Raw genomic sequence first — 56,430 nt, 5'->3', positions numbered from 1 at the left:
TTATAATGATTTTCTTTGTTGCACTCATTGTTCTTTAGAACCAGTGTTATATTACATGTATACTGACATCCAAAAATACAATAAAACTCAACTTTAGTAAAAAAAAAAAAAAGTTGACGTGTTATAGCTTGACGGTTCTTCTGATGGTATAATGTTGTCTTGTAAATGGTTTTCTAGGTGTTATGAAATGATGAATATTTTTAAAATAAGATTTAAAATAGGGGGTCCGTCTTCAACCTCAGGGTTAGAAAGTGACAACGGAAACCTCGGAAGAGTTGATATTCTAAATCAGAGGCACAAATTTATTAAAAAATAGAAAATAAGAGATGATCATTTATTTCTAGTTTAAACTATTTTTTCAGGCAAACATGGCAGGAATTCTCTGGTAGCAACCTCAAATATGAATATTTGAATATATATATATATATATATAAATGATTAATTTGATGAAAAAACGAAAAAGATAGAGGTCTTTACAAGATGGAGGATGGAGACCTGACAGAACTCCTTAAATGAACAACTGTGATTTATCAGAAGTAGGAGTGAACCAGGAGCTTTGATAACTGCGTGCAGCGTCATAGGTTCATTTCCAGGAAGTCTCCGGTCCACATCGGATGAAGCTGGAGTCGCTGTTCCACTTAAGATCAGCAGAGGGAAACGTCGCGCTCTTTTTTTCCTGCCCACCTCGCAGACAATAAAAACAAGGCGAAGCCCACACAGTCGGCAGCATCTCGGCTCCATTCAAAGCCCGACTACCGAGCGACGTCTGAAGGCGGCTGGAGAAGCGCTCACCGTCGGCGGGGAGGAACTCACGGACACCCGGCCGACGACCTGCGACTCAGAGATGTAGCTTTGCAAGGATGCGACCCAACTGCATCTCTCGTTTGCTCCTGCTCGTGTCGGTGTGCGCGCTCCGTGAGGCGCTGGCCAAATCTCTTCCAGATCAGGGAGCATTTGGTAAGCTCGCCATACGGGTGGTGGGGAGAGGGGGGGATGCAGCACAATGAGGAGATGGGAGTGGTTGCATTTTTATGGCTTTTGTCGACAAAACGCTCGATGGCTGTAGCGCTGCGCTCTCGTTTGAAGGGAGGTGGATTTCAGGGGAAGGCTTTTAGAGGCGTTTTCCGCCGATTGAGGTTGTTTTTGACGGTATAGATGGAGAGCTATCGATACCGAGGGAGACACGGTAGCGCTCGTGAGGTGATTGTGCTCCGGTGCTGTGCAGATGTGATTTGGAGAGCAGTGATGTGAGCGCAGGCCTTTTCTCGGGGCCTGACTTGCTGTGAAGCTGCAGGCCTTCATGTCATTGTTGCTGTGCACCATTAATGACTGTGTTGACCGGCGTTGGCCTGCAGGTCCTAAAAAAACAACGTGTCAGTCGGTCACCAGCACATTTCTGCATTTAATAATAAGACCCCGAAGGAAAAAAAAAAAAAAAAAAAATGCACCTGCCTGCAGAACAACGTGTCTCCTGAGGAATAAAGGATGCAGCAGCAGCCTTCACATCTTCCACTGTTTATATTGTGCTGTGTGTATTTTGAAGGACATTATATAATTATGTTGCATTATGCATGCCTGAGGGCTATTTTTGAGATGCATGGATGGTCACAGACAGAACTAAACACATTTACTCAAGTACTCGTACTTTGACTGCTTTCATTTTGTCACTTTATTTTTCTATTGGACTACTTTCAATAAGAAAATATTGAGATTTTTACTCTAATATTTTGATTTTAGAGCAATATTTAATCTGCAGGATCAGATTTTACAAACTAAACATGGAATCAGTTCATAAAATATAGAGTATTATTACAAAATACGCTGCAAACAGGGTTTAAAAGCACATTAATCGATCAGGTTTAGCTCCTGTATCTGACGTTTTATGTTTTATAAGTACAACTTGCTGACAAGACTTTTATTTTCAGTCATAATGGAATATTTCTGCAGCAGCATTGTTCATTTCCTCAAGTAAAACATCTGAATACGACTTCCACCACTTCTTTTAAAGGCAGTTTTGTCCGTTAAATGTTTATTGATTTTTGCTCCTCTGCTGCTTCTTTCCTGAGTAAATCGTCAATTAATTGACACCTCTGGTGTGTTTTCGCACATCTCAGCACTTCTCCTGACTACCATGTATTTACAAGCTGTTGCAAACCAATTCAAGAAAACAGCACATTTTGCACAGCAGCGATATGTAGAGTATAATATTTTAAATGATGTTTCTCGGGCCGGTAAAGTGGCCGCGCTGACTGTAGAGAGGTTTTATTCTCCAGTAAGTCTATGCTGAAGGACTTGGAGGGAGTGAAGCCTCCCAGGATCTGTGACTCTCAGTGTTTCTGTCAATGGAGCCGCTTCACAGTGTTTCAAGTGTGGAGCCCAGATTGAGGAAATCCTCTCCACACACAGACACAAGGGAGCCTTTTATTGAACCAATTATGGTAATGGGTGACCGCGTTTATCCATGAACGGTGGATATGAACACACAAACACCGCCCACACACACACACACACACACACACACACACACACACACACACACACACACATATGCTGCGTATTATCAGCCATTAGCTTTAGCTGCTGCCTCAGAAAGAAAGTTCTGCATGGAGGGTTTGTCGCCGCAGGCCTGCGAGGGGACCGGGCCAAGCGAGGAAGAAAAACAAGTCAGCTTTTTATGGAGTGTCAGCGTGTAACCATGGAAACATCCCCAGCGTGACCCACATCGACGCCGTCCTGAGAGGCGAGATGAGAGACAAAATGTCCCCGCACGAAAAAAAAAAAACACATGAGGATGAAGGGGCAGAAACAGCCCAGTGGATTTACAAGCCAGTGGATTTATTAAGGGTGTGTCAGCGATGACCACAAACATCATCATCATCACAACAATATGCCATCTTTGCAGGAAATGATTGGTCGGCACCAGCAGCAACACATTTTAAAACCCTCAGCATCGACTGCATTCAAATATCTTCTTCTTCAGTCAAATGTTTCATACGCACACTAATATATATGATTATAAAGTCAATGTGACACTTCCTGATGATGTCATTGTCTCATAAATGTTTGCACGCACTTAGAAATCATAGATAAAAGATCCGCCTTGTCACCTCAGAACCTGCTTGAGAATCTTTACGTTTTTATGTTTTCTTCAGTATACCAGAGATCCAGTGACGGTAATCTGTACGTCCATGTTTACATTACAAACAGGAGCTGCTAATAGATCATTCGGCCAATTTTAATGATGCGATTTGCTCAAATACGAAAAGATAAGCAAAACAAAACTTGGTGGCTAATTTACTGTACATCCTGTAATCCCTCCAGAATATGGGAACTGTAGTGACAAAATTTAAAGTATAAAATTCTTATTTTTTTAATATTTTTAAATATGTATGTTGTTTCAGTGTTGAGGGTCTACGCTGTATGTGAGGATGTTTCATGCTAACGCGGTGCCCTCACTTTGTGGGTCATTCTGGACGACATCATAATGATGTCTTCATTCTCAGACAGCCAAGCGGGACTTGATAAATCGAGCCGTACTTGAGTGTAATTACTGCTTCAAAACGAAGAGTTTAATCAGACGACACAAGACGAGTAAATACAGCTCAGCTTCTGACGTGATGGAACAAGAAATATCGCCCAAAAAAACTATTCGTTTTATAAGTTGATTATCCACCTTTTTTTTATTTTAAAGCTATAATGTGGGACTTTTCCATATAAATGAACGTTTGTTACATTCAATATAGAATACACTTCCTAACTGGCCCTCTCTTTCTCTGTTGGCTCTTTCAGAGGTGCAAATAAAAGTGCAGGTGTTCGACAACAGCGACCTGTCGGCGCTGGCGGACGCCCAGGTGGAGGTCCAGGGTAATCAGACCGTCTTGGCGTCCAGCCGCGCCGGCAGCGACGGCGTCGTGAGAGTCAGCTTCCTGTACCGCGCGGGGACATGGGTCATCATCACGGCCTCCAAACAAGACTACGTCACCAACTCGGTGCCGTGGCACTCCAGCCGCATCCCCCGTAAGTCCACAGCGCTTTCACTTCCTGTCGCTCTTGTAATATCTCTTTACGGAAAAGAGAATTTCGTAAAAGTCTTAAATATGCTTTCCTGCCTGCTGTAGGCGGGGATGTCAGTTCTGAATGTTTTTGTGTCTGGTGGAGGGCTGTCAGGACGCGTTACACTCCGATGATGCAGGAGGTTGTTCAAGCACTTTAGTGGCGTGTCAGTCAGCAGCAGCATCCGACCTGCAGCGAACTCGAGCTCATCGTCTCATAAAGGAAACGTGTCGATTTTAGCAAAAGAATTTCGATTTTCACTCGTTAATCTATAATTGTTCTTTCTTTAATTAACACTTTGATGTAGAGAACAAACAGGATTGTAAGTGGGTCATCAGAAGGTCGGCGGCTCTGCTGAATGCATTCTCATTGGGAAAAAAACATCCAGAAAACAAGACCACTAATGTCTGAGAGTGATTTCTATCAGTGATTTGAGTCTTTGCTGCGGTCAAAACTAGAGAAGGTCAATTTATCAAATTTCTGCCACTCATCACAGTCGAGGTTGCATTATTTTTTTTTTTTTTATTAAATTACTTAAAATTATTGTCACATGCCGCTTGGAGTTACAGAAAAATGAACTAGTTCTCAGCCTTGTTGCAGTCTCGGGGGGATTCCAGCATTATTTCATACTCTAGCCAGTATTTCTATTAAATTGCATCATTGTCATCAAAAGTCGTTTTCTAACTGAAGACCTGCTGCTGCCATTTTGAGAAAATTGCAAAGGGTCGTGCACTTCGGACAGCTGAACTCGAGACGCAGAGAAGTACTAATGACTAAAGAGTTTGTGCTGGAGTTTCTCAGGTCTATCTCAGGCCTAGTGATAAGAACAAGAAGACTTATTGTATTTAAAATCCTGCAAAGTGTCTGTGATTCATGCACCCCGGGGCTGTTCCCTTCGGCCTCACATGGTGAAGCTGTCACCGAGGCATGTTTTTTTTCAAGCAGAAAAAAATTTGATAAAATCTGCTGCTTTCTTTTGAACGTCTCTTTGTTTTTCAGTGTATGCTTCAGTCAGCCTGTACCTCCTCGTTCAGAGGCCGGGAACTCTGATTCTGTACGATGACGTCCTGCAGGTGCTGTCGGGGTCACCGGGTAAGAAACGGCGAAGAAGTCCGATTATTATCTATCATTATCATTTATACTCGGGTTTAGGATTATCAGCTATTTTCAAGGAACAGACTCAGAGTTTGTGATCGCTGTCCATAATGCAAAATTTAGATTCATTAACCTTTGAACTCCGGCAGGTTTGAAAGGAATGTTTTCTCTTTAAAAAATAATAAATCACCAAAATTCCTCCATTTATCAGCCAGAATTGTGAACTTTTGACCGGACTGCAGCTCAGAGGAAAAAACACAGAGAGTACAAAAAAGGTTTTCGAGGTTGTGTATAGCATGAAGAGCCCCCCGCGCCCCCCACACACACACCCCACCCGCCCGACAACACTTGTGGGAAAAATGTAGTTTAGTTCATTAAAGCTTTTTCTTCTTTAATGATTTATGACATTATAACTGTTACACTGCACAAAAAACATGTTGAAGTTCTCCCTCCTTCGAGCCATGACTGGGTTCTGTAATTAAAATGTGCAGGAGCTGCTGCTGCTGCAGTGAAAAATGAGTTCAGAGGGTTGAATGAAGTCGGGCCCGTTTTGGTTGTCTGGAGAGTTCAGCTTGACCCGTCAACAGTGATTCTCTTATCACGTCTTAAATTAGTCCATCTCTAGCAAAGAGCGATGACAGATTCACACCTCTCCTCCCCCTCCGTAGTCCCACGCAGATTTCACCGCCGGATGACCGTGTCATACTTCCTGCTGCTGACACTACTTTGTTACAGTTTCTACCAATACAACTTAATCCCAGCCACTAAAATCCACTCAAACAATAGTAATGTTTACACCTTTTTAAAAAACTGCATTCAGTGGTTGTTGGGTTGATAAACTGGAGGCGTGATTGTTTTTTTTTTTCAGGTGCGCGTAACCAGCCGCTGGTGCAGCTCCAGAGGAAGTCCATCCAGCTGCCGTCCAGCTCTAACTACACGTCGCTGTCCGCTGCGCTGACCACCGCCAGGAGTCAGTACGAGATTGGTGGTTTCCCCTTCCTGCTGGGCCAAGAGACCAACAGCTCAGGTCAGAGTCTGTCGCACGAATCAGTGTTCAGGGATCTACTGTTTGGTTGAAAGTTGGGTGACACACACGGAAATCAAATTATTCTGCCTACTGTACCAGAAAACACTGGTGCTGGTTTACTCCATAAAACTCTCAAGTTTAATCTAATTTCTATGATTTTGTTTTTTTTCCCGTTCAGGTGCAGAAACAGGTTGGACAGACTTGACAGCGCTGGCAGTGGTCAGCGTTCAGCTCCTCGATAGAGATGGCGGTGCGATCCAGGTCACGGATCCGATCCACATCTCTGTGCCGCTGCCGTCCGACACTCGAAACAGGATGGCCACCAGCGTGCCTGCTTGGCTGTATCAGCCAAAGACGGGTAAGTACAAACACATAAATCATAGATGCTGTGGAACAGCTGGACACTAAGAACCGACTACAGCTTATATAACGACTTTCCTTTCCTGAAATACAACATCTGTAGAAAACCACGGTTACTAAAACGTGCAGCATGTAGATGTAGGATTATATTTGGACTGTTTTCTGAGGCTGTACGTATGTGTTGATTGCTGTTTTTTTTTCATTCCTACAGGACTGTGGGTTCGAAACGGGACCGGCTACATCAAAAAGGAAGGCACACAGTTCGTGTGGAACGTGGTGGTCCCTCAGATGGGTTACTGGTTGGCTGCCTTTCCTTCATCTTCAGGTACTATAACTCATCTCGACCTCCGCTCTCTGCCGCTGGCTCTGTTGTTTCATTTTTAGTGTTGCTGCCGTGTCAGCAAACCTTCCTTCTCGTGCTCGGAGGGGAAAGAGAAACTGAACATAGTCGGGGTATTAAATGGAGGGCGAACGGTGCAGTGGGGATGTAAAGTGCAAAAGAATGAAGCTGAAATGGTTTTCTGGTCTTTCTGCAGGTTTGGGTCTGTCTCATCCAGGCTTGAGGGACATCACCACCTACCACACCCTCTTCCTGCTCTCCATCCTGGCCTCGCTGGCCCTGCTGGTGCTCATCCTGCTCTGTGTGCTGCTCTACTACTGCAGGTGTGGGGAGCGTAGGCGCAGGTCTCAGGTTTAGGTTTCTATTAGTAGCAACAATTACATATTTCAAACTGAATTTTTCTGGTGACAACTGCAACTAATTCAGCGTCAATGCGGATCTAAACAGCTGGTTCTCATTGGATTAGAGCAGATACCAGCTGTTTCTTGTGACCTCTGACTTTCTGTTTCTTCTTCACCTTTCCAGGCGTAAGTGTTTGAAACCTCGTCGACAGCAAGGCAAACCCCACACATCCAACATCAATGGTGCCAAGAGAGACCAGGGTACGTCCACGTCACGCCTGAATCTGATCTGTGGAGGACACGCTGAATCAGGCCCCTCCAATGACAAATCTGAAATGTCGCCATCTCGGGACTACCAGAGTCCAAGGGAGGACTTAACCAAGCACGTTCCAGCCCACATGCTGCGACATGCCAAGGGAAAAAACGCCTCAGGCTCCCAGCGGGGTGAAAGCTTCCCCATGAAGGTTACACGTGCCACGGAGACCAACAACTTGGACAACCCTTTGCTGCACGAAGACTACAACCGGAGCTACAGCCCCAAAGAGGGCAAAGAGTCGGAGTACCACAGACACCACAACGCCAACGACAATCGAGGATACTCCTCCGATCCTCCGTCCCCACCTCGCTTCCAAGGCTACGTGCCCAGCCAGTCCGACAAACCTCCAGAGTACTCGGCGGCGGCGGCGGACAGCCTCGCCAGACCCACCTCGCTCAACACCCAGCCGGGTCAGATCATCTTCTGCAGCTCCATCGACCAGATGAAGGAGAACATGTATCGGAGCATGGTGCCAACCCTGGTTATCCCGGCCCACTACATGCGCCTGCCGACTGAGTTTTCTAAAGACGGCAAGGACCCGAAAGACCAAGACAAAGATGGTGCGCAGATGGGAGGAGGCCAGCAGCACCATCACCACCACTCCCAGAAACAAGGCCAACAGCAAGGTGGATCCCAAGGGGACGACTCCGAGGAGCCCAGCTGGGCGTCGGACTCCTCCGGTGGACCCGTGACCATCCCCGTGCTCTTCAACGACTCCACCATGGCTCAGATGAACGGAGAGCTGCAGGCTCTGACGGAGAAGAAGCTGCTGGAGCTGGGCGTGAAACAGCACCCGCGGGCGTGGTTCATCTCGCTGGACGGACGTAACAACGCTCATGTGCGCCACTCCTACATAGATGCCGGGAACGACCTCAGCGGCGGCGGCGGCGGCGGAGGATTCGGAGGCGGTTCCAGCAGCATGCCGAGAGACGTCAATCTCGAACCGCCGCTGGAGTCGCAAGAGCGGAAATCGGGGGTCAACCGGAAGGGAAAAGACGAGCGCTGGGGGACGGGAGGACGGAAGGGCCACGGTGTCGGCGGCGGGAAGAGTTACTCCAAGCTGGCGTACCCCGACCACAGCGAGCCGAGCAGCAGCGAGGGACGCCCGGTCTCGCCCGAGGAGAATTCCCTCACCCCTCTCCTGGACGAAGGCCCGTCCTCCCGGGGGTCCACCATCCCGAGGAGAGGTCGCAGTCGCGTGAACAGCAGCCGCAGCAGCAACAGCGAGAACCACCGCGACTCCATGACCAGTCCCGAGGACGACCCCGACGACAAGGACGAGAACAAGAAGAGCCCCTGGCAAAAGATCGAAGACAGACCTCTCATGGTCTTCCACCCCAGGAAGTGATCTTTTTGAACTTGACGAAAACACTGGACCTTTAACGGTCTTCTCAGAGGTGAGTCTTTCCACGTCGATCACGGATGTTTTCACTGAGGAGCGAGATCACAATAAGCACAACCACTGCTTCACTGGTCCCTTTTTCAAGGTTGTCGTTTGACCTTTGTGTTTCTGGTGATTACTCCGGTGTTCTCACTGTCCGTTAATCCCGCCGGTTTTCCACCAAGTTGATCTATCGTAGACTGAAATCTGTCCAGTTTTGTTGTGAATCGCGTCATCTTATCACATCACCGAACCGTCGTCTGAGCCGTCGCATATACTGACTGTGGAAATAGCCATTTAATAGAGCAAAATATAAGAATAGAGCACTTACTAATGATTTGATAACTGATTGATTGATACTTACAAAGTATTTAGAGGTGGATGACATTTTTTTTATGGGATTGATGGGTGTTTAGGTGAGTCAGATTTCCTTCCCCGGACTAATTCTTCACAAATCCTCACATTGATGGTACATGTGAGCTTGTCTACTCCCTTGTTTCTAAACTGTAAGTAGGATAAATCTTCTTTAAAAAGGAAACCGAGTCCCAAAGCCAGAATATATAGGGAACGTATCAGTTGTACTGATTTCTTTTCTTGAACCGCTGTGAACGGATGAAGCAAACTCCTAAGAGTCCAACGTGCGACTTGCATTTTGCTCCTTCAGGGACGTACTTGCTTTCCTCTTCCTCCTGTACTGTGTTCATGTGTTGTATTAACTTATTCAGATAGTACTTATTTGAACCATCATCTTCCGAGTCATCCTCTCTCATCGTTGGTGATCTACTTGTGCGATTCTGCCAAAAGTTCGCATTTTTGCCTTTTTCTCCAGTTGTAGAGATTTTTTTGTTTTTGTTTTCGGCCCGGCGGAGACGTCTTAGCGGGTTTCCCCGTCGTGTAAATAGACGCCCAGACATTCGAAAGACCATTTGGTAATAGAAAGTTTGCATGCATATGAATGTATGAAATAAACAGAAGGCACCAAAAGACCTCCCCGACCTTCACAGTTCTTCGGGCTCCTGAGCAGACGACCCCTTACCGGCGGACCCGGCGTGCGGCTCAGCAAAAAACACCACTTTACTTGAAGACTTCCTCGCGTGATCTTCTCCGAGGTGGACGGGGGGGTTGTTTGTCCACAGGGCCTGTAGTACCACTTCTCTCCTGTAAGTGCCTTCTTTCACATAGGGTCGAGTGATAGGCATGCCGGTCCCTATTTGAAATGCAGTTAGTCGTCACCTAAACTACACTCTCGAGATCGGCAGGCACTAATAATAAGCACACTGCATTGTGGTGGTAACAACAACAACAACAACAACAACAATACTCTGGGGAGCATGCCTGCCAAAAACTGACAACTTTTCTCTTGCGGCTGTTACATCCTTGAATATCTTAATTTCTTATATCTATCCTCTTTTTCACCAAACTTGTAAATGCTATGACGAATTATATGAGATTTTAATGTGTATACGACGTGCATGTAACGTGTGTAGAATAGGGTGTTTTTAAACTAAACTTTTTTCTTTTTTTTTTTGGAAACGATAAACGAGGATGTTTTGGCACAAAACTTGTGACTCGCAGACGCATTGAATGGCGTTGCCAAATGAACTTGGTTATTACGAAGATGACACCGACTTTCTTTCTCCCCTTAATCCAGTAAATTCTAACAAAATTCACTTCCGGTCGTAAATGTTTACAGCGATAACATACTGACCAACACGCTCCGCCGTTACGAGCATCACCACTGCCTACCAAGCATCAACAACTGTGAACCTTTGTCATCTTGCAGATTTATAAAAAAAAGAAAGAAAAGAAGCTCAAACCAGTTTAGAAAAACTTGCAAGAAGCTGATGGAATTGTTTTTTGGGGGGGCGGGGTGTGTTTTTCTGCAAATGAAGTGAAAACAATTAAGGGGAAATGTTTTGAAGGCTGTAAAGAAGTCATGCTGACATGTCGGTCCTGTTCCACCATTCACTCGCTGTTCATAAAGCCTGCGTCATTAGCCTACAGTACAAACTGAGAAATGTGATGTAACACAAAAGTCTGAAGAATAACACCGACTATGAAACGATTCCTGCTGAACGGTCACGTCCACTGCTGTAAAATGTACATTTGTTTTTTTGAGATATGGACTTATTATGAGTTGTGCAATTGTGGCTTTCCTTGCTTGTTTCTGTTCTACACGAGCGATGTGTTGTTGTTTTTTTCTCAGTAGATTTTGTGAACTTGTGTTTCAGAGAATTATTTTCCGTCACACGTGATTTACATGAGAGCTGAATCCCTGAGAGGACACGTTTAAAACCTGGCAACCCGCTTTATTGGATTTTTGGATAGTGCGCGAGAGGGTCAGGAGCACTGAACTGTAGGCCTTCATCATGTGCAGTAGATCATTCGCGTCATAAACCTGGTCAGTTGTTTGTAAACTGTAAATTGATTCTTTCTGTACATGAGGGAAAAAAATTTAAATAAATTTGTTCCCACAGTCTGACTATGTTATTGTTTATTTTATTGTTGACTTATCAACATTTTAGGGGGTGTTTTTTAGTTTTTGGTGTGCGTTATTCTCGGTAAGCAATTTGAATTATAATTTATTTATTTAAAAAGTTGCTGCAATCTACATAAAGTTTGATTCAACCGAACTTTTGCTGTGCTGTGATAACAGATATTTAGAGAAATTTCATTTTCATAAAACATGAAACACTGACTTTGAATTATTTAACTCATTGCCGGTGGTGGAAATGAACTAAAAACGATGATCTGATGACAAACAAAGTTTCCCACAAACATAATACAGCATCAGCTACATATCTTTAGCACATTTTACCTTCTTATTTTTCTATTCTATTCATTTTCTTCGTTGTATTTTTATATCTTTGGTTGGAGATGCAGCTCAGCATTGTAGGTCAAATATAGCCCAAGGTCAAATATAGCCTAAGGTTAAATATAGCCTAAGGTCAAATATAGCCCAAGGTCAAATATAGCCCAAGGTCAAATATAGCCTAAGGTCAAATATAGTCTAAGGAAGCAGGACCTAAATGTTAAATGTCCTTTTATGTCTCATTTAAAGCACCGAAAATTGCAGTTGTGTCCTCAACGTGCAGTACAAATACACTTAAGACCTACCTTGTTAGCGCTGCCTTCATCCCCTGCTTGTCTTCGTAGTAGCTGTTAGCCGTTAGCTTCCTCCTCTCCTCCAGGTGGGTAAACCTTTTCTCCCGCGTTTCTTTTCATGGCTTCATAAAAAAAGTAGGAAGTTGGTTTTAATGTCGCCATTTTGTTGCTGAAAAAGTTTTGCGTGTTTGTAGTGGAAATATCCCGATGAAAGACTTGCCACCATAAAGGGGTGTAAACGGTCCAAACAGCTGTTCAGGTGACGTCATGGCTACCTTCACGGGTTTCTCTGTATTTTAAGGCCCGGTTTGTTGTTTCTGTCGGGGAAACTCCAATAATCAGCCCATCCCTCAAACTTTATCTGCACACACTAATCACACTCAGGTGCGTAATGTTTTAAATGTTTGTCTGAAGTTGCCAGGTCGTCTCTGAAACAACAATAACACACTAATAACCCACTAATAACCCAATAATAACCCAATAATAACCCACTAATAACCCACTAATAACCCACTAATAACCCAATAATAACCCAATAATAACCCAATAATAACACACTACCTGTAACTTCAACCTGAATGTCTTTTGAAACCCTCAACGCGGTTCGAACGGCGCGTGCGCAACAGGTTTGTGCGCAGGTGGACGGAGGCTGTTCAACGAGAGGAAGACCTGCTGCTGGCTGTCAAACTTTCTCTGAGCGATAGTTTGACATGTTCATGTGGCCGAAGTCACAAGCGCAGCCGTTGGCTTTAAACTACGTGGACAATTAATTTTGTCACACGACGTCGAGGTTATAAAATAAGACTTTTAGCAAGTGCAGAGCAACAGCTTGGAAATGGCTTGGAAATGGCGGCTCGTTAACGTGTGGTCGTAATGGGCCGCGGTTCAGTCCAGATCTCACACCCGTCCCGGAGTCCGACGACAGAACCAGAACCAGATATACTTGAGAACAGCTTTATTGTGAATTCGGCTGTGTTAAATGACAGTAGAGGTTGTTGTGACGGCCCTGGTCGGTGCAGTGTCATGCCCCTTTAACAGAAGAAGAAACGTGCCGACCTCCAGTCACGTGTGGGCGTGTCACGTGATTCATTAAGTGTAAGTCAAAAAAAAGAAAGACACTATTTGCTTTGTGCCCTGACTGCATTGAACACATCTATGTGATCACTTGGACGTGTCGCACCAAAACCTACAAGGTAAGAAAAATAGTCCCGTTTTCTCCACGCGGAATAAAAGGAAAATAAAACCGGCTCAGAAGTCATTCAAACCAGCTAGCTTTACTGTTAGCCACCTAGCACGCTAAGCTAACTTGTTTATTTGGTTCATTTACAGCTAACGTTAGCTAGCGCGCTCATTTCAATGTCAGTCTAGCTTCGCACTTTACGACATTTATATTGTTAATTATTAAGCCGCAGAATGACGTCGACTGATGGTGTTTGTTGTTGTTTTTCAGGCTGTTGGAGGAGTGTGCAGCAGGTTGGTCTCTGTTGCTAACAGCTGAACTCTGTCAAAAACCTATCTGCTAATTATGGTAAAGTAACTCGACAACTATCAGAATATTTTGTGTTTAGGTGGTTTGTGAGGGTTTAATTTTCACTTTAATACAGTCGTAAACCAAACAACACCTCTGGATCCTTTTTAAAAACCCTCTTGTCCTGCTTTAATGTCAAAACATCAGTTGTTTAAAAGGTCTGTGTCTTTAATTCAGGGGATGTGTTGATATTTTAGACTGATAAATCATTTTAAAGTTTCCTCTTGTGTGTTTAACTGATGCAAGTTGGTTTAATTCAAATTAAAAAATGACATTACAAGTCTAAAAAGTTAGTGCAAAAAAAAAAAAAAAAAAAAAAAGCGATGAACAAATTAATCCTCAAGTTGATTTCAAAGATCCAAATTTGCAGGCTGAAAAAAGTGAAGGAATATTAACATGTTTATGTTAATCAGATTAAATTAAGCCACATTTAAAGACCAGGCTTCAGCACACAGTCAGCAGTGTCAGAGAGGACGGCTGTAAACCAGCACAAGTAATTATTCTTCATGTATGTTTTATTTATTCATTTTACAATTAGATTTAGCATCATAATAAACTATTTTTGTATATCACCTTTCATACAAGAAATGCAGCTCAAAGTGCTTCACAGCAAGAGAATTACAGGCAGTGTTTCACATATAAAGGAACATAAAAATATAGAGAAATGAAATTAAACACGAATACATTTAAAATATAAAATAAAGCAAAATGCATTTTAAAGGATCAAGCGCCTTAAATTCGTTCTTTTAGAGATCTGTGATTGAGATATTTTCTGAACTGTACAACAAGCTCGTTCCAAATGATTGAAACCTTTTTCTTAAACACTGAAGCACTAAATGGACATTTTATTCGGATTTAACAAATCTGCTGCATCTGCATAAATTTATTTAAAGCTATTCAGGTAATTCAAACTCACTTTCAAGCAAAAGTGGCCAATTTTCTGTAATGTGCTGTTTTTCTTTGACATCTTCTGTCATCATTTATAACGGTTAATACGGTGGACTCGATGAATGCTGGAGGAACAAATTCAACGTTTAGCAACCAGTGTATTTATTACATCTTTAAACTCTGTGACTTTTAGCTGCTATTTAGGTCGTGAAGTGCTTTAGATAGCAGAACGGTACATGGACTTCACAGCTGGCCCGATCTGGGTTTGTTTAGTGTGGAAATCCAGTTTATCCGATGGAATGCTTGCAGAGCTGCTCCACATGCTTTTATTCTTCTCCTCTACAGCGACGTCGAGGTTTTTGTTTTTTCTTCTTTATCTTTCTTTGCGGCGAGAGCGAACGAAACTCAAGACGATAAGATTGTTTTTGCGGTTTGATATTTTTTTGCATACTTGCCTCGACCGCGTTGCATCACGTCTCTCCTCCGTGTGTGTGCAGACGCCTCCGATGGGGATCCTGTTCCTGGCTCTGCTGGGTCTGAGCTCGGCGCTGGTCTGCCCTGATGGAGGCATGTGCGAGGACAGAAACACCTGCTGCAAGAACACCGAGGGAGGATACGCATGCTGTCCACTTCCACGTGTGAGTTACTGACCTGGGAATCATTTGAAATCAGACTGCAAGTGGTGCTCATCACTTTGGTTTTTGCAGCTGCATGCGAGTTTAAGGGGCTCGTTTGCCATTTACAGTATGTGCAGGTACAGAAGACGAGCATAATGAAAAGGTCCTCGCAGTCAGTCGGTCTGCACGGCTCTCGTCCAAATGGTGAAACATCTACTCCCACAGATATTACATTTACGTGACGTGCGGGCGCTGAAACACGCTGCGCAGATTCCCTCGGCGCGTCGTGTCCCGTTGGTCCGCGGGTTCGTTCTCACGCCGTCTCTCGTTTGAAACCGCCTGCAGGCCGAGTGCTGCTCAGACCACCGCCACTGCTGCTACGAGGGGACGGCGTGCGATCTGGTCCACGAGAAGTGCGTCAATAAAACCGTCTCCCTGCCCTGGATGAGACGACTCCCGACCCAGCCGGCCCGGCTCCTCCCTCAGGTGACATAACCAACGTTGTTTTCTGTCTTATCGGCGTTTTGGGGTTGTTTGTCGACCTTTGACCTCTGAGCGGCGAGGCATAAAGATTTCGACCTTTTCAGACATGCAAATGTAATTGTTTGGAGAATGTGGGTCAAATAACATATTGGACTCATTGGCATCGTTAGATTTGTTGCATTGGCACTTTGTTCATCTTTATGTTTCTTCATTGTTTATCCAACGCAAAAAAGCAAACAGAATAAACTCTCTTTAATTTGGGGCAAACCAAACATAACTGACACTCGGACATGGCAGAGATTTGATGACTTAAAAAAAAAAAACATCGTAACCTCGACACTTCTACTCTCTTCATTTTTATCAGCTTTTTTTTTAGATGTACGTGTTTTTGCGAGACCGTAGCACCATTAAAACACCTGTAAGAAAGATCAACTCTGTTCGTGTGCTTCTTGTGTGCGTTAGTAATCCTTTTTCTGCTCCTCCCGTCATTGGTATGCGTCGGTCATGGTGTTCGGTGGCTGCAGCTCGGGAGCGCCGTGAAGGCCGTCGTTTGTCCGGACCAGGAGTCGGAGTGTCCGGATGAAACCACGTGCTGCGAGCTTCCTGACGGCTCGTGGGGCTGCTGTCCGTTTGCCAAGGTGACGCACACACACACACACACACACACACACACACACACACACACACACACACACACACACACACACACACACACACACACACTTACAGCGGTGTAGCACCACAAACCACCAGACACTTCACACCCAGAAACACATCACACAGTCGGGTGGTCGGCTTCTGATGCTGCCTGTCCGAAGCACGAAAGAAACTCTTAATACGCTAAAAAGTAAAACTCATACTGTGACGATGCTAAAATTTGACTTGTTGCCGTAATGACATCATACGTCTCTCGTGTCATGGCTGAAAGTGAGTCCAAAAAAAAAAGGAGCGACTTCGCTCATGTTTAAGTAGTTTGGTTACAAATGATCGGCCTTTAAAATGCATTTTGCTTTATTTTATATTTTAACTGTATTTGTGTTTTATTTTATTTCTCTTATTTTTAAATCTTCCTTTATATCTGAAATGCTGCATGTCATTTTCTTGCTGTGAAGCACTTTGAGCTGCTTTTCTTGTATGAAAGGTGTGATACAAATATAGTTTATTATTATCATAAAACATTTGTGTGTTCATGGGACAAAAACATAAAAATAAAAAACGGTGTAAGTCAGGCTTCAGTCTGAGTAAAATCACCCTCAAAGATCTTAGTTTCATAATAAATGTTGGTTTCGGTAGTTTTTGTTGTGTTTTATGAAATATGAAATATTTATTTTGTTTTCTTCACTATTTTGAGGCTCAGATTCGAGGCTGCAACCTTTTAGTTCCATCGCTCATGTTGAAGAATCTACATACTCTATTTAAAATGTTTAGCATCTTTTAATCTGATTTCGACATGAGAAAAGCATTTTCCCTCTGCTGGTTATATATTTATAATTCCTCTCCCGCCGCTGTAAGTCCGCGTGATGTTCGGTACGCGGTGTCCTCGACTCTTCGCTGTTCCTGACTGTCACAAATGATTTTCTTCTCCCGGCAGGCGGTGTGTTGTGAGGATAAGCGCCACTGCTGCCCCGAGGGGACGCATTGCGATCTCGTTCACTCCAAGTGTGTGTCGGCCTCGCTGGAGTCCCTCCCCACGACGGAAAAACGGCCCGCCCGAAGGAGGGAGGACGATCCAGGTGGGGAGTTCCTCATATGAATAAGCATCTTTACAGCGAGCTGTCGGAACAAGTCTTTGCAAAGACGGAAAAATCCACCAATTCGTGGCGAAATAGGCGCAAATTCACGTCAGCGCGAGTCTGAAGTTGAAACCCAGAATCTTCTACTTTCACTGTATTTATGTAGAAAGACTCATAAAGTCGCCGTAATCCATCTTCTTTCTACAGTTATATACAGATGATAACCGCTCCGATAACGACCGACCACCTTTTTATTTCTCAGGTCTCCGTGTTTCCACCGTCGGCTCGGTGATGTGTCCCGGCGGGAAAAGCAGCTGCCCGGACAGTTACACCTGTTGCCTGGAAACCAGCGGCGACTACGGCTGCTGCCCGTACCCAGAGGTACGTAAACACCGCAGCTAGCCACGACTAGCGCGCTAATGAGCCCGTAGTGGACGTTTATTTCCTTTTTAGTTCGATCATTTCTAGTTTCCAAACAAACATACTTGACTGATATTTTGAAATCATGTGCAGGCCACGTGCTGCAGCGACCAGCTCCACTGTTGCCCCAGCAACACCATCTGTGACCTGGAGCACGGCGTCTGTAAGTCCGGCCCGGCCCAAGTGCCGCTGATGAAGAAGGTTCCCGCGGTTCCCAACGACGGTACGCTGCTCTACAGTTCAAATCCTGGACTCCTTAATGTACTTTAATGAGATTTATTGACATCATGCGGACAGAATTAAAAGGCGGGTGTGTCTCTTCCTCCCGTCAGTTGTGTGTCCGGACCAAGAGACGGTGTGTCCGGATCAGACGACGTGCTGCCAGATGAGCAACGGCACGTACGGCTGCTGTCCGATGCCCAACGTAAGAAAACTTTAACCTGCAAGACGAACTAGAATCAGGAGTGACGGGCTCCATTTTGTTCTGTTTGATGTCATTAAATGGCTGCGACCCTCGGGGGTTGGGGGGGGGGGGGTGCAGCGGCGGCGGCTCCTCATTATATTTAACACTGACCTCTTCAGTGTAATTAAGGAGAACTGAGCGCTCTAATCTTAAAATCTTCCCAATAGATTTTAAAGTGCTGCTTCTGGTTGGATGTTTTATCCCCAGAATATATCTGTGACACGCTCAGAGGATTTAAGGGCTCTTCGATCTGTGGACTCGGGTCAGTTAGTCCAAGTGAAACATGCTGATGTAGCTAAATTTAACTGGGAACTGGGGGCCCGAAATGTACTTTTACTGTTTTTATTCTCTTGCATGCACTTTGTGTTTTCGTTTAAACTCCCATCTCTCAGTAAAAAAGAAATTCCAATTACTATTTTATTGACTTTGCCACCATACAAATAAAATTGCTTGCTAAAGCATCATTTCATATATTTAATAGTGAGTTTCCTCTTTTCTGTTGTTGTTGTTGTTGTCTTGCAGGCCGTCTGCTGCTCAGATCACGTCCACTGCTGCCCCGCGGACACCGAGTGCGACCTGATCCACAGCACCTGCCTTTCGTCGCACGGGAACGTCCCGATGTCCGTGAAGGTGCCGCCGCCGCCGCCGCGCACGGCAGAGGTGAGACGGAGATGCTCGTCACCACTGAGGAAGAAGCAACTTGAAGCAGAACACGTCTGTGTTTCCGAGGCAGCTGTTCTGGCCCGCGATCCTCTGCACAGCTGGAGTTACATCACATGAGCTGGAGAGGGAGAGAGTTGGTGAAGCGAGAGGAAGAGAGAGGCATTAAAAGGAAAGCTGCAAAAAGATGACCGATAGATTCCCGTTTTCTTTTTACTTCAAATATAGTGCAAGTTAGAAAAATTATAATAATAATCAAGTGGATCAAAGATCAAGGTGCATTTTTTTATGACAAAGTGGTATATATCCTAACTGTACGCATACTGCATGCAACAGTCCATACTTTGTGAGGGCAGCTGCAGTAAAACTCTGGAAACTTAAACTGTCCGTGGTCCAGTTGCATTGTGGGAAAATGTGAGCTCCAGATTCTTACAGTCCGTCTGTCTTCCAGTCGCTGCCGTTTCCTGTAACGGCTCCGTGGCCTGCGCTGACGGGGACACCTGCTGCCAGACGTCGGGGGGAGGATGGGCCTGCTGTCCTCTACCGAAGGTACCGACTCTCTGCCGGCATGTTTTCTGTCTCTGCAGCCGGCGACGAATTACTGAACACGAGAGTCGTCCTTTGTCTCCGGTCCGATCGTGATTCTGCAACATTCAGAAGTTTGTTTTGTCGCAACACTCGCGTGTAGAAACACGAGTCGACGTGATGAACGTTCATTCAGTCCCGGCACGTCTTCCGCTGTCGTTCTCCTTCCCTGCAGGCCGTGTGCTGTGAGGACCACCAGCACTGCTGTCCTCACGGCACCGTCTGCAACCTGGAAGCCTACACGTGCGACGACGCCGCCGTCGTCGTCGTGATGCCGTTGCTCGGCAACCTGCCCGTCCTCCCTTCGTTGACCGACAACAGCAAGTGCGACAGGTCGACCTGGTGTCCCAGGAAGTCCACCTGCTGCAAGACGCCGGGCGGAGGCTGGGCCTGCTGCCCTCTGCCTCAGGTAGTCGGGGGGGAACTCGGACGCATCGTAGAGTCTTCCTGCATTTTAATTAAAAAAAAAGTGCTCCGTAACATTTCGTCCCGTGTCCTCCCCGCCAGGCCGTCTGCTGCGACGACCACGTCCACTGCTGTCCTCACGGCTCCGTCTGCAACCTGGAGGCGGAGAGCTGCGACAACCCGGCCGCTCTCTCCCCGACCCGCCGCTGGCTGGCGAAGACGGCCGCTCTGACCTTGGCGGTCCTGGACGAGAAGTGCGACGGGCAGACGATGTGTCCCGGAGGAACCACCTGCTGCAAGAAGAACTCGGGACAGTGGGCCTGCTGCCCGTTAGCGCAGGTCAGCGCCGTCCGTTGTTTTGTTTTTTTTTATCCATAGTTTCCTTAGCTCGCCTATAAACTTTAATAAGAAGATGAAATAGTCCTGTAGTTGTGTATATCTCTGAAAAAACATTTAAAAGCTTATAAATATTCCATCTTTGAGTAATTTTGTTGTCAAACATCCCTGGTTTGAAAGTCAGGTCACAGTTCAGTCCCTTCTTGTCCCACTGAAGTCGGCCGTGTTGTCTGAAGTTTTTGGTGGTTCCATTATAAGATTTTTAATTCCTATTAGTTGTTTGTTTTCCCACTGAATGCTTCGCAATCTGATATCAGTCGGGGTTTTTTATTTGGTTTTTTTGGACAGAAGAATAGCAGGAATGTCTCGGTGTTGCATAAACTTGTTTACGACTGTTGAACTGAAGTATTTCCAGTTTTGTATTGAAGGTCTGTTCTGTCTTCTTCCTCTCCAGGCCGTGTGCTGCAGCGATCACGAGCATTGCTGCCCCAAAGGCTACAAGTGCAACGTGGCTGAACAGACTTGTGACAAACCCGGAGACCGGAGCCTTCCCTGGCTGCAGAAGATCCCGGCCCGGCAGAGCGAACCCAGCCGCGGTGTTTCCGGTCCAAGACGCTCCGACAGGAACATGTGTGACGCCCAGACCAGCTGCCCTCGGGACACCACCTGCTGCTTCATGGAGCAGAGCCACAAATGGGGCTGCTGTCCTCTGCCAAAGGCGAGCATGATCATTCATTTCATCCTCACACTGGTGTAAATCACATGATGAGCGTGTGAACGTGACACCCCCCCCCCCCTCTCTCTCTCTCTCTGTGTTGCCTGTGTCGGCTCCCCCTGCAGGCGGTCTGCTGTAAAGATGGGAACCACTGCTGCCCCAGCGGACACACCTGCGAGCCCCACCGGTCCTCCTGCTCCCGAGGCCCCCTCGTCACCCCCTGGTTCACCAAAGTGAGCGCTCGCACGGAGCCGGCCGCCGTGACCGACGTCAAATGTGACGACAAGAGCAGCTGCGCTTCAGGAGCGACATGCTGCAAGCTGCAGACGGGCGAGTGGGGCTGCTGCCCGCTGGTGAAGGTCGGTACATCACCGTCACATTCATGGCAGGCTTTTTAATTAAACCCTCCTGGGTCTCGATTACAGACTGGATATAAAGGAGTTCGTAGCTTCAGGTCTGTAAATGGTTCTGATCCAGAAGTGTCTTCAGCTGCAATACCAGCGAGCGCCACTAGAGGTCGGCTCCAAAAAGCCTCCGGCTCCATAGACTCCCATTCAACTTCTCTCATCAAATCCAAAGTGAATAAAATGTGTCCATCAGTTATCTCGGTGTTGTTAGCTAAAGTCACTCCTTCTTATTAGTTTTCTGGAGGTCCATCTGAAAATAATCCCTCATTCATTAGAAAAGAAGATTCAAGAAGACCTGTTTTTGGGGGCGTGTCTGTTTGATTGACAGGCCTGTGGTGCAGTCAGGTTACAGCTATCGGTGGGCGGGACGTAGTATCGTCAGGTTTCCGATCAGATCGGTCAGATCGACCGCTGGCTCTCGGTGGATCCGAGCTGACAGCCAAACGATTCTCCACATGCTGACATCTTCATCCTCCTCCTTCTTCTTCAGGCGGTTTGCTGCACCGACCACGAGCACTGCTGTCCTCAGGGCTACACCTGCAACATGCAGACGGGGACGTGTGAGAAGAAGAACCTGGACGCGCTGCTGCACAGCCTCCCTCAGAGCATAGTGGTACGATCCGAGGAGGAGGAGGAGGAGGAGGAGGTACCATGTGACCCGGCGGGGACGTTCACCTGCCCCGAGAGAGACACCTGCTGTAAGGTGTCGTCCACCGAGTGGGGCTGCTGTCCCTCCTCCGGGGTTCGTCTCTCCGCTCGCTCTCGCGTGATCACATGACCTGTTTGATTGGTGCCGATAATTGTGATTGAAATTGTTTGTTTGTTTGTTTACTTCCAGGCTGTTTGCTGCCCCGACTCGAAGCACTGCTGTCCCGCCGGACACTCGTGCGACCCGCGGGCCGGCGGCTGCTCCCTGCAGGCCCCACCCACCTGGGACACTTTGTTCGGGGACGGAAAGAGACACTTTGTCCCTCTTGGACTATAATCCCCATCCCACCCCCCCTCGTCCTCCTCAGAGTTGCACTGACGACCTTCGACCTTCAGTCCACACAACATCCCTCTGCTGCCGGGGTCGAGAAGGGCTCCTTCCTGTTTGACTTCGTGGAGGCGGACGTTCGTGTTTCTCACGACCGTTTCCGTGTTGTTGTTTTTTTTGTTTTGTTTTCGTGAAGAATTTTTGTTGCAAGGCAGGAAAACGACAAAAAAAGAAAAAGCGTGCTTCAGGTTTTATCGTGCGATGAAGACGTGCGAGAGAGAAGCAGAAGCGCTTTGCAGGAAGGCGATCAGGTGACACGACAGCCGCTCATTCGCTGACGCTCAGTTTATCGTTTCCAACGGTGCCAGAGCCTCTTCGTTAAAACACATCCACCACATCCACAGACTCTTTTAAAGGATGACTCCACATTCACATTTCTTTATCTCCTGTTTCTCCGCCTCTGTTGTTGAGATTTGTTTGAACACAAATTCCCCCACTTTGTGCTACTTTAATTTGAAATACAATCAAATAAATCTGAATTGTCCTTTTAAAGGAGAAATCCGATGTCGCGCTGTAGGTTTTGAATAAATCCCATAAAAAGATCAAAACCTTTCCGTCTGCGATGAGCCCGCTTTATTCTACTAAAAAGCAAAATGAGGTCACTAATGTAAAGTTTGTTTTTTATTGTTTTTAGTTCAATTGTTTTCCTTGTTGTTGTTTTTTTAAATCTCATGATGACCACTAAAAATTATGTAAGAAAAAAAAAAAAAGCAGGTAATTGTGGGTAAAATGTAGATCAAAGAAGTTGAAGGCGGATAACTGAAGCTTTCATAAGTCAGGTTTTTGTTTTTGCCGAGTCATGTGATTTCCTCGAGGCCATCTCAGTGTTTTCATGGAGTTTGTTGGCAGTAAAAAAAAAAAAAAGAAGTAGAATCTCAGTGGCCCTTTCTCTCTGCAGAGACACAAACATGGATGTACTCGCTGCCTTAGCATTTTATTACATAATTCATTTCCTCCATTTCACTTGAAGTCTGCGTGACGTAATTGGACAACTGAGTGTGGGGTGTCGGCCACGTGGGGTTGGTTCTCTGTCCTGTTGTTTCAATTGGTTGATGATTTTTCTGATTGGTAAATGAGAAACGTGTTTAGTCAATAAAATGTCAGAAAAAAATAAAATACAAAAAAAGAAATGACCCGTCATTAATTTAACCGTCTGACCAACAGGTTGGTGACTTTACCGACACAGAAAACTCTGCCAGTCCAAGAAGCTGGAACCGGTGATTTTATTTGACATGGGTGAGTTCATCAATCATAAAAAGTCTTTGCCGGTTAATTTTCTGTCGGTCGATGAATTATTTTTGTTGGTTTCTGAGGAATTAGTTGTTCCTTCTGGAGACGAAGGTTTGGACTGTTTCTTGGTGTGTTGGCTGCTCTTTTCTGTGATGACTCTGCTGATGAATATTTGGCGACAGACTCCGAGTCATCACTGCTGCATTTCTTTTACGTTTGCCAAAGATCTCACATCTGTGATCACTTAAGTTTCTGGTCTTATTTTAGCACCAAGTAGATTTCTTCAGCCTCTTAAAACTGTTTTTCACCTTTTAGGAGAGATCTTGTGAGTAACTTTTTATTTGCCAGCATCTAGTCTAGGAATTTTATTATGTTTTTGTCTCTTTGAACAAGGAGGCTTTATGAATACGGCTTTAAACACTGAAGGAGCTTTTCAAGATGTATGCGTGGATTTTTATTCACAGGAGAGTTTTTATTCTCATGACTTTAAAGCTTTTATATATCTGCTTTTTATTAAGAATTACGGACCAATCTCTGGCGTTTAGATCCTGTTTTCTTCCTGCCGTTGTTGCGGCCTTTTTAAAAAAGGAGGATTTCACCTTTGGGAGGGCATTCTTCAAAAGTTCTTCAAAATATCAGCTTTGTTGATGTGATAATTAAATCCGGTGAGGTCATCGGGATGTGCAGGCTCTCACACAACCAGCCCACATACTTCCTCTGGCCTTTATCCCTCTGTATCCTCTTTCCTCCCCCACCTCCTCCTCCTCCTCCTCCTCGTCATCAGAAAGTTGTTATGACGACCACGGTAAACACAAGGGAGTCCAGTGGAGACACAGCTGTGGGGGTGGAGGGGGAGGGGGGTGAGAGGAGGACGTGTCCCACTTTACTGTCAGGTTTTATTTCACCACGCGCCCTCTGCTGGCCACAAACAGACACGGCGGCTCCTCTGCTCGAGTTTATAAAAACAAAAAAACACAATGGTGTCCAAACGAGGTCAGATGCTCCTCCTGTGTTCCCATTGTCGAGTCTCTCATGTCGCAGATGATCTTTAACAAAGACCCGCTGTCTTTGTAAGCAGACATAATAGACCTGATAATTATCGACAAGCTTTGTTTGCATCTGCAGAACGAGAGGAAATTCTTTTAAAATCAGGATTTAAACAGAAAAAAACAGTCAACAAATTCTCTTAATAAGATTGAAAACATGAAACTGACCTGTCAGTGCTTCATTAAAATCCCCACTTCATATTTAAAGTAAATAAATCTATAAATAACTTTGAATATCTTAAACATACTGTTTAGTATTAACATACTTGTACATATTATTGAACTTCTTTAACACACCGTTCTGATTGTTTTCTTAAACGTAAAGATTGTTTTCCACATTTTTAATTTCTCTTTAAGTTTGTTTCATAATTTCATACCTTTTAACAGAAATACATTCTAGTTTTCTTGAGCATAAAACTTTAATTTTAAAAAGATTCGCTTGGGTTTTTTTGTGAAACATCTGAAAAAGTTCTGAGGCTCATTTGTTCATTTCTTGACTCTTCTGCAGTTTTACATGCAATTCCTCAAATCTACACTAGCTGATGTCTGCAGTAATAATTCAGCAAATTATTGAACTTGTATTTAACCAGCATTGTTAGCTTTATATAAAAGTGCATCTTATTTTGATATTATTTGACATTATTATTATTATTGACATTCATTTAAGTTAAAAAACTCAAGTTTAAAATAAAGTTGTGGAAATGCACAAACGGTGTATTTACACGTCTAAAAATAGAAATATGACAACAGTATCATCACTCATGTCATAACGCAAGTTGATTTTGTCCTTAAAAAAAAAAGGGACATTTTTGCCAACACAGAAGCCACGCCCCCTAAAACTAAGCTAAGCTAACCATCAAAAAACTTAATCAGACTCAAAGAAGAATTCCTTTTAAACAGAGTCAGAATAGAAGAAGAATTGAAACACATGTTGGTTTAATTGTTTGATTTGCAGCTCTAACTCGCCCTCGTCAGCACTGATTGATTAAATCCATCAGTTTCCAGAAGTGTTGGAGGGCCGAAGAAGCTGAAACGACCTCGCTGAAGCTTTTCACTTCTATGTTTAGCAGAGAGGACCGAAGTGACAAAAAGCCTTTGACGTGAGAGCAAACTTTCTGCGCCGCCTCACGATTGGTCGGCCGTTGATCCCATTCAGATGTTGCCAGGGAGAGGGACCCTCCACCCAAATCACACGCATAGCACACATACACACACATTACACACTCTCCCTCCCTCTGCTGGTATTCTGTTAAATCCCACAGGAATGTTTAGAGTCCAGTTGTCGCTGCAGAAGAAGCTGAGCGGGAGGATTTGAGCCCGTCACCTCATTTCAAAAACAAAAACAAAAAAGTTAGCAGATGTCGCGAGCTGATTTTTTTCTATTTTTATAAATCTACAACACTATATATATATATATTTATCAACTAAATTCGGTGTTGGAAGACGACTTCCTCGCTCATATTAGGCACATATTCACTCGGTTTAGTTTTTAATTATCGAAACATACAATGTCCAAAATATACACTAAAATAAACAAAAATATCAACTTTTGTTTTTGCTCCCATTTTTCTTGAAGTAATAAATCGAAAACTTGTTTTTTTATGCAAACGGAAGGTTTATTTCTAAAATTTTGTTTACTAATTTGTTAAAATCAACATTATTGAGAACACTTCTGATAAGAAAACTGACTGCACCACACGCCTATCGATCAAACAAGTCACGCCCCCAAACACACCGCTTTTTGAGCCCTAATATCGAATTAATGACGGGATTATTTTCAGAAAACTAATAAGAAGGAGTGACTTTAGCTAACAACACCGAGATAACTGATGGACACATTTTATTCACTTTGGATTTGATGAGACAAGTTGAATGGGAGTCTATGGAGCCAGAGGCTTTTTGGAGCCGACCTCTAGTGGCACTCGCTGGTATTGCAGAAGCTGCGTCCTCTTTTATACAGTCTATGGTTTCAGTGCAAAAAGCCATCATGGATTTCTTTTAGGTAATTCATAACATGAGTGTTTTGTTACCGCTGTCTTCTTATTATATCACAACCAAGTGCAACAAGTGTACTTTTACATGGAAATTTGCACATGTGTGAACAAGGAGAGCAATTGAAGAAATTAAAAACTTTTTTTACAATTTTATATTTTTGCCAGTTCAAAGTAAAAAAAAGTTTTTAAACAATTTTTTTCAAATAAAATTGTGAATTAGATGATCGTTATTAAGTAATTTATACTTTTAAATTAACTAATACAAGTATCTTATTCACTTTAAGACATTAAACTCGATTGTGTTGTATTTATAGGAGAAGTTATGGTTGAAAAAGAAGAAATGGGCCCAAGTAGACAGGCGGTGACTCCAGAAGGAGGTAAAGTAAAAGGGAATAACTTTTCTTCCAGCAACAACAGATGAGAGCCAAAGTTCACTGAGGGCATCGACTGCACCCATCGGAGAGTCTGGAGGCTGCTGAGGGAGGGGTGGAGGTGAGGGGGCGGGGGTGGACGGCGTGGGAGTCCTCATAACTCACTGACAGGGTGGACCAATCAGCAGGGGGTGGGTGGGCGGGTGGGGGGCAGTAAAAGCCGGCAGGTTACACTTGGAAACTAATACACCCGTGAAACAGTGAGGGACGGACGGACAGACGGACGGAGAGAAGACACGTCTCCTGGATCACCGGATTTCACCTGAGACCAGCTCCTCGTACCGCTCAGGTAACCACTGGGTCCACTTTACTTTTCTGGAGTCAGGAGGGAGGTGGTCACACACACACACACACACACACACACACACACACACACACACACACACACACACACACACACACACACACACACACACACACACACACAGAGTATTGGCTGTCAACATGGCGAGCTGTGAGGCAGAGGGACTCTGACAGCTGGAGGCCGGTGGAAGGCATGCAGGTCGCCGCTCAGCGTGCTCCGTCTCCCGCGTGCTATTTATACTCACCGTGCAGGACTCCTGCTGGTGTCTGTTCATTCACGCCCCGCCGACGCAAATGCCACCACATTCAAGTCACCACAGATCACCAATCTGTTGTTCCTGCTACGCCTGATGGACGTTTTGTTTTTTTTGCTGTGTTTTAGAGGTAAGATGAACCCGTTTTTACCTGAACGTGAGATAATAGCAGGGATTATTTGGAGGAAAGAATTGGACCCGGCAGGAATTCCTCCAACTAAAATATGTTCAGATAGTTGAAGGTGTGGTGCATCTCTGCATTTTAAACCACTGAGTTACTAGAACTCAAAAGAATTAAGGCAAACTGGTGACTTTAAAAGTTTTAAGTTGATGAACTTAAAAGTCAGCAGTTGTCAGAACTTAAATATTTTGATTCCATTCTGCATGTACGCTGTGATTACTGTTAAATTAAATGTTTTTATCAGGTGTACTTAAATATTTTCAGTTACTTGGACCTAAAGTTTTCATTCATCTCTTTCTTTAAAAAATAAAGTACACAAACGCTTTCTTTTATGTTAACTCAACTCAACATTTATAATTACACATAAGTGAAAGTTCAGTGAAAATATGAACTATATTGTCTCATGATGTCACACCACATAAATGTCCTTAAAATATTGACAGAACAGACAAAACTGAGTCTCCATTTTACTTTTGGCCTCGAAAATCTGTGACCTTTTAAATCTGACTTTTTAGGTGTTAAATCTGTTGATAAATTATTATGACTGATTAGCGTCCTTTCTTCTGTTCCTCTCCTCCTACAGCGACATGGCCATACCCAGGATGTTCAACTCCAACACGCCGTTCGTCATCGTCACCGGCGGATCCGAGCTCTCGTTTCTGGGCAAAGAGGAGGACGGCCGGGGCTGTGAGGAGGAGGAGGAGGAGGACTCGCTGCTGGTCCAGGCCATCGCCCCCCATCTGAGCCGGGTGCTGCAGCGCGGCACCGCCAAGTATGTGGTCACCGAGGAAGACGAGGAGGATCCCTGCGTCTCCATCGTGGCGCAGGCTGAGAGTAAGACGGGAACCATCTGAAGGCACGATGGAGTTATTCAGGGGACGTTGTTAAAGTCCCGTTTGTTGTTTTTATCAGTTGTTTGTTGTCAGGAGAATCGTTCCTGCAGGTGAACTACAGATGGAAGAGTTCACGAGATCTAAAGGACAATACAGCTTCTTTTATTTCTAGATCAGCACCTGTTTTCATTAATTGAATGCTCTGATCTGATTTTAAGGATAAGAGAAAATGCGATTAAATTCCTTATTTGGGTAATAATACAAGTGGATAAATGTACTAATGTGACCAACTCTTTCTCCGTCCCAGGAGAAGACTTCCAGGAGTTCAGCCCGAGCAGCACTCGGACTCCCTTCTCTCGATCTCAGCTCCTCCACAAACACCGGTGAACACACACCACGAGCAGCACACACTCCCAGCCGGGGGTCCAAATACACTACAGAGCCAGACGGCTGCCGGTGTCGTGTAGTACACACACCTGCCCACTAGAGGGAAGCGTTTCGGCATCACATGCTTTGAGGAAAAGAAACCATGTGGCAAGTTTAGAAAAAAAAAATCCTCCAGAATGCAGTTTGACATTGTTTTGCTGAAATCATCAAGACCTTCCAAAACATGTGTCACGTGCACTAACGCATTCCTATACACTCAGTGCAGGCTTTTTAACTGAGCGCTGATAACCAGCTGGTTGGTCCCTCTCCTCTGTAGCCCAGAGGGCGCCGAGTCCATGATATCCCCCTCAACAAAATCTCCAATTTAGATTTGTCATATGTTTATATATCAAAGCAGGGATTCGTCTTTCTGTACGAGAGAATAAAAGCGACACATTTCCTCTCATTCGCAGATTTCTCCTCAAAGACGCGTCCGTCCCGAGTGACACGGAGGACGAGGACTTCGATGAAGCCGCCAAACTCCCGTTCTTCCACCTCCAGAGGAAGCAGCGCAGGAAAACCAGAAGCAGGCCGAGCCGGGAGGAAGGCGAGGAGCGTCCGATCATCCGAGGCCTGTGGGTGCAGGAGATCGACTGGCTGAAGTCGTCGGACAGAGACGCCGCGTCGGCCGCCGACATCATCCCGCCTCCTCCTCAGTTCACCGACGTGTGCGACGGCGTCGGGAGGTCGGAGGAGGCGTCGCCGTCGGACGACCGGCGCACGTCCACGGACACGGAGGACGGAGGAGGCTCCGACTGTCCCTCCGTCTTCACTCACGAGAGCGAGTCGGACTCGTCTCTCTGCGTCGAGGCCGACCGGCAGGAAGCGCATCGGCGCGGAGTCGAAGCCGGCGCGTCCGACTCGACCTTCGACCTCATGCACGTGTCTGGATTTAACTCCTCCCCCCTTGCAGAGTGGGAGTCCGACTCGGCGGGGCGCGTGCGAAGCCCGCTGGGACTTTCAGACTCGTTCGAGTTCGACGAATCGAGCGACGAAGTTTTCGACGAACTGAGCGGGAAAGTAACGCAAATACCGAAGACGTGCGTTTCAGCCGTCTTCAGAGATTTAATGAAACGGATTCTGAACGACTGGAAGATCACGAAGCCGGCCAACGAAGGACTCCTGTTTCATCACGTAAGACGTTTACGTCCAAACTTGTACGCGTCCACAAAGTTTCTTGTGGTCAAAATATTTTCACTTTTAGCTCCGAATAATTATAAAAATACCAGATCCTACATTTCCCATGATGCAACCCGTAGCTTCCAATGAAAGTAGTGGAGTTAAACGCTACAATTTTTCCAGTTAAAATGTAGTGGAGGTTTAAGTATTTAGTACAATTTGTGTGGATTATTTTATAGATTTTTTTTGTCCACTTGGTTTTCCCCCTCACTTAGTTTTTAATTTTCTGTCTCCTGCAGCGCCTGCAGCCGAGCGGCTCTCGGTACCGGGAGGGAGAAGAGTACCGCGTCCTCCATCACATCCAGAACGGCTCGTACGGCGACGTGTTCTGCGTTCGGGACAAAAGCACCGGCTTCAAATGTGCCGCCAAGAGGGTGAGCCCAGAAACGACAAGTCGTTAAATAACACGCAGACGCAGATTTAAGTGGTTTTTTTTTTTTACGTCGTTGTCGACTCTTCTCAGATTCCTCTGAGTCACTTCAGCAGCGAGGAGGTGAGCACGTGGAGCGCCCTCAACTCCCCTCGAGTCGTGGAGCTCTTCGGGGCCGTGAGGGAGGGGCTGAACATCGTGCTCTTCATGGACCTGAAGCCAGGTAAATCCATTTTTATTTATTTTTTATTAATCGCATACCTGTGCTGTATGAAAATAAAACGGTCTGGGTTGACTTCTCTAAACCTCCCCAGCCTGTCTGGCCCAGCTTCTGAAGGAGATGAGCTGCCTGCCTGAAGATTTGGCCCTGCACTACCTTCACCAGTCACTGGGGGCGCTGGAGCACCTGCACCACAGAAAGGTGCTTCACCTGGATGTCAAAGGTGTGTTCTGGTTTTCAGATGACATGTTGGCTCTGTGCTCCTGCCGGATGTTTCAGGGTCATCATGCTTCCAGCTGTCTTTCACTTAAAGCTGCACTCATCAATGTTTCTCTATTAATAACAAATCTGCGTTTTACTTTGGTAAAAGTACTAAGAGGACACTTTAAAAATAGTCTCACTCACGCATCAATGCCAAAACAGCATTTTATTGTGCTTAAAATACTAATGATTTGTTTGATTACGGATGAATCTGCTGATTATTTTCTCCTTTAATCGGTCAAATGTTTCACAGATTCTTAAAATAATGAGAAATTTCTCACTCAACACTCATTTTGTCCTGTAAATAGTAATAATTAAAATGAACAGGAAAGAAAGACCCAAACTGTCAAATGTTTACATATAAACAACAACATATAATGCATTGAAAATATTATAGTAAAATGTTGTTTAGTTTTTTCTGAATAGTGAACGCTATCTTTTGATCCATTTTAATACACTTTCCCATCAATATATAACATACTTTATGTTATTGATTTTCAAAGCAAGACTTTTACTAGAACTACACAACAGTATTTTAAGTAGTTAAAGTTATTCGGCGTGTTTAGGTGGAGCTCAGCTATGTGAATAAATGTTACTAAACGATCGTAGATCGATCGCTCGGTTTGCCGTCAGCTAAATGTGCCCGGTGATGAGATTTAATCCTCGTCATGTGTCAGCTTCCTGCTTCTCACTCAACTGTTTCATGATGAGCGAACAAGCCGTCTCACCTGATCCCACGTCTTGGTTTTATTGCAGTTGACAATGTGCTGCTGTCTGCAGACTGCAGAGACGCGTTCCTCTGCGACTTCGGTCTCTCAGAGACGCTGGACGACAGCGGGCGGAGCGCCGAGGCGTTCAGGGGTGAGTCCGGGGCCAAGGGGTGAGTCCGGGGTGAGTCCGGGGTGAGTCCGGGCTCAGGGGTGAGTCCGGGGTCAAGGGTGAGTCCGGGGTGAGTCCGGGCTCAGGGGTGAGTCCTGATGAGTCTGCAGTGAAACGGGGGCTCAGTTTGAATTCATTTCACATTTTTTTAAACCAGATAAATAAATAAAAATTGCAAAGAAAAAGTGACAAATCAGAGTTTATTTACCTTTTTTAAAAATCGACAATTAAAATTCCCTTTTTGCGATTACAAGCTATAATTAAAACAGTTTATTTGTCTGTGATCATTTGAATTATATTACTTGTTTTTATGTTAACAAAGTTCAGGGGAACACAAACAGAAAGTCCTGAAGTCATTTTGACACCAGATGTTCCTTCACCTCTGGAAACTGTGACGTCTTGGTGTCCCATTGAGAAGTTATTTTGACTCCAAAACTAAAAACCCTGTTTACAAAATAGTTGGGACGCTTTGTAAAATGTAAATAAAAACAGAATGCAATGATTTGCAAATCATGTCAACACATTTAATACAAAAAGACCAAAGACAACACATCAAGTGTTGAAATGGAGAGCTTCTTTCTTTCTTTCTTTCTTTCTTTCTTTCTTTCTTTCTTTCTTTCTTTCTTTCTTTCTTTCTTTCTTTCTTTCTTTCTTTCTTTCTTTCTTTCTTTCTTTCTCATATATTCATGTGCTGTTCTAAGTAAACAAACACAAGTCATGGCAACGGGAGCACGATCACGTGCAGAATTATTCAGCAGGACGAACGACTGGTTAAGAAAAGAGATGGAGGTTTAATTATTGAACTGAGCCATTTGTGTTTGTAGGAGCCGCCCTCCCCGGCACGGAGACCCACATGGCCCCCGAGGTGGCCCGAGGAGATCGGCTTTGTGCCAAGGCGGACGTGTGGAGCAGCTGCTGCATGCTGCTGCACATGCTGAATGGATGGCAGCCGTGGATCCGTTACTACTCCCATCCGCTGTGTCTGCAGGTGCGAGTCTCCTCCTCACAGGTTGGGACGGGACGGGACCGGACGACTCGGAGGTATTCTAACTCCGTATCTGATCGTCTGTTGTTCAGATTGTGAAAGAGCCTCCGCCTCTGTGGGAGGTGCCGTCCAACTGCAACAACTTCACGGCCAAAGTGTTCAGAGCCGGACTCCAGAAGGACTCCGACAGACGAGCGTCGGCCAAGGAGCTCCGGAGGAAAACCACGCAGGCCCTCAGAGCAGGTCGACGCAACACGAGTGGAAAACAATCATAATAATAACAAACAAAGTCACTTTTTTTTTTAGCGTCATCCTCACAGCAGATGAAGAAACTATAAGATGCAGAGGATCAGTAAGAATTTATATTGGGCCGGCTACCATAACCAAGAAATTAGTTTTAGAGGTGGGACAGATACAAAAAGTTCTGTTTGACCCAGTTACAGGTACCGCGAGTATATTATGACATTTCTATCTTCATCATCTTCTCCCCAGTCGGAGGTCTGAGTCCTCGGTCCGTCCAAACCGCCTGTGAGAAGCTGTGTCCCGGTCGGGTCCAGGATGAAGACGTCCCCTCCTCTTCGTCCCCCGAGACCCCGAACGAACCCACGATGCACTGGGTGAGCCCCTGGAGGACCACGGCGATGGACGAGGACGACCGGGCGGGTGCCGACTCGGACCGGGGCTTCGAAGTGGAGACGGAGTCCTCAACCAGGAAACGGGACTCTGAGCCAAAGTCTCTGCGGGACGATTACGTCACAGACGAAAAGGACTGGGAGTCGGACTCAGAGGTGGACATCTACATGGGGGAGGACGAGTACATCCGGGAGAAGTGGCTGAAGACTGACAGGGACTACGAGGGGGACTGGGAGGAGGAGGAGGAGGAAAGAGAAGGAGGAAGAGTGGGACTCCTCCGTGTGCTCAGAGTACCTTCGTGCTCTCAAAGGTCTTTTCCCGTTGCTGCAAAAAGGCCAACTGGCCGACGAGCCTTCGTGGGGATCAGAGGCCGAGCTGGAGTACCTGCGAGACGGTGAGTCACAACAACTCTTCATCGCCGAGGCGACACTTCACCGATTCACTGACTGGATACGAGACAGAAATCCTTCAGTGCGTTTTATTAAGATGCTTTGTTATTATTAGGATTAAGATGTGTCTCAAATGTTTGAGATTTTTACTCTGTCACTTTTTTTTAAAGGATTTTTTTTTTTACATATTAAGACGTCTTGATAAAATATTCACGCCCACATTAACTTCTTAAGGGAAATAAAAAATTGTTGTAATGTTCATAGCAGTTTCATTATTTCCCTCCTTTTGGATGGGAGGCAAAATACCTTCCAGTTGATCTGGATGGATGAAAGCCTTCACAGACAATCAATCAATCAATCAATCAATCAAACAAACAATCAATCAATCAATCAATCAATCAAACACTATTGTGAGTTGCATCGATGCTCCAGAGGTTTCACCACGTTATGAACTAATACAGTGATGGAAAACCAAGCGTGTCGTTTGTCTCCAGCAGAAACTCTTCATGTGTTTTTGTGTTTTCCCTCCCAGACGTAGTTCTGGGCGCCACCGTCCGGACCCCGTCCCCCGAACCTCGGGATGACCCCCCGTCCTGCTTCAGCTGCTCGGACGCGTCGCAGCTCGACGCCTCGGAGAAGGTGCGACGCAGACAGATAAAGACGTGCGTTTGTTCTGTTCATTGAAAATGACTCCTACAGAAGATCTGTTTTTCTCTCCGTGTTTCAGGACTCCGATCATTCGTCCGACGACCTCAGCTCCGGCGTCTTCTCCTCCTGCAACAGTGAGACGGATGGACGCCTGGAGTGGTCGGCGTCGGCCAATCAGACGTCCTCACGCTGCTTTGAGGGTAAAAACAAAACAAAAATAACCCGTCAGAAAACGTCTCTTATCTCTGGTGTGATGATATTTTTTTTTTTTTTTCTTTTGACACTCGTGCTTTTTACAGGCGTCGACATCTGGATCGAGAACGTCCAGGGCGAGTGTCTGAGGATCCGTGAACGCCGGCGGGTCAAAGTGGGCCACGTCGCCATAGGAATCAGCGACCAGGTACGAAACACGTCCAACCCGTTTTCAACGTTCGGGACGGTTTCTCGGGTGGGTTTCATCGTCCGCCGTCTGTCTCTCAGGTCTCGGGGAAAGCTTTTACTCTGGAGACCCTGGACAGGAAGACGGTGTCCTTCGAGCAGGAGATCAGGGAGTCGGGTCTGTGGCTGCGCTGCGTCCCGGCTCCCGACAGGTGTCAGCGCTGGAGGTGGAGGGTCCGAGACGGCAAGCTGGAGCTGCGAGAATGATGGCTTTTTTTTTCTGTTCTGTTTTTTTTATTGTTGTTTTTGCCCTAATTTTGTTGTTGTTGTCGGGGAAAAAAGGGAAAAGCCGCTAAGTTCAGAGGCTGAAGTTCATACACACTCAGCGGCCACTTTATTAGGAACCGCATGCTCAGAAACAGACTTCCTCTGAAACAGCCTGCGTTCTGAGTCCTGAAGCTTTGTGAGCTGCTGCATCGTCCTGCTGGAAAAGAGCCTTTAGAAGATGACGGACGGAGGTGGTCAGCATCGATGCTCGGAGACGCTGTGGTCCAACTTCATGAGTGTGGAGTCATATTCACGGTCTCTTCATTAAAGAGGGACTTTGAGGAAGCTCTGGGACGCCTTCGCGCTTCTGAAACAGGAAGTCCATCAGCGTCGTGTCCGATCTTGCAGCTGCAGCGACTCGCGTTATCGTCCACTCCTCTGTTTACGCCAAACAAACCTCTAATTCCATCACGTGTGCATGAAAACTGTTGATTAAATGTGTGTGTTTGAGGTGAAGAGGCTTATTGTTTATCCTGTAGGAATAATCAGACGGAGATCAAGGGAATTCGTTTGTAATGACACCTAATGTGACTGAGAGTGAGTCGGGGGAGGGGTTAATCTGGGGGGCCGGATTAAACTCGGTCCCGTGGTTGTTGGTATTAAGGGGCCCGAAGTGTCCCAGGAAAACATTCCCCACACTAACATGGCAGCAGCAGCCTGGACTGTTGACACAAGGCAGGTCTGGCAAGGCGAGTGCTGATTCTGATCTGTCGACTCGGCAGAAACGGAGATCCATGCAGTCTGTCCGGTTTTAGCGAGCCTGTGGCTGCTTGCTGCCTCAGATTCAGGAAGTGAAAACCCAACGAGTTTGTAGTCCGTCTGCCTCTAGTTCTTCGGTCTGAGCTGCTTTTCTGCTCAGAGCGGTCGTCTGAGTTATTATATCCTTCCTGTGAGCTCCCACAGGTCAAACTGTTACTGTAAGTGTGCCGGAGTACAAACTGAATGTAAAAGGTTTCGTTATGTAAATGATTATTTGTTGAGATTATTTTCCTTCATCAGTTAGTCAAAAAAAAAGAAAGAAGTGTTTTCCTTACATGCACCATTAACAAGGAAAAGACATCCAGTTCGCAGCACCTCTCTGAACCAGTCAGGAACCAAACAGGAACCAGTCAGGAACCATAAAAAAAATCAGGAACCAGTCAGGAACCAGACAGGAACTAGAAAATCTCGCCACCTCGTGTATTTCAGGGTTTTTTTTCTACAAAAATCCTGCAGACCTTAATACTTGAACGTTACTGACATTTTATATCTTAATAAAAAAAAATGGCCTCTGAGGCAAAGCAGTTGCTCTCCTTCTGCTTCTTTTTCCCACTCATCATCATCATCTTCATTTTTTTCATCAGTCCCTCACGGCAGCAGCAGTGAGTGACACGTCCTATTAAACCAACAGCAGGACTACAGACCTGCAGCACACTGATAAAGACAGACAGGCCTGAAAGAAAAATCATGTGACTGTTCCTCACGTGAATCAATGTTTCACATGTGACCGTACGCCGGGTTTCATACGTGAAATTATTGTGAATTGATTTGAGTTTCTTGTGGTCATTTTGTGTCTCTGTGGTGGCTTTAGTAACTTAGGTTATTTTGCATATCTTTGAGTTTCTTTGCATTCATTTTTTTCAACACATGTAGGCTGTTTTATATCCTTCTTTTGCAATTTTGTTTGTCTTTGTGCTCTTTTTGTGTCTCTGTGGTTCTTTGGATCACTTCATGATCATGTGTTTTTTTTATTATGTGTCTTTGTAGTTATTTTTTGACCTTTTGTGGTTGTGATTGTTTGTCTCATGGTCATTTTGTGACTAATGATATCTGTGTCACGTCATGGTCTTGTTTTGACTCTGTGGTTGTTTTCTATCCACTATTTGTGTCTCTGTAAACATGATGCCTCTATGAGTTTTTGTTTTAAGTCTCTTTTTATTTATTCAGTATCTCTGTGGTTATTTTGTGCATTTTATCGAGGCTCTGTGACTTTCAGAGAACAAATATTAACTCTTTAAATAAAGGTGTTTTCCTGCAGGGGCCTCCTGACCTGGGGCCCGGGCCCAGCTGTGATAGGCCTGAGCAGGGACCTTTGTGACGGCCTGGGTGGGTCGCTGCCGCTCATATAGAGACGTGAGGCGGTATCAGCAGAGGAAACCCAGCCAGAGTCCAGTCATCCCGCCGTGTTGTCCACATCTCCGAGGGCCTGAAACTTGAATAAAATTGTGTGCGGCTCACTTCCTCGACATTTTGTACCCTGTGCAACGCCGGGATCTGCGGACGCTGATTGGACCGCGGCGGAGCGGAGGCGGGCCTTCGCCGCCGCCACGTCGCGCTGTGATTGGCTCCGGGTTGATAGTGGGACGCGCCCGCGCGCCGGTGTCTCCCTGGTTGCGCAAGACGCCATTTTGGAGTGACAGTGAAAGATAACGGAAAGATCGAGAAGCTGTCTTTCTAGAGGTACCGACCCGCTCCGACTCGGCTCCGTTTGTCCCGGAATGTCACACTGTGCGCGGCGGTTGTCGCTCCGTGCGAAGCGCCCGGTTTATGTCGGCGTTTGACATGACGTCACGGTGTTCTTGTCCGGACTGTGACGCGGCATTTAGCTCCGCGGCGGCTAGCTCGCTCCGCGGCGGCTCCGGTGGAGGGACAGGTCGGGCAGGAGCGAGCTGTCACCGCGGGGCTCTCTCAGCCGGACTCTCCCCTTCCGTTTCGCCGACCGTCTTCACAACACGTCGGTGTTCGACACGTTAATAATGTATCGCCGTGTTTTTTTGTTGTTTTTTTGTTGTTGTTTTTTTGTCAACTTTAAAAATTGACGTCTTCGTGAACGGTGCTAGCTAACGTGAGCTAGTGAAGCTAACTAGCTTAGCCGCAGCATCCGCCCTTCAGCGGAGCTAACAGCTAACAGCGAGCTTCCGGTCACCGACCCGGTCACTCCGTGTTTCCTCTCTTTAACTTCGAGTCGGCTGGACGGTCGGCCTCTTCCCTTTGTTTTCTTGTTTTCGCGGAGGTCGAGGTGTTGTTGGCGTCTCGTGACGGATCCTCGTCCAGAACAGGATCCGACCAGCTGGGCAGCAGCGGCGGCAGCAGGCCGCTCGGCTCGGCGGGTCCATCCGGGTTAGCTGCCCTCTGCGTGTACACACTTAAATCGAGTTGATATATATATATATTTATATTTATATATATATATATATATATAAATAAATATACACACTGAGATTGTCGTGTAAAAGTTGGTGCCGGAAGCTCATGGTGGATGTGGACGTGTTTTTTGGGGACGCCGGCGGGTCAACGTGGAGCCACAAACCGAGAAACGTTGAACATTAGCTTCAGTGAACATCCCTCCTGTGTGCTCCATGTTCCGCTGTCATCCACCTGTTCTCACCATTTAGTCAACAGTTAATGACATAATTCATTTCTGTTGTTGTATTCTTGATGATCCACTTCCTCCTCCTTCTCCTCCCCTCTCCTCCCCCCTTCTTGGCGTATAACTCCACTGAAACTAAAAACGTAAGTGACTCTTCCTAACCCCGTTTCCTCTCTCTGCTCCTGACAGCTTCGTCACCATGGGGAATGTATTCACAAACTTATTCAAGGGCCTGTTCGGCAAAAAAGAGATGAGGATTCTCATGGTCGGGCTCGATGCTGCTGGAAAAACAACCATCCTTTATAAACTGAAGCTCGGAGAGATAGTCACCACCATTCCCACCATTGGTATGGATTCAGATCAAACTTCCTGACATCACAGGTGTATTTATTTTAGGACGTGTCGGGGTGCCCATTTTAAATGTTTCAATGTTATTTGATACAGATATTTTTTATGGTACAGAAACCCAAACTTTACTTTTTGTAAAGCCCTGACTGTTGTTTTAATGTTCTTTAAAGCTCCTTTTCTTTGATTTGACAAAATCATTAAATGTCAAATGTTTTCCATACACGAAAAACTGTGCCTGATTATAATACTGTATAAAAATGTTGATTTAAATCAGGAACTGTGGCCTCAGAAAATAAGTACATTGGTTTAGGAATCAAACAAAACATTTGAGGGCACCTTTTAGTCCTTGATGTACTTGTTATCGACCACATTTTTGTTGTCTGAAACACAACGAACGAGAGCTTCAATTCAACTTGAATTCAGCTTCATTTTTAAATTATAAAACCATTTGCCGGCACAGATTGTTGGATATTAAAGCTTTTTACTAAATGTGCAGCAGGTTGAGTCTCAAACACCCAAAACTTGAATTGCACACAGCTCTTTTTTTGTTTTTTACTTTATATTTTTCTGTGCCGGTCGGTGACTCATCCGCTCTTCTCCTCCACCTCTCCAGGTTTTAACGTTGAAACTGTAGAATACAAGAACATCAGCTTCACAGTGTGGGACGTGGGCGGTCAGGACAAAATCCGGCCGCTGTGGCGCCACTACTTCCAGAACACTCAAGGTGAGGGGAGACTTTTTTATCTCTGCTGGCACTCGCTGGTGTCGGTGAACATTGCCGCCCATAGGTGGCCTCCTCGGTGCATAAAAGATGATCTTAAAGCGAAGCGAACCAATGACTCATGCGCCATTGTTCAATCCTCAAAGGGCTTATTGTGTGGCATCCTCTACTACTATTTCCTTGACATGTAAATCATCACAAAATGTAAAGGCTGATGTTCTTCCACGTGTCGTGTTGAGCTGCTGGCAGTTTTGAAAACTGAGCTTGTGTGGTTTTTTTTGTTTTTTTTTACTTGTCTGCAGAAACATTTTGTGATTTCAGTGAAGTTTTTATTCGTGGGTTCGAGCTGCTCCTCTGCATGCATCGGGCCAACATCGCCGTCCACATACTGAGCGCCCGAGTGTGAAATTGAATGTATGAATTCTTGCGGTAGTGATAAACGATACAGCCGCATCTTATCGTCACGGGAACTGAGAGGATTCCTCAAACATCATGTTTCTACCTCCAGAATATATCAGTATATCAGTATTTTCCTCGGCGTGTAGAGAAGTCGCTGCTCAGTCAAACATTTTCTTATTTATCGATAAGTGAAGTTGACAGAAACATTTTTACGTTTTCGGTCACTTTTCGAGCCTAAATGTGAAATATTTGCTGCATTTTCTTTGTCGTGTATGAACAGTAAACTGAAGACATCAGTGAGAAATCGTTTCATTTGTGGTGGGTTTTCTTTTAATCCTCATCATTTAACTGATGCTGCTGCAGAAATATCCTCGTTTGCCCGTTCAGTGGAGCTGCAGGGAGGATGAACCGTTTGCAAACATCCTGTGGTGTCTTCAGGTCTCATCAGGACCGTAATCACACCTGCTCAAATATTAACACGAAGCAGAAAACGCAAGATTTCAAAGCAGGTTTTCATCCATCAACAACTTTTAAAACTTGAAAGTGTTGAAATGCAGCTTTTTACATAATTAATTTTGAGTCCCAAAATGACTTGGCAACATTAAGTAATAAATTCTTCTGCACTTGAATTCATGAGTTTGCTGTTAGTCAGCCTTTTAGTTTGGAAAATGTTCACACTCAACAGCCCTGCAGCTGCCAAGTAACACATTTTATTTTAGACTTCCTGTCTTCTCCACTTGAATGCAGTGAGTGATATTAGACTCTTTTTTCTTTTTTAGAGACATTTAGCTGTTTTGAGGTTATAAACTGAGATTATTAAATGCAGGATTAAATTTTACTGGAAGAAAATCAGAGCTTTAAACCGGGGAGAGAAGAACAAGATGTGAAATTAGATAACCGACAACACGCCGCTGCGGTCGCGGTGTCCTGACTGGTCCGAACGGTGTTTTTCAGGGCTCATCTTTGTGGTGGACAGCAACGACAGGGAGCGAGTGAACGAGGCGAGGGAGGAGTTGTCCAGAATGCTCGCCGAGGACGAACTCAGAGACGCCGTGCTGCTCGTTTTTGCAAATAAACAGGTGAGGTCACTTTTCTGCTTCCTGGAAGCGTCTCGAAATGTAATTTAAACTTTTAAAAAAAAGTGAGATTCAGGATATTTCTGGTCTGAAACTGGGACGCGCACTCGATACGGGAAGAGGTTTCTGCGTTTGTAACCTGTCAAACTTCAAAAGGTTATTCGTACATCAGAGCTTTACGTCAGAGTCGAGTAAATATAAACTTTCTGTAATCTGCTCCTGAGAACGTGAAACGTCTTCGCAGATGAAACCGGAGTGATCGATCGGGAGAATAAAGATGAGAGTTCAGCCGGAGTTCGTTGTGAGATATAAATAGACAGTCGCTAAATTTAAAAATGACACTCTTGCCTTTTCTTCTTCCTCCTCCTCCCAGGATCTCCCCAACGCCATGAACGCTGCCGAGATCACAGACAAGCTGGGGCTGCACGCCCTGCGCCAGCGCAGCTGGTACATCCAGGCCACCTGCGCCACCAGCGGGGACGGCCTGTACGAGGGCCTGGACTGGCTCTCCAACCAGCTCAAGAACCAGAAATGATCCATTCCACCAGTTTTTTGATTTTTTTTTTTTTGTTTGTTGTTTATTTTCTCTGTTTCAACACAGCGGCAGCACCGGATCCAAGCCCCCCCCACCCCCATCCTCCTCTTCCTCCTCCTCATCCCCTCCCATCTCACCCCGATCTGCCCCGACTCTTTCTTTCAAGAACTTCCTCCATTCCCTCCTCCCGCTCTCTGCCCTCCTCCTCCACCCTCGTCAGTGCTCTCGGGGCTGTAGCCTGTGCTGCTTGTGTGTGTGTTGGGCGTGTGTGTGTGTGTGTGTGTGTGTGTGTGTGTGTGTGTGTGTGTGTGTGTGTGTGTGTGTGTGTGTGTGTGTCAGCGAGTGTGTGTGTGTGTGTGTGTGTGTGGGTGGGTGTGAAGGCGTCTCTGCGTATGCTGGCTGGGATTGGGCGTGACCCTGGCGTGCCTTTTACACACCTCCTGTGGAATCAGCAGTCTGGTTTATCAAGCCCCCTCTCTCCATCCACCAAACTCAGCCTCCAAACCCACTCGGCATCCCCCCGCCTCCCCATCACCCCTCCACTCTCAGTCTTGCACGGCCCCCCCACCCTTCTCCCTCCCCCACCCTTACTCTCCAGAGGAAGCATGGTTTTCATAGGGCAAAGAAAGAGCAAGGGTGCAAGCTCTCGTTCCTCCTCCCCCCCACTCCCCCGTAGCGTATATCTATGTTAACTAGAACCGTTCAACCTGCGTAGACTGAATGCTAGATGTTCATTTTACCCCCCACCCTCCCTTTTTTTTAATTTTTTTTTTTTTAATTTAGAAAAACCTCCAGACCCACCTGTAAGAGATTCAGTAAATTGCATCTTAACCTGTATCAGGTTGAAGCAAATGAAAAAACAGAAAAAGTTGTAAAAAAGAAAAAGAAAAAAAAAAAGGAAAACACGCCCATCCTCGATCGTTCTGGTGTCATTTGAAAATCATGCTGTTTGTTTTATTATTATTATATTGGAGTATAACAGGTTATTCTTAGCAATGGTTCTCCAGTGAACACTACCTTTTCTCTCCCTCACCCCACCCCCCTCCCCACCACGAAGCGAGACCGTGAAGCACAAGGCAAAACCAAACAATCTCCCAAAAACTTAAATTCGACTTTAAAAATAAAAAAGAGAATCTGCAGATGTATGCAACTCTTTTGTCTCTTCAGATCTTTTTTTTTTCGGTAGCTGGCGTTTATTTAAAAAAAAAAAAAAAAATTGAAATCTTTTTTTGTTTTTTTGAGAGGTGACCTTCGGTGTAACGAATCATCCTGACAGTTCCTACTTCATGTCAAGATACAAAAAGGTGTTGGACGAACCGGTTACCTGAGACAGGTGTCCCGATACATTCACAAGCTTCACATGTTTATTCCTTTACCAGATGTTACATGTGTTGTTCTTTTTCCTTTTTTTTTTCCTGTGACTAGTTTTAGGATTTCTATTTGTATAATGACTGCAGAACCAAATGCATTTGAGCAGTATGACAAATCCTGTACGTGGAAGTAGTGACGAGTAACGTCCGAGGGCCTCGGCTGATTTTGACGAGTTTTTTTTTTTTCTCTCATACCAACGGTTGGCTAGTTTTACTTTGAAATCCGAAAGCATCCAGCTGTCTAATTCTCCTGGTTGGGATGAAGGATTGGCACCAAAAAACAAAACAAAACAAAACAAAAACTAAATGAAGGCTCTTTAACTGTGAACGGTCCGGACGTGACGAGAGGAGACTCGGAGTCGGGGGCGTCTCGGTGTTTTACAGGCGACGGCTTCTCGTTTTAGCGCCGAAACACGGCACTCCTGTCGGCGGCGAGCTGGAAGGACTCGGCGGTAGACCTGTTGAGGGGAAACGGGGTGCGCGGTTACCTGGTCGTGAGATTCAGCAGGCGTCCTCGGTGTCGAACCACGGGGGGGTTCAGCTGGCACTTCTGTCAAGAATGATTGTAAATCTGTACGTTCCCCTGTAAACTGTTTCTGTGGGGATTTCCTGAACACATTAATAAACATGATTTGATCCAAACAGCCGACGGACTTTTCTTCCATTTAAGAGACTCGGGGGTCCGTCGGGTCCCGGGTCCGTCGGGTCCCGTCTCCGTCCGGCCAACACTGATGTCACAATATCTCCATTATGGTTTTCCAGTCAGGTAGAGCTGAAATTATTTGTTGATTAGTCCATTAAAACCAATAAAGTGACAACATTGGTGCCATTTTACAAGAGGAAACAGTCAAATTATTAGGTACACCCATCAAAATCAAATGCAGTCTATTAAAACAGTCATTTATGAAGATTATCAATCAATCAGACTTTATTTATAGAAACTTTTCATACAAATGGCATGTAACACACACACACACTTAACGCAATACATAAGTTCATTATAACAAACAAGCTTGGTGGTAAAAAAAAAAAAAAGAACTCTGGAAACTCAATCTGTCACTCGGGAAACACCAGAAGTAGGAAGAATGAAATAAATTAAAATAAAGTCGTCTAATAAAACCAACTAAATTGCAAAAATAAATAGTCAAATATATCAATAAAATGTACTCAAAAGTTAAATAAAATATTTTAATAAACAGCTATACAAATAAAAATGTAAATATATTACAGAAATATATATATACATATATATATAAAAACACTGAGTGTACTGTGAAGTGTATTTTCTTGCTCCCACAGTTTCCGTGTTAATTTGTAACTTGGACTGAGCTGCTGGTTGAACTTCACACAAACATGTTCAGCTCAGAAAAACAAGCTTCTCACTGCTTTTCTGTCCAGATTCAACCTGCAGGGGGCGACGGAGAGCCGGTATGAAGTGACTTAACATTCAGTGTTTGGAAGCAAATCAAAACTGTGGAGAAACACAAACAGATGCAATATGACCAGAAAAAAATAAAATACAAAGAGTCAAGGCAAACACAAAGATTCAAAATGACAACAAAGAAATACAAAACAACAACAAAGAGACAAATTCATGCAAAATGGTCGCTGAGAACGGAATAATGCAAAGTTGGCGAAAAGAGGCACAAAATGAGCTGAGGGATTCAAAGCAACCACAGAGATGCAAAATAACCACATGGTGATGCAACACAACAACACAACAACACAACACAACAAGCAAGGCGATCACACATTCACGCAGAATGGCCACAGAGATGCAGAAAACACGACAAAGTGATTCAAGCAGCTGGAAAGAGACAAAAACAATGAAGAACAGCCTCCGACTCAAAACTAGACAATGAATCAGTGTTGGAGTCTTTTACATTTCATTCAGCCGACGCTTTTATCCAAAGCGACTTACAATAATAATAATAATAATTTATTGTGTTTAAATACTTTGTTTGTTAATGATTTATGTTTAAATAGAAAGAGAAATGTAAAGAAATGAAAAAGGACACGAAAGTACATGAACCCGGAAGGTTTAATCTCGTTGCTTTTCCAAAACCTGCAGCGGCTTCAGTGGAGGAGGAGGAGGAGGAGGAGGGGGAGGGGAGGAGGGGGAGGGGGGGAGGGGAGCACACCTGACGGACAGACTCCTCCCCTCTACACACACACACATACCGTTGTTGGCACTCAGTGCTGGCACGACGTCCTGCTTTTGTTTTTCGAAGGAGAATAACAGCAGCTCACAGGTCGACATCATTCAGAAAGTCAGCAGGATGTCTGACAGCTGAAACCCGCCGAGTGACGAGACACGCACTTCACAGGTGAGGAGATGCTAACAAGCTAGGCTAGTCCCAACAGGTGCAGGCTGGTTTCAACCGCGAATAAAAAGTGAATGTAAAGAGATGGAGTGAGCCGAACTTAGCCGAATTTATCTCCGTCTTCATGCCACTTTATTAGAAGTGTGCTGACGTGGATTCGTGTTTTCTAAAGTGAGAGGAAGTCATTTTCTTTTAGTTTCACTATGAACGTTCGGGCCCTGCGCCGACACCTCACCCGTGTTCGCTTTGATTGCAGGTTTTATTGGGACTTCCACTTTGTACGGCTGATCCTCTTTTGTCTCCAGACATGATAAGCGGTTAAATCAGTCACAATAATTAATAATTTATTTACAGAGGCTTCAAGTGTTAATGGTGCACTTGGTGAAATTGAATTTATTCACCTGCACAGTTATTTCGCAAATTAAAGTTGTTGTAGGGCGATGGAGCGAGCCGAAGTGTGTTGAAGGTTTGATAAAGTGAGAGGAGTAATTTTCCAACATTTGTTCTTCTCAACTGTGAAAGTTTGCAGTTTCTCTCATATCATTTCAAATAAAATATTTTCGACTGTTGGAAATATGAATATTATAGTCCTTAAAACTCTGCTGAAACTAATGACTTAATCAGGCAATCAATGCAGAATTGATTAGAAATACGTTTTTATTATCATTTAAGGTTGTTTAATTTAAAAAAAAAGTCACATTTCATCCTGTTAAATGTGACGATTTGTTTCTTTTATAAATTAGATATCTTTGAATTTTGGACTCTGAGCAAATGAAGGCACCTTTTTTTAAAATATTTTTATGGACCCAGCAACTCTTCAAAAAATTAATCATTAATGAAAATGATTAACATTATCATTAACTATTATTACATATTATTTTTTAGATTTTTTCTTTTTGAAGGTTTCATGTTTTTGGTTTGTGCAACTTGTATTTTTTTTTTTTATATAATATTTGTACATTTTACAGACTATTTTAAACGTAATGGACTGACAAAGTGTGGTTTCAGGTTGGATTTGTGCGTCCAGCTGCACCTTTCTTCGTCTTTTGGACCCACGTGCACCTGTTCACACACAAACTTTTTCAAACCGGAGCGATTTTTATCCGCTGGGCGTTTTTGTGTTTGAACAGGGCCGTGTTGTCGGTTCCTCCGGTTGGAGGATAAAGAAAAATGTTCATGTAGACTCTGCGGCAGACAGCCCGGCCTGCCTCCTCGTCTGATCAAAGCTCTCGGTTTGTTTCTGAAGCTGCAGACTGGCAGCAGTTTTCATCAGCTGCTGCATGATCTGCATGGCAATAAAACCACAGAGCAGCTCAGAGCTCCATTCTGTGTGATGGAGTTTATATTGGCCGTTGTGGTTAAATTATGTAAATAAAATATGCTTCTAATATTAATTGCGGTGAGTTTAGAACCATTTAATTCAACAACAAAGCTGATAAACAACAGCAAAATATTGTACGATTGAAAACAGGCATTCTGGGAATTTTGATTGCAAAGTTGCTTCCTTTTTCCTCAACATGATTAATGAATCTTGAATCAACCCAACGTTGTATTTGCTGTGTTCCTCATCATAGAAGTGGCTCCTTCATCACTGTATTGACCTTCATACCTTATAAAGCTTCCAGGTCTGAAGAATGAGGCGATGTAGAAGTGCCTTAAACTGCAATACCAGCGAGTCGGCTCCAAAAAGCCTCCGGCTCCATAGACTCCCATTCAACTTCTCTCATCAAATCCAAAGTGAATAAAATGTGTCCATCAGTTCTCTCGGTGTTGTTAGCTAAAGTCACTCCTTCTTATTAGTTTTCTGGAGGTCCATCTGAAAATAATCCCTCATTCATTAGAAAAGAAGATTCAAGAAGACCTGTTTTTGAGTCAAAATGCTGAACTCCGGTGAACCTCCTGACGTGTGCAGGGAAAACTACAGACTGTAGAAACTGAAAGTTTTAAGAGGGTTCGGACTCGTTGAACTCAGAGATTTACTAATCTGGATTGAACGTTTTCTGCCACAGATTGTTTTTAATGCATTAAATCAATATTGGGAGCTCGTGAAGCCGTCGCTTCTTCTCTTTTCTCCTCTTTGATTTGGATCAAATTATTTAATGAGTCAGAAAGTTCTGCAGTTCTTTAGATTTTCAGGTTGTGAGCTTTTAATTCAGCTTCATTAATGTTCATGTTGATTCATTTAGAGGCTGATAGAGAGATTTGAAATGATTTGGATGGAGATGATTTAAATAAAAAAAAAAATATAGCTTCACCTTTTCACAGTTAGAGCGGTTTGTAAACCGTCTGGTCGATAATTAATGATTTATTCAGGGTGCGTGTTTCCACCTGATAGAAAAATAGCGTGTGTGTGTGTGTGTGTGTGTGTGTGTGTATTCAGATTCAGACTCAGATTCATTTCTGGCTTCCTGCCACTGAAAGTCTATTCTGAGTAACGACAGTGTGACTCAACCGAGCTGTTGTTGTTCTTGTAGCTGTGTGTGTGTGTGTGTGTGTGTGTGTGTGTGTGTGTGTGTGTGTGTGTGTGTGTGTGTGTTTGTCATGAAGTCATCTTGTTTATCAGAAACATGCAGGTTGAAATTGGCTTCTAATAATCAGCTGCAGATCTAAAATATATTTATCACTTCTAAAGTTCACAAATGTACATTTTAGATGTAAAAACAAAGTTGATTAAGTTTTTGATTGATTTCTAAAGCAGATATAAATTCTTTATAATCTTTATATTAATGAATGTCTCCGTTAGAGCTGCAGCAAATAAATAAATAAGCCTACTAACTGAAAATTAATCTGCAGCTAATTAAATCTTAATAAGTAACACATTTTTAACATTCAGGGGTCGTATCTTCTCCACAGTCACGAGCTGCTGCATTTATTTGTTTTATTTGACAATAATTGGAGTATTTAATCATGTTACCCCCCCACCCCCCAGGTAACATGATGGAGGTGGCAGGTCCGTGGACTGAAGTGTTCGAGGGCTCGGAGAGGAAGGAGGAGTCGGGGGGAGGGGAGCCGCTGTTGGGCAGCTCCACGCTGACTCTGGCGCCCCTGGTGGCCGACTCGCCGTCCGTCCGCCGCTCGCAGCCCATCCTCATCACCTCCAGCAGGTACGACCGGTGTCGCTTTACACACACACACACACACACACACACACACACACACACACACACACACACACACACACACACACACACACAGAGAGTGTACGTGACTCACTGGCCCTCTGACGGAGGTGGAAGGATGTTGACTCACGTCGGTGATTCATCAACAGTCACCTGATGTTTGACGAAGTGACGAGTTTCTATTAAGACGGCTGATACTGGCTGGGCGAGCTGTCACCACGGCGATTTATGGGCCCCTTCAACCTTTGCTTAGCTGTGTTTTTCTCGACTTGAGCGACGCCTTCGAGACAAACTTCATTTATCTAAAGAAACGTGAGAGCGCCACCTTCCTCCTAACTAATCATTACACGTTCTTCTGGGAGATAAAAAGATAAAAGGAGACGTAGTGATAAGCTGGGGCGAGGCGGGATCAGTGACTCCAGATATAGTAGTGAGTTAAAAAGACAAAACAGAAACTCGTGATTAAAAAGACCAAAATTATTAAAGTGAATCTCCACCTGTAACCCTGATTGGTTCCTACTGAATACATAAATCTTTAAAGCAGCACGTTACACTTGATATGAAGTTGTTGTTTTCCTCCAGGCTGAAAGGCGGCGAGTCGTTCTTCTCGTCCTCCGTCCCGTCCATCCCCAACCCCTTCCCAGAGCTCTGCAGCCCGTCCAAGTCTCCGGTGCTCATCAGTTCACTGCCTCCACAGTCCAACGCCAAACACGTGAGTCACCATACCAATACACCGGCTGCTGCTTCGGGTGTCTTTTTAGTTATTAATAATTCAAAACCTTCTATATGAGAACTTTTAATTTGAAAAGTCAGTGACAAACTCTCGTTATAGCTGTCAATCAAACAGACACGCCCCCAAAAACAGGTCTTCTTGAATCTTCTTTTCTAATGAATGAGGGATTATTTTCAGATGGACCTCCAGAAAACTAAGAAGAAGGAGTGACTTTAGCTAACAACACCGAGATAACTGATGGACACATTTTATTCACTTTGGATTTGATGAGAGAAGTTGAATGGGAGTCTATGGAGCCGGAGGCTTTTTGGAGCCGACCTCTAGTGGCACTCGCTGGTATTGCAGCTTAAGTCACATCAGCTTCAACCTCATTTTTCAGACCTGGAAGCTACGAACACTTTTTTTCCAGTCTGTGATTGAATATCTGATCTCATGTCTGCTGTCTCACCTTGTTGCCTTTGAGTTGTCGTCACAGAAACTAAAATGTGGACTGACAGGATATAAACCGTTGTCTCCGTCCCTACCCCTGTAATCCTCCCCGGGTCAATACGCAGCCTCTATTTATCTCCGACTGACGCAGACACTCGCCCGACCAGTCGGCGCATCTTGATTGACAGCTGCAGCTTTCTGGTCGGGCCGGTTTTGTCGTCTTCGGATCCAGACGTCACTCTTGAGTTAACGTCCTGACCGAGGAATCACCTGCAGCCTGTTCACCTCAGCAGGAGGAGGAGGAGGAGGAGGAGGAAGGAGGAAGGAGGATTAGATACGAAGCCAAAAAAAGTTGAGCGGCAGACAAGATGAAGAGTAAACATAAGTCACCTTACGTCAGTCTAAAATTAGGAGGAATCTGAAGGCCTTTCTGTTGGCGTGTCAGGGCACGTTAAAACACGGCGTCACAGCTGACAGCTTCTTGGCTTCAGGTTTTGGCTTCTTGTCTTGAAGTTTATTGACGCTGATGCAACGTGTGGTGTTTTTACTCTGCTGGTCAGGGCTCTGATTGATTCTGTTTTCAAGCTGACTGTTTTTGTTTGTAGTCAAACATCTCTGAAATTAATCCAAATAAATATGACGTGTCCTTTCCTGATACCATGTTGTTAGAAGTTTCTGTGGTATCTGTGTGAATGATTGAATATGAGGAGGAAACTGTAGATATTAAGGTCTGGTATTAAAGTTAATATGGATTTGGGCCAACTTGTTTTAAGTCACTTCTTTAATTATTAGTATTTTGGCCGGAGTTTTTTTTTTTACAGTGTAAAAAAATTGCTTCAAATGGAAATGATGTATTTAATTGCGGTAAAAACACTGGAATACTAATATGTGATGTATTATATTGTAGTAACACTGCTGTGAGGCCTTTTTCAGTATTTTAAGTACAATTTTGAGTTAAAAAAAAAAAAATTGTACGTTTCCTCAGCTGATACAGGTGTTCGGAGAGGACAACCACAGCAGGTCGGTGTGGGTCTCTCCGGGGGCCACGGCCAGAGAAGTGTGCCACCTGTTGGTCCAGACGACTCACTGCAGCGACCAGGAGAACTGGGCCCTCCTGGAGCTCCACCCCTCGCTGGGCCTCGGTAAAATAAAACCTTTCAACGGAGTGCCGAAGTGAAAACACGCACATGAAAACGCTTAAACCCTCACAGCCTCGTCCTGTCTCCCTCCAGAGAGATGTCTGGAGGACCACGAGGCCGTGCTGGAGGTTCAGGCCACCTGGTCTCTGAAGGACGACACGAGACTCATGTTCTGCAAAAACTACGCCAAGTACGAGTTCTTCAGGAAGCCGACGGTACGACGCTGCGCTCACACACAAAAACAAAATGTTTACAACAGGTTGTCACGGCAGGCGTCGATCACGCCGCTCGTCACTGTGGTTTCTGATCCGGAATGATTGGCAGGTTGCGTGCCGGTGCAGACACGCTGACTCAACGCTTCAGATAGCGCTCTTAAAAGCGGAGGTGACAGCTCAACACTGGAAACTGTTTTTTTGTTGGTGTTCCTGAACAGCGCGACCACACCGCCTCCTGAAGGAGCAGACGGGAATCTGATCGTCTTGAAACGTCTATAAAAACACTTAATTTAGCTTCTATAAGGCCTGAAATGTAAAAAAAAACAACACACAAAAAAACCAGCCTGATTTTCGATTTCTAAAAGTCTGAAAAATAGTCTTTTGCCTGCTGTTTGTTTTCTTTGTTTTTGTAAATGACTCTCAAACTAAAAAAAATTATATTTACTGTAAAATACGCCAAAAATCTGCATATTTGTGTGGCTAAAACCAGCTAATTAAAAAAAAAAAGATTTGGCTGGAAAAAAACAAAACAATTAATCAGTTATTTAAATAATTGCTGATTAAATGCTTTAGTTATTATTTTACCTTTTTAAAACATGAAGCAGAGCGACTCCTGCGAGATGAGCTTTATCTGAACGTTGGAGATAATCGCGGTCCAGAATCAGCTGAAGTGATGATGATGATGATGATGATGATGAAGAAGCAGCTTCTTTGTCTTGTAAATGAGGTCTCCGCTCCTCGGAGGAGGTTTAACGACCGCCTTCTCCTTCCTCCCGCAGCTCTTCTTCCCCGCGGGCATGATCTCCGACAGCGCTGATGTCAGTAAAGGGATGACATCATCAGAGCTCATTCAGGTAAAATCAGGAGCTCATTCATGAACATCAGCGGACGCTAAGAACTCTGGGTAATCCTCGTTAGGGCTGCGGCTCGGGGCTTCATCAGCTTTATTCAGACTGACGAACAAAAAGACCGAAAACACCAAAGAATTATGTAACTTTTATCTTTTCACTTGATTTTACAAGTTTTAAGAAACTTTGGGAACAATTTATTTATTTAAAATGAATTTAATCCAGATAAATGTTAACAGTGAGCCGTGTTTCCTCGTCAGAACCTGCTGAGGTCGGGGACGTGTCCGGAGATCCAGGGCTTCCTGCAGGTTAAAGAAGCGAGCCGGAAGACCTGGAGGAAGGTCTACTTCTTCCTCCGCCGCTCCGGCCTCTACAGCTCCACCAAGGGCTCGTCCAAGGTCAGCGCAGCTTTATATTCCAGACAGAAGTAACGAGGGCTGTTCGCACCGGGCCGCTGTAACGTGGGTTTGCTTCCTGTTTTTCGGGCACCAGGAGCCTCGTCACCTGCAGTTTGTGGCCGATCTGGAGGACTTGAACGTGTACACGGTGGTGAACAGCCGCAAACTCTACGGAGCACCTGCAGACTTCACCTTCTGCATCAAGGTGAGCACTTCCTCCTCCGGGCAGGAAGCACTTCCTCCTCCGGGCAGAACGGGATCAGGCGGGCCGAGCTGAAGTGACCTTTTTGTGTGTGTGTGTGTGTGTGTGTGTGTGTGTGTGTGTGTGTGTGTGTGTGTGTGTGTGTGTGTTTGTACAGCCTTCCAGAAATCCCATCCGTGTCCAGGCCCTGAAGATCTTGTGTGCCGAGAACGAACAGACGCGAACATGTTGGACTTCAGCGTTGAGATTGTTTAAGGTGGTTCATTCTCAGGATTTCTTCAAAAAAAAAAAAAGAAAAGTGGATTATATCCGTTCTGTAGGCAGTAAAATCACTGAATAATGAATTAATGAGACTGTGTGTGTGTGTGTGTGTGTGTGTGTGTGTGTGTGTGTGTGTGTGTGTGTGTGTGTGTGTGTGTGTGTGTGTGTGTCAGTATGGGAAGAAGCTCCACTGTAACTACCAGTTGTCCAACTCGGCTCCACGAAGCCTGGAAGGAATAAACCTCACAGATGGCAAAGTGAGTTCATCACGAAGTGTCACATGACTCAACATCACGACGAGTCTTCCTGTTGTGTCACATCACGTTCAGGCAGATAAACACACTGGTTGTTTTAAAAAAAAAAAAAAAAATTAAAATGTGTTTGTTTGTGTGTGCAGTCAAAGTCGGAGGCCAGCCTGGTGGCCATGGACTTCTCAGGGAAAGCTGGAGGACGGGTCATCCAGAACCCAACGGAGGCCCAGAGCGCAGAGAGGGAGGAGGGGCAAGCCTGGAGGGTGAGGATGGAAGGAGGGGGGAGGGACAAGCCTGGAGGGTGAGGATGGAAGGAGGGGGGAGGGACAAGCCTAGAGGGGGAGGAGCCTGGAGGGGGAGGATGGAAGGAGGGGGAGGGACAAGCCTGGAGGGTGAGGATGGAAGGAGGGGGAGGGACAAGCCTAGAGGGGGAGGAGCCTGGAGGGGGAGGATGGAAGGAGGGGGGAGGGACAAGCCTGGAGGGGGAGGAGCCTGGAGGGGGAGGGAGGGGGGCGAGGATGGAGGGGGGACAAATTAACCAACAAACAACTTTATGAAGCTGAAACCGTTTTTATTTTGCGTTTGTGTCCTTTTAGTCGAAGTAGTAAATAAGAATAAAACACTATAACTGTAATTATTGTTTCTTTGTGACCTTCTGTTTCCTGGTTCTCGTCTTTAGAGAAGAGAGGCTCTGAGGTGCAGCCTGCCCAACCTCAACTCTGCTGCCAGGCCGTCCTGTAAGTCCACACGAGAGGAGACGGAGTCCTGATCCAAGTGTTCCTTAAAAAAAACAAATCCTCCTCATGTCTTTTATGTTTGTTTTTATAGCGATTCATAAGACCCAGTCGTGGTTTCATGGCGGCGTGTCCAGGAAAGAAGCTCAGAGACTGATAGAGAAGCAGGGGCTGGTGGACGGGTGAGTGCAGGACGACAGATGACAGGAAATAGTGAACCATTCTGTATATCGCCGTTAAAATGAAACGCCTACGTTCAGTTTGAGTGCATTAGCTCTCGTACGTCGACTTCTGCAGCTCTACCAACAACAGGCTGTTTTTAATATATAAATGACTCTCTATTCTGATTGGCTGACTATTTTGAGTGACACACGTCCTGGCCAATCACAAAGTTTTCTTCGTTCTTGTAACCTATCAGCTACTCGAAGGAAACATAACATTTTGGACAATAGGTCCGTGCTGAGGGCGTGCCTGGATTCCAATATAGGTGGGCGGGGCATAGTGTCAGATCCAACCCTTTGCTCCTCCCCAGCTCGTCCAAATATGGTCACTTCTAGCTAAAAAATAAAAGAGGCCACAATGCAATAAGGTTAGGTTAGGTTAGGTTAGGTTAGGTTAGGTTAGGTTAGGTTAGGTTAGGTTAGGTTAGGTAGTTACTTTATTAATCCCCGAGGGGACATTTTTTCGCTACAGCAGCATACAGGAAGCAATAAGATAATAATAGAATAATAGAAAGCAATAAAATATCAGTAAAGTATCAGTAAAAATATAAAATGCACAGTATATACAGTACAGTATATATCTATATATATTATATACAATAAATCTAAATTTATGCATTATAGGACCAGATGTGCTGCCAATGCACAGCGTGTGTAAAGAAGTGAAATGATTTATCCTTCCTCGGTCGGTGTGTGTTTGTTTTTCCTGCAGGATGTTTCTGATCCGTGAGAGCCAGCAGCACCTGCAGTGCTTCGTCCTGTCGCTGTGCTACAAGCTGAAGACCAAACACTACCTGGTGATCCCCGTGAGTTCCCCTCGGCGTGTGTGTGTGTGTGTGTGTGTGTGTGTGTGTGTGTGTGTGTGTGTGTGTGTGTGTGTGTGTGTGTGTGTGTGTGTGTGTGTGTGTGTGTGACGCGCCCTCACCGCCTGCTCTCTCTCCTCGTCCACTGCAGTGCGAGGACGGCGGCAGGAAGTACTTCACGATGGACGACGGCCAGACGCTGTTCATCGACCTGCTGCAGCTGGTGGACTTCCACCAGATCAACCGGGGCATCCTCCCCGTGTGCCTCAAACACCCGTGCGTCTGCGTGGCTCTGTAGACCCGCGTGACTTCTGACCTGCCGGTCCGGTATTGGTGTACCCGGTGTCGGTGTGATGAAGTCATCGGGGGAGGGGCTGTAAGACGAGGACGAGGCCGGACGTGAAGCGTATCGCCCGCCCCGCCTCCCGTTAGTGTTTTTAATTATTCGCCGCAACACAACCGGCTCCAGACAGTAGCTGCTGCTTCTTTTCTCTCTTTTTTTTATTAATGAGCTGCAGGTTCCCCCGGAGATGTCTTAATTAGCCACGTCGAACAGCCTTTTAACGCTTTGGTGGCGTTTTGGAGAGAAAGAGGACAGTTAATGATTTAATGATGTGCACTTTGATTCAGATCCACGCGACCACGACGACCTTCGCTGTGATGAGCAGCGTCACGTCTCATGGTGGCTGCACCGCAGTTCGGGGAGGACGTGGACGAGGGTGGCCACCAGAGGGCGCTCTGAGTCAAAGCTCAGAGGAAGGTGGTTCCTCAGCTGGGAAAGGAACCTCCTGTATGTTTATTATTGTGATGATGAAAGCACCCCAGGTTGCAGTCATGTAGCATGTAAAGTCCACTGTTGTTGTTTTTTGTATATCATCTTCTTATTCGTGCCTCGTATTATATTTTAAATGGAACCAGGTTTAATGACGATTTCACTTTCCTGTATTTTGCACACCGGTGGTGACGGGAAGAACTGGATGGTCCTGTGCGTTTAAAGCTGCGACATTTTGATATTTAAACAACCAAAAAAAAATCAACCAAAAACCAGGTCCCTTTTTTGGGGGGGGGAAGGCTTATGAGCAGGGAAACTCAAAAGATGCTAAATGTAACTCACTCATAAATTCACGTTAAGACGCGATGCTTTATTTTAATAAATAATAAATCTGTAGTATATTTAAAACAATCCTTAATAACTTCCTGCGGAAATTATTGGAAAATTCTGCACCTGTAAAGTTAAAGCATGTTGATCTTTTGTGATTGGTTGTTTTTTTGGTGTTTTGTCCTGAAGAATCGTCACCAAATACAAATGTTGGCATTAATGAACTAAATCAGTCCAAAATGACATATTTACTGTTTTCCCCTCATGTTTTTTTTTTTTTTTTTTTATCAATCAGGGTTTGTTAGTTTTATTTACATTCAGTGTATTTGTGCCCTTTTCATACCCGTTTTTTATATGTTCAATAAATGCTTTAAATTTTAAACGGGTATTCCTAAATACCTCCATCTTCAGTGAAATGGCTCATATTACTGTTATTTTTATATTTTGATATATAAGCAGCATTTTATTTTTGCATCTGGTCAGGAAGGAGGTAACAGTAAGATGATGTTTTTCAAAAATATTAGTTAAAAAAAACCCGTCTTCACCCTTCCATCGTATTACGTGATAGGAGGTCCATAATAAATAATAAATCTGT

At 44.9% G+C, this 56,430-nt stretch overlaps 5 protein-coding genes across 7 annotated transcripts; all 5 read left to right on the top strand.

Annotated features, from left to right (window-relative positions):
* The first annotated feature begins 611 nt into the window (after positions 1–611).
* On the top strand, positions 612–11,392 carry LOC138624353 (protein FAM171A2). 2 transcript variants are annotated; one of them, XM_069704480.1, is made up of 8 exons: positions 612–957; positions 3,790–4,017; positions 5,053–5,145; positions 6,017–6,175; positions 6,354–6,533; positions 6,747–6,860; positions 7,072–7,219; positions 7,401–11,392. In XM_069704480.1, the coding sequence occupies exons 1-8, from the start codon at positions 861–863 to the stop codon at positions 8,878–8,880; spliced, it is 2,499 nt and encodes an 832-aa protein (XP_069560581.1). In that variant the 5' UTR covers positions 612–860; the 3' UTR covers positions 8,881–11,392. The 2 variants fall into 2 exon arrangements, with proteins under 2 accessions (XP_069560581.1, XP_069560582.1); XM_069704481.1 differs by having other exon boundaries at positions 613–957; positions 7,072–7,198.
* Positions 11,393–13,131: 1,739 nt separating this feature from the next.
* On the top strand, positions 13,132–23,463 carry grnb (granulin b). The gene is given in 18 exon segments (XM_069704506.1): positions 13,132–13,211; positions 13,469–13,546; positions 14,932–15,072; positions 15,397–15,537; positions 16,059–16,172; positions 17,126–17,267; positions 17,530–17,648; positions 17,781–17,910; positions 18,020–18,111; positions 18,673–18,784; positions 18,787–18,810; positions 19,262–19,359; positions 19,571–19,804; positions 19,903–20,139; positions 20,591–20,854; positions 20,977–21,210; positions 21,749–22,000; positions 22,097–23,463. Coding segments are annotated over 17 exon segments (2,484 nt in total). The 5' UTR covers positions 13,132–13,211; positions 13,469–13,543; the 3' UTR covers positions 22,244–23,463.
* A 3,731-nt stretch (positions 23,464–27,194) lies between these two features.
* LOC138624456 (mitogen-activated protein kinase kinase kinase 14) lies at positions 27,195–36,968 on the top strand. The gene is made up of 15 exons (XM_069704685.1): positions 27,195–27,284; positions 28,317–28,567; positions 28,874–28,949; positions 29,406–30,126; positions 30,411–30,545; positions 30,635–30,764; positions 30,856–30,984; positions 31,779–31,883; positions 32,726–32,889; positions 32,979–33,129; positions 33,379–33,913; positions 34,370–34,547; positions 34,636–34,756; positions 34,856–34,956; positions 35,037–36,968. The coding sequence occupies exons 2-15, from the start codon at positions 28,321–28,323 to the stop codon at positions 35,199–35,201; spliced, it is 2,958 nt and encodes a 985-aa protein (XP_069560786.1). The 5' UTR covers positions 27,195–27,284; positions 28,317–28,320; the 3' UTR covers positions 35,202–36,968.
* An 804-nt stretch (positions 36,969–37,772) lies between these two features.
* On the top strand, positions 37,773–43,701 carry arf2b (ADP-ribosylation factor 2b). Its single transcript, XM_069704479.1, is given in 7 exon segments — positions 37,773–37,925; positions 37,928–37,974; positions 38,800–38,957; positions 39,572–39,682; positions 41,033–41,157; positions 41,528–41,989; positions 42,029–43,701. Coding segments are annotated over 6 exon segments (741 nt in total). The 5' UTR covers positions 37,773–37,787; the 3' UTR covers positions 41,690–41,989; positions 42,029–43,701.
* A 1,621-nt stretch (positions 43,702–45,322) lies between these two features.
* On the top strand, positions 45,323–56,197 carry grb7 (growth factor receptor bound protein 7). Of its 2 annotated transcripts, XR_011311145.1 has the most exons (16): positions 45,323–45,386; positions 48,313–48,487; positions 49,085–49,214; positions 50,650–50,806; positions 50,897–51,018; positions 51,798–51,872; positions 52,127–52,264; positions 52,359–52,469; positions 52,624–52,722; positions 52,901–52,984; positions 53,125–53,241; positions 53,658–53,715; positions 53,807–53,894; positions 54,646–54,739; positions 54,888–55,163; positions 55,367–56,197. XR_011311145.1 is itself a non-coding variant. In XM_069704476.1 (15 exons), exons 2-15 carry the CDS (start codon positions 48,318–48,320, stop codon positions 55,032–55,034), a joined length of 1,590 nt encoding a protein of 529 aa, XP_069560577.1. In that variant the 5' UTR covers positions 45,323–45,386; positions 48,313–48,317; the 3' UTR covers positions 55,035–56,197. The 2 variants fall into 2 exon arrangements, 1 of the variants encoding a protein (XP_069560577.1); XM_069704476.1 differs by having other exon boundaries at positions 54,888–56,197.
* Positions 56,198–56,430: the final 233 nt, after the last annotated feature.

The sequence above is a fragment of the Brachyistius frenatus genome, unplaced genomic scaffold (genome assembly GCF_029030835.1).
Source record: "Brachyistius frenatus isolate BFR_SWC_R1_liver_20210118 unplaced genomic scaffold, ASM2903083v1 Contig_51, whole genome shotgun sequence".
Taxonomy (NCBI): Eukaryota; Metazoa; Chordata; class Actinopteri; family Embiotocidae; genus Brachyistius; species Brachyistius frenatus.
Note: the sequence above shows the minus strand (reverse complement) of the source record. Positions and strands in the feature narration are given on the sequence as shown.

Bases quoted from the DNA above. Each gene is read 5' to 3' on its own strand.
- LOC138624353 (XM_069704480.1), top strand. From the start codon at position 861: ATGCGACCCAACTGCATCTCTCGTTTGCTCCTGCTCGTGTCGGTGTGC. The intron at 5,146-6,016 runs GTAAGAAACGGC...TTTTTTTTTCAG, and splicing joins GGTGCTGTCGGGGTCACCGG to GTGCGCGTAACCAGCCGCTG. The intron at 7,220-7,400 runs GTCTCAGGTTTA...TCACCTTTCCAG, and splicing joins TGTGGGGAGCGTAGGCGCAG to GCGTAAGTGTTTGAAACCTC.
- LOC138624456 (XM_069704685.1), top strand. From the start codon at position 28,321: ATGGCCATACCCAGGATGTTCAACTCCAACACGCCGTTCGTCATCGTC. The intron at 31,884-32,725 runs GTGAGTCCGGGG...TTGTGTTTGTAG, and splicing joins GAGCGCCGAGGCGTTCAGGG to GAGCCGCCCTCCCCGGCACG. The intron at 34,957-35,036 runs GTACGAAACACG...TCTGTCTCTCAG, and splicing joins CCATAGGAATCAGCGACCAG to GTCTCGGGGAAAGCTTTTAC.
- grb7 (XM_069704476.1), top strand. From the start codon at position 48,318: ATGATGGAGGTGGCAGGTCCGTGGACTGAAGTGTTCGAGGGCTCGGAG. The intron at 50,807-50,896 runs GTAAAATAAAAC...GTCTCCCTCCAG, and splicing joins CCACCCCTCGCTGGGCCTCG to AGAGATGTCTGGAGGACCAC. The intron at 52,723-52,900 runs GTGGTTCATTCT...TGTGTGTGTCAG, and splicing joins CAGCGTTGAGATTGTTTAAG to TATGGGAAGAAGCTCCACTG.